The sequence below is a fragment of the Cricetulus griseus genome, chromosome 2 (genome assembly GCF_003668045.3).
Source record: "Cricetulus griseus strain 17A/GY chromosome 2, alternate assembly CriGri-PICRH-1.0, whole genome shotgun sequence".
Lineage (NCBI taxonomy): Eukaryota > Metazoa > Chordata > Mammalia > Rodentia > Cricetidae > Cricetulus > Cricetulus griseus.
The window spans coordinates 29,250,858-29,322,087 of NC_048595.1; the positions used below are offsets into that span (position 1 = coordinate 29,250,858).

The 71,230-nt window shown below is 43.9% G+C and overlaps 2 protein-coding genes and 1 non-coding gene across 5 annotated transcripts; 2 read left to right on the plus strand and 1 right to left on the minus strand.

The window, feature by feature from the left end:
- Positions 1–20,305: 20,305 nt before the first annotated feature.
- Akirin1 (akirin 1) lies at positions 20,306–35,469 on the plus strand. The gene is made up of 5 exons (XM_027399211.2): positions 20,306–20,648; positions 26,647–26,787; positions 30,835–30,969; positions 32,029–32,100; positions 33,763–35,469. Exons 1-5 carry the CDS (start codon positions 20,432–20,434, stop codon positions 33,771–33,773), a joined length of 576 nt encoding a protein of 191 aa, XP_027255012.1. The 5' UTR covers positions 20,306–20,431; the 3' UTR covers positions 33,774–35,469.
- Trnae-cuc lies at positions 28,657–28,729 on the minus strand. The gene has a single exon. It is a non-coding gene; the product is annotated as a tRNA-Glu (tRNA).
- A 7,738-nt stretch (positions 35,470–43,207) lies between the features above and the next one.
- Ndufs5 (NADH:ubiquinone oxidoreductase subunit S5) lies at positions 43,208–47,833 on the plus strand. 3 transcript variants are annotated; one of them, XM_027399209.2, is made up of 3 exons: positions 43,208–43,354; positions 44,941–45,158; positions 47,620–47,833. In XM_027399209.2, exons 2-3 carry the CDS (start codon positions 44,943–44,945, stop codon positions 47,722–47,724), a joined length of 321 nt encoding a protein of 106 aa, XP_027255010.1. In that variant the 5' UTR covers positions 43,208–43,354; positions 44,941–44,942; the 3' UTR covers positions 47,725–47,833. The 3 variants fall into 3 exon arrangements, with proteins under 3 accessions (XP_027255010.1, XP_027255008.1, XP_027255009.1); XM_027399207.2 differs by having other exon boundaries at positions 43,223–43,378; XM_027399208.2 differs by having other exon boundaries at positions 43,232–43,383.
- The last annotated feature ends 23,397 nt before the right edge of the window (positions 47,834–71,230 follow it).

The window sequence follows — 71,230 nt, forward strand, 5'->3', positions numbered from 1 at the left end:
AAATGCCTTATTTGTAGAGGAAGCAGATCCTGTTCTTAGCACACCAAACAGGACACAACCACCTGGAACTCCAGTTACAAGGGGTTTGGTGCCCTCTGACCATTGAGGTCTCCTGAATGTACATGGTAACATAAACTCATGCAGCCACACGTACCTATGAATATGAATCATTTTGAAAGTCAATTTACAGAGATCTGGAAAGGGGAAAGGAAACAGCTAAGAGCTGTTGAAGATCCAAGAACCATCAGTGGGAAGCCTTTACCACCTCTGGGTCCCCAGGGACAGTAAGTAGCAGTGTTGGCTGAGCTCAGTTTGAGATGGAGTTGGAGACAAGGAAAACAGTCACTGATGGAGCAAGCAGGACCAGGGAAATTATACCCTGACCACTTCCTTCCCCCACTTTTCTGGTCCCCATCCCTCTTTTTTTTTTCTTAGATTTTATTTATTTATTATGTATGCAACATTCTGCTTCCGTGTATATCTGCACACCAGAAGAGAGCACCAGATCTCATAACGGATGGTTGTGAGCCACCATGTGGTTGCTGAGAATTGAACTCAGGACCTCTGGAAGAACAGTCAGTGCTCTTAACCTATGAGCCATCTCTCCAGCCCCCATCCCTCTTATTGGCTGCTGTTCCCCAAGGCACAGAGCACCCTAAGAATGGGTGGGGGTCTCGAGAGGCAGCAAACAGCTGAGAAAATAGAGATTTGAGACGTGCAGAGAGTATGGTGTCACACACACAGAGACCAGCCACAGTGAGTCCCAGCCCACTGAACGCTATGTAATGAGGCTTATCTTTAAAAAGGGCAATTTGCATAGAAATGGCAAAAGAATCCATGTAAAAAGATGGGTCACACAGGGAGGGAAATCAGAGAAAAAAAGAGGCTCTAGGACAGGACTCTAAAGTATACCAACGGGAACATGCTGAGAATGTAGCCATGGAAAGCTAGGACAGGGGCCAGAGCCCAGAGCTGAGCGTCCTGACCATGCAGGGACTCATTGGTAAGGAAAGTAGATGAGAATTGGGCCACAGTATCGTATCGTGGGCTGTTCTGAGCACTAGAGATTGATTGCTGGGGCTTTTTGCAAAGATCTTTATAATTACTTGAGAGACTTGAACTCAACTCCTCCTTTTTTTTTTTTTTTTGACACATGGTTTCTCTGTGGCTTTGGAGGCTGTCCTGGAACTCGCTCTTTAGACCAGGCTGGTCTCGAACTCACAGAGATCCGCCTGCCTCTGCCTCCTGAGTGCTGGGATTAAAGGCGTGCGCCACCAATGCCGGCTCCTTTTTCTTTTCTTTTTTTCTCAAAGTAGGTGACACAAGTTACTTGCCAGGTGTTAGAGGGTGAGGGCTGGTGGGAAGAAGGAAAGTGTCACTGCCAAAACAGATGAGACTGCAAGCAAAGCAAGCAAGGCGATGAGGAAATGAGGCTCACGGATGGGTACCAGAATCCAGTCAAAGGGCACACAGCGACAGTCAGCAAGAACAATAACCTAGGACAATCAATACAACGTGTGTGACTCAAGATGGAGCCACTAACTTCAGCTCCTGGGACTAGGTGGAGACTGAGCTCTTTTTGTTGTTGTTGTTTGTTTGTTTTTTGGTTTTTTTGTTTGTTTGTTTTGTTTTTCGAGAAAGGGTTTCTCTGTGTAGCTTTGGAGCCTATCCTGGCACTCGCTCTGGAGGCCAGGCTGGCCTCGAACTCACAGAGATCCCCTACCTCTGCCTCCCGAGTGCTGGGATTAAAGGCGTGCGCCACCAACGCCCTGCGCCCTGCGCCCTGCAGAGACTGAGCTCTTAAACACAGTGGAAACTATATTTAGAAAGAAGGGGAGAATGGAAGGGGACAAAGAAGAGAGGGAGGAAAGAAGAGGAGGGAGGGAAGAAAGAAAGAGCCTTGTGGATCCAAGAACAGAATGAACATGAGGAGGAAAGGAATCTCACTCCTTGTTCAAGTCTCAGTCTCTGAGAGTGGAGAATTGCAGCATAATTACCATTTGCTGCGGTTACCTATAGAGATAATAATCCTTTTATATAGACATTTCAACTAAGAATGACCATGCTTAAGGTTCAAACATGTGTGCTATTTCTCCTCTCACTGTATAGCCTTTCTCCCAGTACAGTCTTATGCCTTTCCCAGATGTCAACCTGCGATTTTCAAGAAGTTTCACAAACAAGTCTATACAATTAAAGACTTGTCTTAACCGTCCTTGCAAACTCTGTGACCCATGATTTGACCTTATCAGGTTGTAATCATAGCCAAGTCACTAAGGTAACCATCCCATGATCTCATTCACCACAAAGAAGCCGGAGGAAGAGAAACCCCTCAGAATCTCTCTGAATAAGGTGATTTCAGGAACACCCACCCTATCAGCAGCTGGGGGAGCACCAAGAGCACCCAGGAAGCAACAGGTCTCAAAACTGCACCACGGAGAGTGGTTGTTTCATGGATCTAGGCTGCAACCAGCCTTTGTTTGGATTTCATGAAGAACAGGCTACTTAATGGGAGAGAATTGGCCATGTGACTTCAGAGAAGCATCTACCCACAGCCAATGCACACACAAGACAGGGAACCTTAGGAAGCAAAGCTGAGTCCTATTTCTCTCTCCATACTGGCCAGAACCAGACTTGACATTGAGTTAGGATTTCCAAAGGTGTTAGCAAAAACAGATTTGGGGAAGACTAATGCATTCATAGTAAACATTTTGGATTGATACATTTTCATTTAGGATTTGGGCATCAGTTTGTTTTTATTTTATGGGTGTGATGTATATGAGCATATAGATTTATACCTGTAAACATTGGGTGTGCAGGTACACCCAATGTGTGTGCATATGTATGCAGCAGCCAGAGGTGGATATCAAGTGTCTTCTTCAAACACTCTTTGTTTTAATTTTTCTATAGTGTCTGTCATTGACCCTGGAGCTCTCTGATTCTGATTCGGCTAGACTGCTGAACAGTGAACCCATCTTGGTCCCCTCAGCACTAGGTACAGCAAGGCCCATGCTTAGCTTTTTATGTGGGTGCTGGAGACCCCGACTCAGGTCCTCCTGCTGTAAGCTAAGAACATTTATGACTGAGCCATTTCCCCAGACCCCTTATATACCAGTCTCTTTTTTTTAAAAATGTTTTTAAAATTTTTTTTTAAATTTTTTTAAAAAATCACACACCTGGGCAGGGTTGGTCCATGCCTTTGATCCCAGACAAAGATAGTCAGATATCTGAGTTCAAGGCCAGCCTGAACTACAGAGCAAGTTCCAGGACAGCCAGGGCTTCACAGTGAAACCCTGTCTTGAAAAACCAAATCTCTCCCTCCCTCCCTTTCTCTCTCTCTCTCTCTCTCTCTCTCTCTCTCTCTCTCTCTCTCTCTCTCTTCTCTCTCTCTCTTTCTCAGAGGACAAGCTGCAGAAGTAGGTTCCCTCCTTCTACTTTGTACCTTGTACTCCAAAAATCAAACTCAAGTCTTAGCGGCAAGTTCCCTAACACAGTGAGCCATCCTGCTGGCTCTGTGTATCAGTTTCTTAGAAATCTCACTAACAGAACACAGGTGACCAAGCTTGTGAAGCCCAGAGGCTGATAGTGAGCTATGGTGAATTCAACAAGATCATATCTCTTTGGAGCCAGTGAACCTGTCTTCACTGCAACACTATGCCAGCCATACCATCCTTGACAGTCCAGCCGACACTGAGTGAGACCCAGGGGGCCTTTTCTTATTTGAAATTTCCCTTTGAGTTTTCTACAAATGGTTGGGTAGCTTTCACTGTTTCTCCCTCTAACAGCAATGAGCTTGCATGTCAAAGACCAGACAAGGATGGGGGTGCCACTGACTGACCCCATCTGGATCCTTGAAGCTTACCCTCCCTCTAAGAACTGCTGCCTCTTCCCACCCCACCAACACATGCCATGTGTCCTGCATGACCAGCACTGCTCACAGACACTGGACCAGGGAAAAAGAACATTTGACCAAGGGTAGACCAATTCTCTTCCCTTCTCTGAAAATATGAATGTAAGGTGAAATAGGCACTCTTGCTGTAGATGAAACTGAAAACAGCAAGTCTGGAATTGCAGGAAGCCTGGAGCAGGTGCAGTAGAGGCACAGCCTCAGGCCACTCTACCTGCATAATCCCTTCAGGGACTTGGAGCATCTGTATCTTTCTCTCTCCTTGTCAAAGGTTATATGTTTCTCAAGAGCAAGCTCTCTCTTCGTGCAGCAGAGCCCCAGATCAAATCAAGCAACCCCGTCTGTTGGGATGTTCCCACTGGGAGCTAGAATTGTTTCAAACCCAAGGCTCAAGTCTCTTCTTGGCACCATTTGGTGTTTAAATTTATTCAACGTGGACACACAGGGAAGAGAGACAAACAGAACCAAGTGGTCCAACTCCTAAAGTGAGATCAAAGTTTAAATGGAGAGCAGAGGCTGAATATGCATGTCTTCACAGTCCTGGTCAAGGTGTGGTTCCACCCACCACTGACCCAGGATTGTCTGAGCTTCAGGCTGACCCTGTAACATGATCTGACAAGCTGTTGGAACTGTTTGAAATCTCCAGTAGACAAACTCCCCCTTGACTGGGGCCCTTTCCTTCTCCCAGCATGAGATTCTGGGGGGAAATTCCCATTTTCTTAGGGCCCATTGGTTTAATAATAGTTTATAGATTGAGAGACACAGGCGTCCCTTTAGCATTTCTTCATTTTTGTCCATCCTGTTGTAGCATCCTATACATATACAATTCAAAGGCATTCTGTTTGTGATATATGATATGCTAACAATCCATGGAAAACCTAGTATACAGAAGAACAAGACGAGGGAGGAGGGAGGGAAGGGGAAAGATGTAGCTCAGTTGGTGGAGTGCTTGCCACCTCTGAATTAGAACTAACATTGCCTGTCTAGTGCATGCAGAAAGCCCCAGATTCAATCTCCAGCACCCCTGGCCCACATCAGTCCCAGTCCTAATTCCAATCCCAGCATTTAGGAGATGGAGAAAAAGAATCAGAAGATAAAGGTTGTGGGAGGACAGTCTGAACTATGTGAGATTGTCTCAATAGAGAGAAAGAAAGAGAAAGAAGAAAGAAAGAAAGAAAGAAAGAGAAAGAAGAAAGTAAGAAATAAAGAAGAAAGAAAGAAAGAAAGAAAGAAAGAAAGAAAGAAAGAGCGAGAAAGGAAGGAAGGAAAGAAAATGGAGGGAGAGAGGAAGGAAGGAAGGAAGGAAGGGAGGATGCTGGCAACACACCTTTATGCCCAGCACCTGGGAGGCAGAAGCAGATCCTGTGAATTTGAAGCCAGCTGGTCTATATATTAAAAAAAGAAAAGAAAAAGAAAGAAGGAAGGGTGGCTGAATTGTAAAGAAAATTTCTTTTGACTTATGAGTGATGTTTGCTAGAATGTAAAGAATCCTGGGGGTGGGGCAGAAAAGAGGAGTAAGGGTCAGGAACCAGATTTGCCCTGGGGGCATAGAGAAGTTAGTCCCAAGTGTCCACAAGCTCCACGATGTTCTAGCCAGCCAAGGTCAGTCTGTGGGATCTTCAATACAGACACAGCTTCTTCCGAGAACTTCCAACGCCATACACACCATTAGGAAAAGATTGATAAATCCAACCACATTAAAATGACTGTATTCAGGGCCAGGCAAAATGGCAATGTCTGTACTTCCAGCACTCGGGAGGTGGAGGTGGGAGGACCCAGTAAGCTCAAGAAATTGAAGGTGGCTCAGGCAACATATGGAACCCTGGCGCCACCACATCACCCAAATTAACATCTTTGGGCTTGGGTGTGGTTTAGTGGCAGGCTGCTTGTTTGGCATGTTGGAGGTCTTGTGTTCTATCCTCAATACTACAAAAGAAAAAAACTTTTTTTTGTTCTTTTGGTTTTTCAAGGCAGGGTTTCTCTGTGTAGATTTGGAGCCTTCCCTGGAACTTGCTTTGTAGGCCAGGCTAGCCTCGAACTCACAACGATCTGCCTCTGAATGCTGGGATTAAAGGCATGTACCACCACCACTTAGCAAAACTAACATATTTTCACCAAAACATATCAAAGAGAATTTGTAAAGACAACCAGTTTTGTTTTGTTTTATTTTATTTTGCTTTTTTGATTTTCCGAGACACGGTTTCTCTGTGTAGCTTTGGAGCCTGTCCTGGAACTCACTTAGTAGATTAGGCTGGCCTCTGCCTCCCGAGTGCTGGGATTAAAGCCGTGTGCCACCACTGCCTGGCCTAAGACAAGCCAGTATTTAAAAAAAAAAAAAAAATGTATGTAGGGTTGGAGAGATGTCTCAGCTGTTAAAGTCACACAAGAACAACAGAATGTGTATGTGTGTACACCCATACGTGTGGAAGTCAGGGAGAGACCTCAGAGTCCTTCCCTAAGAACTAGTGAAGGAACCGGCTTCCCTTTTGGCAGCCATAACAGCCGAACACGTGCTTGCCATAAACCTGCCTTGGTCACTTAGAGGTCAGATGCCTGTCTCGTGACAAGGAACCAATCAGAAGTTAGCTGGTGGCACTATGCTTTACGACCCTGGGTGTGCTTTACGGACAAGCGCACAGCAATGACGTAGAGAGCATAGCAACCACCCTGGGAGGGCCTATGGGCCATAACAACCAGTTGACCAATCAACACAGGGCAAGCCCTCCAAGCCTGGAGGCACACCAATCGTGAGCCTGTGTGTACCCCTAGACACTCCCCTTACGCTGCCCTATAAGATCTGTGCGCAGCGGCTTCAAGCCGTCTTTGCTAGTCATCCGTCATGGTGGGTGGATCAAAGACCCGAGCTAACATAGGGTTAGCTCGTTAAACTACAATAAAGCCTCATGCAGTTTGCATCAAGCTTTCGCCTCCATTCTGTGTTTGGGGTGGCCGCCGTCCTGGGCTAAGATTCTGGAAGCCTCAGCTTTCCGAGGGTCTTACACTAGCTGTTGTTTTTGTTTGTTTATTAAATCAAGACAAGGTTTCACTATGTAGCCCTGGTTCACTGGCCTTGAACTCACAGAGATCCACCTGCCTCTGCCTCCCAAGTGCTGGGATTAGAGGTGTGCAGCACCACACTAAGGAACCTTCATTTTAGTATGTGTGCACCTAGATGTAGGTGTCTGCAGGATTGTACCAGGGGTTAGCAATAAAAATAGAGTTTATAAGGAAGAGGATGGCACTCCTGAGGTTGAGAATGAGTTACTGCGTGAAGAAAAGGCGTAGGCTGGGCCAGGAGTATCCTGACCCTTTACAGGTCATCCTCATAGCTACCAACTCTCCAGAGTTTCTTTGACTTGGCTTTTTTCTTAATTATTATTTTATTATTTCATGTGTATGGGTGTTCTATCTGCATGTATGTACCATGCGCATGTCTGATGCCTAAGCAGATCAGAAGAGGTCATCAGATCCCATGGAACTGAGGTTGTTAGCTACCACGTGGGTGTTGGGAATAGAATCCAAATCCTCTATGTTCTTCATGTCTGGGCCAACTCTTCAGTCGGGCTTTTTCTATGCGAATTTAGTTGCCTGTAGTCCAGCAGAGAAAGGGTTTCTATCCCTTCACCCAGTAGGGTTTTTTACATGTTAATCTTTTTTTTTTTTAAGTGGAAGGTTTTATTGGGGGAAGGGAAGGTAGAGTAGAGAAAGAGAAAGACAGAAAGAGAAACCGAGAAGCAGAGAGAGACACAGGCAAAGACCTGCCTGGCTCTTCAGAAGAGGAGCAGGAAAAGGGCTAATCTATTTTTTTAAACATTTATTGTATTATTTTTTCCTGTGGTTACTGATATGTGAGCAATTTGCCATTCATTTTGTATACTTAGTGTTTCCATTTTTATATAGCTAATACTTTGTAGCATTTGTTGGAGAACTGAGCTGTTTTATGTTTTTTGATATGATTTCTAGTTTTCTGAACGTTTTCAAATAATTTCTGAAAGTTTTCTTACACACACACACACATATTTCTATCTATATAGGTAGGAATAAAGATAGATAGATAGATGCTTATTTTTAAGAAAGAATTTTTGTTGTTCTTATTTTGAGGCAGAGTTTCATGGAGCCCAGGATGATCTTGAATTCACAATATAGCTAGGATGTCTCTGAAACCTTTTTTTGGTTTTTATTATTTATTTATTTGGTTGGTTGGTTGGTTTGTTTTGGTTTTTTGATTTTTTTTTTTTCAAGACAGGGTTTCTTTATATGACTCTCGCTGTCTTGGAACTTGCTCTGTAAACCAGGCTGGCCTTGAACTCACAAAGACCTGCCTGCCTCTGCTTCCCTAGTGCTGGGATTAAAGGTGTGTGTCACCATGGCCCAGTCTTTAATTTTTTTAAATTTATTTACTTATTTTTATTACATATACAGTGTTCTGTTTGCATATTTGCCTGCACACCAGAAGAGGGCACCAGATCTCATGATAGATGGTTGTGAGCCACCATGTGGTTGCTGGGAATTGAACTCAGGACCTCTGGAAGAGCAGTCCAGTGCTCTTAACCTCTGAGCCATCTCTCCAGCCCCAGTCTTTAATTTTTTAAAATTCATGTTATGTATATGTCTGTGGGTTGTGTACCTGCATATGAGTACAGTTGCTTGAGGAGGCCAAAAGAGGCATTTCATCCCATCCTGGACTCTTCTGCTGTGTTCTACTCTGCTCTGCTCTGTTCTGTTTTGTTTACTGAGATAGGGCCTCACTTTGCAATAAAGGCTGGCCTAGAATATAGACCAAATCTTCAGTCCATCTTCCTGCTCTGCCTCAGGGATTACAGGCCTGAGCTATCATATGCAGCCCTGAACTCTTAATCCTCCTGCCGCACCCTCTCAAGCACCATTATGCACTGCTCTTTGTTGTTGTTTTGTTTTGTTTGGTCTTGATTTTCGAAATAGGTTATCAGCTGATCATGGTGGCACACACGTTTATGTCCAGCACTCAGGCAGAGAGGCAGACAGACTTCTGTGAGTTCAAGACCAGCCTAATCTACATTTTGAGTTCCAGGCCAATCAGAGCTATATTGTGAGACTCCAAAAATTAAATAAACTAAAAAGAAAGGAAGGAATACACAGTCTTATATTTTTATCCATACTAAGGCAGAATTCACTATATACCCCAGGTTGGCCTTTTCAAACTCACAGGCTCAAACTCCTGCATTGGCCTCCAGAGTACTTGGGAGATAGTACCTGCTACCACACTTGAGCCAGCTCAAGTTCTGATTTGATTATACCCTGAAGGCAGGCTATGGCTTCATCCTCTATCAACAGGTTGCTCATAAATTAAGTGAATTTTGTCTACTCTACATCTGGAAAATGTGAATGTTATCTTTCAAGCTTTTGATTGAAGGAGGGAAAATACTAAAACTAAACTAACTAAACTAGATTCATAGTGTGTAAGTTACCTGTGAAGTAAAACTCAGAAAGTAGCAACTTAAGAGTGTATCACTCAACACCACTGGGTAAATGAAGCCTAGTTACCCTACTTTTCAGGAAGGCTGGGATTGTGTTCATTATTAAAGGAGCCAGGTTTAAACTGGGCAGTGGTGGTGCACTCCTTTGATCCTAACAGTAAGGAGGCAGAGGCACGATGATCTTTGTTTGTCCCAGGCCAGCCAGGTCTATAGAGCAAGTTCTAGGCCAGCTAGGGTTACACAGAGAAACCCTGTCTTTAAAAAAAAAAGGGGGGCGGGAGATTGACATGTGAAACAAGCTTGTTCCTAATTTGAACTAATAAAAGAATTAAAAAAAGTTTCAGGGCTATGCTACCACACCCAGAAAAACAACTTGATATTTAATATTGTAACATATACACTGATAGTATAGGAATCAACAAATCCAGTTTTGCCTATATGATCATTCAGCCAACATACAAAAGATTTCTGGGATAAGGCCAGGCACTTGGAAGGCAGTGGCCAGCCTGATCTACATGGTGCAAGTTGCAGGCCAGCGAGGAATACATGGTGAGTATAAATAAATAAAACAAATGGATTTCATTATGACATCTTCACACATACATGTCATTATCTTTGGTTTTTATCCATCCTGTCCCCTGACATGTCTTACTTGAGTGGGTCCCTTAAATTAATAGTGATTTCTGTATGGCATACTCAATTCAGGTACCTTTTGACTGTTTTATTTTTTGTTTTTTATCTTCCTGACCAAGTAACCAGACTGTCACTATCTATAAGAATTTGGGGGGGGGGGAGGCTGGAGAGATGGCTCAGAGGTTAAGAGCACTGACTGCTCTTCCAGAGGTCCTGAGTTCAATTCCCAGCAACCACATGGTGGCTCACAACCATCTACAATTCAATCTGGTGCCCTCTTCTGACATGTAGGTAGAACAGTGTATGTGAAATAAATAAATCTTTTAAAAAAAATTTTTTTTATTTGGTTTGCTTTTGTTTTTCAAGACAGGGTTTCTCTGTGTAGCCCTGGCTGTCCTGGAACTCGCTCTCTGGACCAGAATGGCCTGAAACTCAGAAATTTGCCTAACACTGCCTCCTAAGTGCTGGAATTAAAGGTGTGTGCACCACTGCCTGGCTTGTCTTAGTTACTTTTCTATTGTTGTGCTAAAACACCATGACCAAGACAACTGACAATAGAAACCATTTATTGGGTTTACAGTTTCAGACCATCATGGTGGAAAGCAAGGGAGCAAGCAGGCATGGCATTGGAGCAGTAGCTGAGAGCTCACATCTGACCCACAAACAGACGGCAGAGAAAAAGAGCTAAGTGGGAATGGTGTGGGCTTTTTAAACCTCAAAAGCCAGTCCCACAGATACAATTCCTCCAACAAGGCCACACCTCCTAATCTTTTCCATACAGTTCCACCAACTAGGATTCAAGTATACCAGCATATGAGCCTATGGGGACATTCTCATGCAAACCCCTACACATGGCTTCTCACATTTCAGGCACCGCCTGGTTTATTCAGGTCTCCACTCAAATATGAATTCCTTTCAGGTAGGTTTTTTGTATGTTTGTTTGTTTTATTTTGCTTTGTTTGTTTTGTTTTTGACAGAGCCTCTCATAGTTCAGGCTGGCTGCAGCCTCCCTGTGTAGCTGAGGATGACACTGAACTTCTAATGGCCCTCCCTCAACCTCTCCAGTACAGGGATTGAAGGCATGTACTACCCTACTTGGTTTACATAATGCTGGGGACTGAACATCTGGTTCCCTGCCCATTTGGCAAGTATTATAGCAATGGACAGGCATTCTCAGACCCCAAGTAATCTTAGAGATGTGGAGATATACTCTCCAAAGTCCAGATCAATTCACCCAACCATGGGCTTCATGTGATGGCAAGTGTATTTTCAGTGTGACTCTTACCCAGATGGTTCCTAAGACTTCACCATGGGTGCAGACTCTTTGCAGAATGGGGTGCAAGGTTGGTTGGTCATTTGAGTCATCATGGTTCCAGTCAATCCTGGCCTGTTCTACAACTTTTGCTGTTACCATGGCATCAGTGATAAAGTATATTTCTATTGAAGCTGCCTTGTTTCCAACTTCCCTTTGACCAAATTATGACAATAAGCTAATAAATCCAGATAAATTTGTGCCTATGGATGTCTATTAGACTCCTCGCTGTAAAGGAGGCAAGTTCAGTTCCTTTTTTTTTTCCTTTATTGGGAATTAAATATAACACTTCCTGCATGTAAGATGAGGACTCTGAGTGAGCTGTATTCTCAGTCTTTTTTATTTATTTTTAAATTTGTGTGTGTGTGTAATAGTGGGTGTGGTGGTGCATGCTTTTAGCCCCAGCACCTGGAAGGAAAGGCAGGTAGACTTCTGTGAATTCTACATAGTGAATTACAGGCTACTGAGGGCTACATGGGGAAAAAGAAAGCAAGTATATAAAAGCTGGTGACTGAGAAGTAAAGGAAAATTAACTGAATATTAGTGTCAGCACTGTGCAAAAATATTCTTGCCCAGTTTGTAATATGAGAGAGGGGCTGAGGATTCAATCCAATGGTAGAGCACTTGTCTGGTATACACAAGTCCTGGGTTCAATCCCAGACAGACAGAAAGAAAGAAAAAAAGAAAGAAAAGAAAGAAGGAAAGGAAGGAAGAAAGAAAGGAAGGAAGGAAGGAAGGAAGAAATTATGAGTCATCCTGACCATCTGAGATACACCATCGAGTTAATTATGTCACTTAACTAGTAATGCAGGTTCATTTTATTTTAGTTTTTAGTTTTTTTTCTAACTTTATTATTGTGTGTTTGAGTGTTTGCCTGCATGTATATCTGTGCTTCATGTGTGTGCTCGGTTCCAGAAGAGGGCATCAGATTCCCCTGGAACTAGAGCTACAGACATTTGTGAGCTGCCACGTGGGTGCTCTGGAAGAACAGCTGGGGCTTTTAACCACTGAGTCATCTCTCCAGTCCCAGGTTCATGTTGTAAGTGCAGCTCAAATAGGTTATGACTGCCCTTGGCTTACAAAGTATCTCATAACAGAACTGGTGTTTGAACCCACACATGCTTGGTCCCTTCATCTGAGTTTTAACCGTGTCATCTGGCAATCTGGCAAAAAGGAGAGAGCTAACTCCTCAATAATGATACAAACTGCTCCATCAGCCCCCACACCAGCAGAGACAAGGAGGCACAGAACAGCCCAGGAGTCACAGAAAGAAAGCCCAACGCACCTAGTACAATAGTAGGATTCTGTACCCAGTGACAGAGGGAGAAGGAGTGACCTCTGGTGGCCTAAGTTACACTCCCGTGCCATGCAGAGAGTAGGTAAGTAGTGGGTATAATTGGAGACAATAGAAAGGGAGCATGGGGGGCACATCTTAGCTGCCACCTTACTCCACGTTTCTGGAATTTTCATGACATTCAGCAATATAAATTTTTCTTTTGCCTTTTTTCTCTCTTTTACTTATCATCATTTATTAACTCTCTATTCATCCCTCATCAATGGTGACATAGAAGTCTGTGTGTTGGGGAGCCCTTGGCTCACAAGAAATCCTGAGCTTGTATCATTGAGATGGCTCAGCAAATAAAGACCCTTGCTACCAAACCTGATGACCTGAATTCCATCCCCAGAAACCACATGAGGGAAGGAGAGAACCAACTATTGCAAATTGTCCTCTGACTTCCACACAACTGTTATGAAAGGCACATACCCACTGACATTTATATAAATACATATATTTATATAAACAAATACAGAAATGTTAATTTAGTCTTTTTAGATTGTGTTTTTACCAAATATCCTTCAGTTAATAACCTTTGCTTTATATTGTTATTTTTTGTTAGTGCATGTGTGCATGCTCGTGTATGATGTGTCTGTGTGAGTGCTGCCATGTGCATGCCACAGTTCATGTGCACAAGTCGGAGGACACCTGTTCTCTTTTCTCTGTGGGTTCCAGGAATCAAATTCAAGTCATCAGGTTTGCAGAACAAGCAGTTTCACTCACTGAGCCATCTTATACATTTATGTTTCCATGTATGTAGCTGCCATTTGTTTACTGTATGGCTATTAAAAGTTATTGTTACATCATTAATCAATTAAGTCTTAGTGCTTTAGATTCCTCTTGAAATCCGTGTTGCCTCTCTGACTCTCCCTGTGTTTGCTTTGCCAGATAGTCCTTGCTTATACCTTTATTTATTTAAAATACTATGTGGATAGGTATTTTTCACCCATATGTCTGTGTACCACATGAGTGCTTGATGTCCACCAAGATCAGAAGAGGGCGTGAGACCCCCAGAGACTGGAGTTACAGACAGTTGTGAGCTGCCTTGTGGATTCTGGGAATCAAACCCAGATCCTCTGGAGAAGCAGCCAGTGCTCCTAACTGCTGAACCATTTCTCCACCCCTTAACTTTTTTTTTTTTTAATTTTTTTTCTTCTTACCCCTTAACTTTTTTTTTTTTTTTTTTTTTGAGACAGGGTTTCTCTGTGGCTTTGGAGGCTGTCCTGGAACTAGCTCTTGTAGACCAGGCTGGTCTCAAACTCACAAAGATCCACCTGTCTCTGCTTCCCGAGTGCTGGGACTAAAGGGGTGCGCCACCACCGCCTGGCTAACTTTTTTTTCTTTTTGAGACTCAGTCTTGTTATGTAGCCCAGATGAGCCTTGCACTCAAAATCTTCCTGCCTCAGCCTCCCTAGTGTTGAGATTACAGGTCAGCCATACAGGACTCCAAATCTCCCTGCTCTATCTATTCTGCTTCTCTAAATCTATGGTAATAGAAATTGAATTCAGGGCCTGGACCCTGCTAAGCAATTACTCCTCTACTGCTGCTGCGTTCCAAGTCCACTTTTGTTGTTGTTTTTTTGGTTTAGATAGGATTTGATACATTGTCCAGGCTGGTCTAAAACTTCCTCTTTAGGCAGGCCATGAACTTGTAATTCACTGCCTCAGTCTTGTAGCTAGGATCACAGAACTTTACCACAAGGCTGTGTTTCAAACCTTTTTCTTTTCCTTCCTTTCTTCCTTCCTTCCTCCCTCCCTCCCTTCCTTCCTTTTATTTTAGACAAGGTTTCTTTCTTTATGTAACCTTGGCTGCCCTAGCTCTTTAGACCAGACTGGCCTCAGGGACTCAAATCCTTTTTTTATATACAGTATATAGTTTTATTGGTTCTAAATTCAAGCTGACAGTTTCTTTTAGTGGGATAACTCCATTTATTTGCACTGAATGAAATCAATTATGGTGCCTCACAGGGCAGAGGTAGAAATTGCTTTCCAAATTTAAGACTTGCCTGGGCTATATAGCAAGACCTTGTCTCAAAATTAATAGTAATCATTAAGCCAGGTGTTAGTGGCTCATGCCTTTAATCCCAGAATTTGAGAGGCAGAAGCAGGCAGATCTCTGTGAGTTCGAGGCCAGTCTGGTCTACAAAGGGAGTTCCAGGACAACCTCCAAAGCCACAGAGAAACCCTGTCTCGAAAAAAAAAAAAAAAAAGAAAGAAAAGAAAAAGAAAAAGTAATCATTAACAACTTGAGACTACTTTATTTCTGCCAAGTCACTCTATATTTTACTTTGCTAATTTTACTTTATCTTTTCTTTCTTTGTGTTCATCAAAGTTTATTCCTTCACCTTTTTTCTTGTTAAAAAATGTGGTGTGTGTGTGTGTGTGTGTGTGTGTGTGTGTGTGTGTGTGTGTGTGTGTATGTGTGTGTTCATGCACGTATGCACAATGAACTGGGAGCCAGGCCTGTGGCAGCAAACCCCAGCATCTTCCTGACTCCACCAACCACCCTTTCAAGCACTGGTATTAAAGGTCCATGGGTGGCCATACCAGGCATTTTGTTTTATTTATTTATTTATCGAGACACGGTTTTTCTGTGTAGCTCTGGCTGTCCTGGAACTCACTCTGTAGACCAGGCTGGCCTTGAACTCAGAGATCCGCCTGCGTCTGCCTGCCAAGTGCTGGGATTAAAGGCATGTACCACCATCACCCAGCCACACTAGGCTTTTTCATGTGGGCGATGAGAATCTGCACTTAGATCCTCATTTGTGCAGCATTTTTACTAGCTGAGCCATCTCCTCCACCCTCACCATCTATTGTTTTGTTGTGTTTGAGACAAGGTCTCATGTAGCCCAGGCTGTCTTCAAACTCATGACGTAGCTAAGAACCTGAACTCCTGATCCACCTGTCTCCACTTCCAATGTGCTGAGATTACAAGTATGTGTTACCACATCCAGTTTGGTTTGGAACAGGGTCAATCTGTGTATTTTGAACCAATGTCAAACTTAAGGTCCTTCTGACTCAAGAGCTGGGGTTATGGGCATAAGCCACCACACCTCTATTATTTTTTTGTTTTTTGTTTTATTTCATCCACTTAAGAACATTCATGAATGGAACTGGAGAGATGGCACAGTGGTATAGAACTCCCCAGTTCCTCTTTTAGCCTTTGTGTTGTACTGACACAAACATGGCTGATATACAGACACATATAATAAATTTCTTAAAGTAAATAAACCTTGAAAAGAAAGAAAGAGCCTTCAAAGAGCTGAGCATAGTGTGACTCCATTACTCAAGAAACTGAATCCATAGACTCTCCTCAAGTTCAAAGCCAGCCACATCTGGATAGTGAGTTCTAGGCCAGGCTTGGGTATACAGGAAGACCTACTCTCAAAAGAAGCCTGACCTGGTGGCATAGGTTTCTAACCCGAGCTACTCAGGAGGCAGAGGAAGGAGCATCATATGTTCAAGGCATACCTGGACGGAAAAGTGAGTTTAGGGCCAGCCTCGACAACGTTTGGTTTTGTTTGGAGTCGGGGTCTCACGCAGCCAAGACTGACCTCAAATATCTGTAACTGAGGCTAGTCTTGGTCTCCTGATCCTCCTACCTATCTCGGCATCCCAAGTGCTGAGATTACAGATGAGAGTTGTCATGCTTGGCTGCCCAGGTGAGTCTCTCAAGAAATAAAGGGGCGCTGGGTGTTGGTAGTGCACGCCTTTAATCCCAGCACTCGGGAGGCAGAGGCAGGCAGATCTCTGTGAGTTCTAGGCCAGCCTGGTCTCCAGAGCGAGTGCCAGGATAGGCTCCAAAGCTACACAGAGAAACCCTGTCTCAAAAAAAAAAAAAAAAAAAATTCTCACGATACAGCTCTGCCAAAATCAAAAGCCTAGGTGTAAACGATAGCACCCCTCGCCTCCACACTGAGATTCACTAGGATCTTTTGACTTCATCTGCTTACCTTCACTCATCTACACCTACTCTCCTTCGTAGCTTGTGGGTCATTACCTATTCTAGTGGAATAGGAGGGACACAAGTGGTATAGGCATAAGGAGATTTGATTTTCTGTTTGGAAACAAAGTCTTATAGTCCAGGCTGCTCTCCCACTTGCCAGGTAGCTGAGGGTAGCCCTAGTCTTCCTGTCTCCACCTCCCAAGTGCTGGGATTATAGGCCACTACTCCTGGCTTCAATACCCTCCTTTAAGAAAGAAAACAAAACAATTATCTCCTTCATGTATTTCTCTTCCAACTTGCTCTCCATAGTCTACTAGGAATCTTTTCAAATGTAAATCTAAACACAAACTTCGAGTTGTTTTCTCTCTGAATTCATTCATGGTCTTACCATAACCACTAGAGATTTCTTTGGTTCCTTCAACATTTTTACTTTGGATTCCTTCTGTCATAGGCTTTTCTATATGCCATCTCTTCTCGGAGGAGAGCCCTCTTTTAGTATACTTACCTGGTACTCATTTTCAGCTCTTAACTCAAATTCTGCTTCTTTAGTTTTCATTGACTCCAGGATAAGTTAAGACTCCTAGCTGGGGCTGGAGAGAATGGCTCAAGGGTTAAGAACACTGGCTGCTCTTCCAGAGGTCATGAGTTCTATTCCCAGCAACCACATGGTGATGGACAACCATTCGTAATAAGATCTGGTGCCCTCTTCTGGTGTGCAGATATACATGGAGGCAGAATGTTGTATACATAATAAATAAAATCTTTAAAAAAAAAAAGATTCCCAGATGTATCTTCTCACATCCTGCCCTTTTCCTTCCCAGTACTTGTCACAGATATAATTAGATAAATGCTGTTGTGACTGCTTCATTAGTAGCTGTCATCTCTAGCAGACTAGAAAACCTTGTGGGGGAGGGGGCAGGAAGCAAGCCTCTTCATACCAAAGTATCGCCAGCCACAAAAACTTGACAGCATAATGCCTTACACATGGAGATACTCAATTACGTATGTGAGGTTCGTGCATGTACATGCCTAGTCAAGTGTCTGTATAAGTTACAACAAAGTTGACCTGGAGTGTGGTGACCTCATAAGTTTCATGAGTTTCCATCCTGTCGGAGCAGCCCATCCACCTCCCTCAAAGGCATCTATCTGGTTGGGCCTCTGTCATCTGCAACATAAAATAGGATATACCACCTACTTGTTTGGCTTCTGAATCATCTGAAACCACCCTTGTTCAGCAATGTGGTCTATCAACTTTCAGAGATAGAATAATAACTGCCATTTATTCATTTGACTAATATTTATTCAATTCCTGCTGCATTCAAACACTGTTCGGGTAATGGGGAAATACGGATGAATAAGGCTTCCTTATTATTCTCAAGGAATGTATGGTTTTGAAGCAGTCAGACATATATGCAAATTATAGCTTCCTCTGTTAAAACACTAATATTCCAAGGCACGCTAAATGTTTTAAAGGATCACAGAGTGACTATCAAAGCACTTAGCAAAACCCTAGCTAAAAGAGGTGCGTTTAGAATGACTACCCAAGGGACATACTTTTCAAGTCTTCTAATCTCTCACTTTGGATCTGTTTATACCACAAGAAAACAATTTACTTGGAGCTCTTAAACAAGTCCCCTTAAAAAAATAACCATCATTAAGTGGCTTTTCATGTCCTTGGCTTTTATTGAACAAAAGAAACAGCCATACAAGTCGTCTTGAAGGCTTAATCACGTTGTTCACTGTTTCCCAATAAAGAAACGACAGTCTTTAGAATCAAGTGATACACAAAACAAAGTGATGGTCTGTGTCCTCTGGTGAACTGCTTCCTTTCAGATAACATCTATTTAGTTCCACTATAGTTTCATTTTTCCTTAGCATCCAAGAAGCTCAGAACTTAATTTTAAATTCAGTTATAATCATTTAATGCCAAGATAATTGTGTTCTTTTTCTTTAGCTCTACTATTTGTTTTGAGGTTTGTTTTGCTTGTTTGGTTGGTTTGGTTTGGTTTGGTTTTTCAAGACAGTTTTTCTATGGTAGCCCTGGCTGTCCTAGAACTCCTTCTGTAGACCAAGCTGGCCTCAAACTCAGAGATCCACCTGCCTCTGCCTCCCGAGTGCTAGGATTAAAGGCATGTGCCACAGATGGATCTCTGTGAGTTCGAGACCAGCCTGGTCTAAAAGAGCTAGTTCCAGGACATCCTCCAAAGCCACAGAGAAACCCTGTCTTAGAAAAAAAAAAAGCAAATAAACAAAAACACAAACAAAAAAAAATAGTGTGCACTACCACTGCCTGGCTTAGCTCTAGTGTTTTATTTCTAGAGTTTAGTTTAAACAACCTTTACATCTATATAGACAACAAATGTGCTAAAATAAACTTAGCAGGGGCTAGAGACAGCTCATGCGTAATGTGCCTGGCGAGGCTGGAGGTTTGAACCTCGATCTGCCAAAAGCAAACAGAAAACCAGCAATTTGCTATGCTGGACCATATTAGAATTGTTTCTTATATTTTACAAAAATGAATGTGAAAATGCATGACCTATGTTATAATCTTGAGTTTGTAGAAACGGAAGAGGACTCAGAGAAAACCAAAAAAGGACTTTACAAAAAACAACAACAACAAAAACAAAACAAACAAACAAAAAAACCAGTAGCATCCGCAAAGGGTGGAAGTAGTATGCCTCTTCTATAATCCAAGTGTGAATGAAGTACAGCCATCTTGCTTATTAGAAATGAGTATCTCAAATTTGGACTGTTCTGGGAAAGTCCGTTACTGAGGTATGTTGAAGCTACATTACAGGAGTCACGACCATTAATACATGAATAATTACAAAAAGGCTTTGAATGGGGTGGGGGGCCAGATTGCTCGCTCTGTTGATGTGTTTGAAAGCACTGGAGTTGCTTCCCAGAAAAATAACAAACACACAGTTTCTAAAAGCAGAACCTCCCTGTGTTCTATTCATTTTGCCGAATATCAAAGCACTTAACAGTGCGGCAGAGAATCTAGATGGACCGGAGGAAGAACCTGCGTGAGTTGCCAAGTCAGATGAGGAAGCCAACTACCAAATCAGCTATCAGGGGAAGTTCCTAACACTCCAGAACCACTTGCTTAGACGGTTTGAGCCGTCTCTGGTAGTTTTTTTTTTTTTTTTTTAATTCTTTTTGCGTAACACATCCATTTAGTGAGCTGATTAATGAACGGGTCATCTATCTCTAAATACATTCACTGGTAACACACCTCTTCCAATTTTGCCCATGATTGCACAGGGTTCGTGGATTAAATAAAGCCTATCCTCAGATAACCCGGCTGTGTTTGTGAAGATTTCCTGGGACTCGGCGAGAAGCCCTTGATAACCCTTTAAGATCACCTCTTTTATCAGGGACAAGGGCTGTCCAAAAACAGGTCACGCGGCAACCGGGAACCCCGGGTCTCCCTAGGTCTCTCCCATCCCCCAGAGGCCCCTGCCGCGCAGGTGCGAAAGACCTCCGAGGCCACCCCGGCAGAGCCGGTGAAGGGGGGCCCTGGGAGGGGGGAACGGGGGCGGGGGCCTTCCCAGTGTTGCTAGGCGACCACGCTCTCCGCCCAGACCGGCCCACTTCCTCCGCAGGGGGCGCCGCGGCCCGAGCCCAGGCCTGAGGACCTCCTAGAGAGGACCTCTTCCGGCTCAGCCCCCCTCCGCCGGGCGGTGGCGCACGCCCGTGACGTCACAGGAGGCGGGGCCAGCGCGGCTGCCGGGTGCCGGAGGCGCCATTGGAGCCGGCTTGGCTTGGGAGCCGTAGCTCGGGAGTTGGGTCCTGGGCCGCCGTTGTTACCGCGTCTGCGTCTTGTCTCCGGCCCCTTCGCGGGATGGCGTGCGGGGCGACGCTGAAGCGACCCATGGAGTTCGAGGCGGCGCTGCTGAGCCCCGGTTCCCCGAAGCGGCGACGCTGTGCCCCTCTGCCCGGCCCCACTCCGGGCCTCAGGCCCCCGGACGCCGAGCCGCCGCCGTTTCAGATGCAGATGCCGTCGACGAGTCTCCAGCAGCCTGCCCTGCCCAGCAGCGAGCGTCGCCTTCCAACTCCCGGTAACCTGTGCTGCTGCTGCGGACTTGGCAGGAAGCCAGGCCGGGGCGTGGGGGATGGGGAGGGTGCGGGGGTCGCGGACGCCGGCCGAAATCACCTCAGCACCTCATCTCCGCCTTAGGAGAAAAAGGAACTGGGGTGCTGCTGGGCTCGATTGCTTCCGGGGACGACAGACATCCGGGAAGGGCAGTGGCCCCACAGTGTGGGTTTTCGGGGTTTCCTGGACCTGGAGAGCCTGGAGGGGTGGGCACCAAGATGAGGTGGGGATACCCCTGACCGCCGAAGGCTCTTGTCCCTGAAGCCCCTCCTGCCCCCGCAGTACGGAACCTCCCAGCAGATCCAGTGGGCCATGGAAAATTGGATTCTGCTCACGAACCCAGCCTTGTGTGGGGCGGGAGACCGATTAGAGGGGAGGGGGCGTGAGTGTGTGCGGCGCCACACCATGCTGGAGCTTGTAGGGAGACTTGATTTCTGGAAGTCTTTAGGGATCAGGAACCACCCAGCAGTCATGGAATATGATTTCAACCCATTTCTTAGAGGGACTGGCCATGTTTTATTGTATGGCTATTGTCTCATATGTGGCTTGAAGTGGGTAGTTGGTTGGCTAGTATTTGAGAATCCTTCAATATACAAAGATTCCGTACCAGGAATTCAAATATCTAATACAGTGACTTGACGTGGGTAAGGCACTTCATTTTAGCCAGGGCAAAAGGAAGGACTCATGTGACAGTAAAGATACCTATCATATTGCAGGAGGAGGAGGGAAAGAGAGCTTCAGCAAATTTAAAGGGATCCCAGAAATGATCCCTCAAAAGTGGGTTTGGTCAGGTCGTTTCTTTGTAGTTTTTTCTTATTCTTCAAGCTTTAGCAAAACCTGTAAAAATCCCTTTAAATCATTTTTTTCCTAGTCGCTAGTGCCTTTAGTTTTCATTTCCTCCTTCCTCTGCATATCCACTTGAGGATATTTGCTGCCACCAGCAGACCTCTCTCAAGCTTTATTTCTGTTTCTGTGTTCACTTCTTAGTTCTAGAATTCAAAGAAATACCGAACATTTTCTTTAAACAGTGTCTCTGCCCTTTCCCCTAGACTCACTTTGCTGTGTCTTTTCCTTTGAGTTAGTTAATCTCAATAGTCATTTCCTTTGCTGGTGTGTGACAGTGTCTCACTCTCTAGACTGACCTAGAACCCACAATGTGGCCCAGGCCTGTCTTGAGCTCAGCAGTTCTGCCTCAGCCTCACAAGTACTGGAATCACAGACTTGGAATCCAATAATCATTTCTAAATAGTCTCACATCCATTACCTAGTCTGACCCATAGTGGAATCTTCAATTTAAATGCCCTGGTCACTTAATATTACATATAACCGTATGCACAGAATGACTGAACCCTGGAAGTTTGTTGTTTGTTGTTGTTGTTGTTCTTGTGTATTTTATTTTATTTTTTGTTTTATGAAGGACCCCAAAAGCAAAGGAAAGCAGGGCTGAGGCAGGAAGATTAAATTTCTTTTTTCAAGATTTGTTTTTATGTGCATTGGTGTTTTGCCTGCATGTATGTCTGTGTGAGCGTACCATATCCCCTGAAACTGGAATTACAGACAGTTGTGAGCTGGGGCATTGATTTTGGGTCCTCTGGAAGAGCTGCCAGTGCTGTTAACTGCTGAGCCATCTCCCTGGCCCCGGAAGTTTTATTTCTTCAGTACTTAATTTTCTGTACCATTTGTGTGGTAGTTCAGATGACCTCAGTTTTAAAGACCATTGTTAAATGTGTTCAGAAGATTGAATATGGCAGAGTTCTGTAATGAGGCCTCTTTTGTTGTTGGGATGCTGGGTTTGGAACACAGAGCCTCAATCATGTTCTGGGGAAACTAAATGCCCAAAACTCTGTTACATTTTTAAGTTTTTAATTTATTAAACACACCCCAACTCCTTGTTTCTTAGTGCTTATTGTCAGTCATGAAAGAAATATGAAGCAGTAATACATTATTTAATGCTTTATCTTAAGTGAAAAATGTCTTCTAGATTCAAGGATAAAATAGGAGAGATGTTGTCAGTTGCTCTACAAATAGAATAAGCAGGTTTGGCACTCCATACTGTAATCTCAGCACTTGAGAAGCAAAAGCAGGATTGCTACAAGCTCAGGGCCAACCTGGTCTATATAATGAGCTCCAAGCTACTTGGGTCTTAATCCAGACCCTGTCACAGAACACCAAAAAACAGTGATATCCCCTAAGGGGGAAATGAATTTAACAGTCTGATTTTAAAATTTTCCTTCTCTTCTTCCTCCTCACTTTTTTGGGGGTTTGGAGGGAAAGGGACATGCAGCCCAGGCTGGTCCTGAATTAGTAGATACCTAAGGATGACTGGACTCTGATTCTCCTGAGTTCTGGGTTTCAGGCATGTGTTGCATGATTTTTGAATCAGTCTGACTTTATTTGAATAGCATACCAATTGTTTATTGCTTGTAGCCAAGAATGAGTTTGAACTCCTGTTCTTCCTGCCTCTGCCTCCTCTGTACTGAGTGGGATTACAGACTCCTACTATGCCTGCCTTAGGGTTGCAGTGGTTTGTTTGTTTGTTTGTTTGTTTGTTTTGGAGGCAGGTAGGGGACGTATGACAGAGTTTCTATAGGTGGCCCCAGTTAGTTGGAACTCAAAAAAGCTCCACCTGCGTCTGCCTCCCGGGTGCTGGGATTCAAGGTGTGCTCCACCATGCCCCACACAGGACTGAGTCTTGAAAGGTGTTTAGTTGTGGCTTGTAGTAGTAGCCCAGAAACACTGAAAAGTTTTGGGAAGGAATTTAGCCTGATAAATAACCTGGAAGCTAAAAAGCTAAATAATAGAATTGAGGATTAAAAGCATAACTGTTACAAAGAAATTTGCATTTTTAAAATAAATGCTGCTTCCTGTTTTAGGTGGTGTTCAGAAGAAAGTTGTGCCATGTTCTTGTTGCATAGATTGTGGTTAGAATCTTGGACTTGGTAGTGGATCCTGCTAGCCCTGAAGTTGTGTTTCCATTGTTCACTTTGCTGTGCAGGAGGCAGGTGGAGTTCATCAGAGCCCTTCTGCTCTCATACTTGTCCTTTCTTGTCTCATAGCAGTTGCTTCCATCCTTGTAGTGAATGAATCTGGCAGGTGTGCACTTGATGAGTAAGGACTCGAAAAAATACAAAAGAGGCCTCCCTGTATTCAAGGATCTAGAGGCTGGATTCAGGGTTTTGTTAAAGGAAAACATTATTGTGTTTGTCCTAGAGTTAGTTTACCTAGATGGGCAACTACTGGACCATACCATCACCAGCACCATTATTCACTCTGTGATTTTGATTCTCATTACCTGTTCAGATAGGCATTTTCCATTTACGTTGAATAGCTAAAGATTTGGAATGGCTTTCTGAAATTGCTCATAGCAAACACAGTGGCAGTATCAACACCTCCCACCCTTGACAAATGTGGTTAAAACAGACTATGCACTGAACAATTTGAGTTGAGGAATATAATTTTCTGATTTTTAGATAGGTCTGTGTAGCACTGGCTGGTCTGGAACTTGTTAAATAGGCCAAGCTGGTCTCAAACTTTTGAAGTGATTCTCCTGCCCCCATCCCCACCTCCCTGTACTGGAATCACAGGTATTCATCACCATAGATGCAGTCTCTGCCTTTGTTATGGAGGGTCTTTATATTATCTGGAGAAGGAATACAGTATTATGCCACTGTGTATATAAACTTGAAACCCATATGCTTCTGGACTCTTGTTCCAGGAATATAGTTTTATAGTTGCTAATTGGTATCTCCTGCATGTTGGCAAATTCAGTTTATGATGACTAACTCAGAATAATAATTTGAGTCCTAGGAAACACAGTTATATCACCTTTCTTTGTTTTTCTAGTGCTGGAAATTGGACATAGATTGTTTGTGAAGCTAGTGCCCCACCTAAAGCTGCATCCTCAGCTCTCATTTTACTTTACATCAAGATAGAGTCTTGCTGAGGTGCTGGGGGCTGGCCTTCAACTTACTGTGTTTTCCAGTGTAGCCTTGATCTTGTAGTTCTCTTGCCTGTACCTCCAGAGAAGCTGGGATTGCACGTGGGTATCACCGGGCCCACCTCAGCAATGTTTGGGATCATGACAAGCTTGAGAACATTTGTTTGTTTTGAGTCAGGGTCTGGTTCAGCCCAGGCTGACCTTGACCTAGCTGTGATCCTCCTGTTTCTGTTTCCCAATCAAAGATCACAGTCGTGGGCTAGCAACCCAACTTGTTTTTTGAGACACTGTATCAGGTAGCCCAAAATTTTCCCAAACTCTATGTTATTGAGGATGACTTTGGATCCCTGATTCTCCTGCCTCCATCCTTCCAAGTTCGGGGATTACAGGGATTGGCTTGCTACCACACTCAGCTCGGAAACTTTTTTTTTTAAAGAATTTATTTTTATTTTTAATTATGTGGGGAGTTTTGTTGTTTGGTTGGGTTTGTTTTCAAGACGGGGTTTCTCTTTGTAGCTTTGAGTGTTCTGGAGTTCACTCTTGTAGACCAGATTGCCCTGGAATTTACAGAGATCCTCCCTAGTGCCGGAATTAAAGGTGTGTGCCACCACCGCCTAGCTTTTAGAAACACTTTAAATGAGCTTTGATAATCCAAACTGTAGCCCTCAGTTCCTTCCCTGTTGTGTGTCCAGACTGTTATACATAATGATTTTTGCTATGTACCATCTTCTCATGGAACAAAAACTTAATTGTTAAAAGATCTTTAGTGATAAGAGACTCGCCCATAATACTGTGTTTTGTGAAAATGTAAAACGTAACTGAACTAAGACAGGGAGATTGCTGTGAATTTAAGCCATTTGAAACCATTTCTCAAAGAGCCAGACAATGATGACACACACCTTTAATCCCAGTGCTTAGACAATGGAGAAGGAGCTGGGGCATTGAACGCCTTTAATCTCAGCACTTGAGAGGCAGAGGCAGGCAGACCTCTGTGAGTTTGAGACCAGCCAGGACTGTTACACAGGGAAACCCTGTCTAAAAAACCAAAAAAAAAAAAAACAGAAAGAAAATGGGGATCATCAGGGACAGTCAATGGTCGTCTCTGCATACAGCAGGGTCAAGACCAGCCTGAGCTACGAGACTGTCTCCAAAAACAAATAAATTAGAAATAACAGCATGCTTATTTTACTTTAAATTGTAGCAGTGAATCCAGCAAAATGCAGGTCTGACTTGCTTGTTTGCCACAAGAAAAAAAGTAAAGGAAACTGCATGAGATGCTTCACCAAAATAGCTATTATTTTAGGGATTAAACTTCTTTATGTGTAAGAGTGTTTTCCTGCATCTTTGACTGTGTACCACTTGTGTGCCTGGTGCTGTAGAGGCCAGAAGAAGACTCAGATTCCCTGGAACTGGAGTTAAAGACCACTGTGAGTTCCCATATGAGTGCTGGAAATCAAATCCAGATTCTCTGGAAGGACAGTCAGTGCTCTTAACTACTGAGCCATTTTTTCAGTCCCTATTCTAGGGGTATAAAATGTTTTAAAATTTATTATGTTGTGTTCATGATACATGTGTTTTATGTCAGGGAACTGAACTCGGGGCACTAGGTTTGCACAGCAAAAACCTTTATACACCAGCTCACCAGCCATCTCACCAGCTCCATAAATAGTCAGAATAAGAACCCTGTATCTTGAGCTATAGGACTGGTTTGTACACTGTAAACATTGCCTGTTAATAACATAGGATGAAGAAGAGATTACTACCTGTGTGATACAGGGAATGTTCAGTCTGAATATCTTATTTAGGCTGGGGAATGTATCTCATTGGTAGAGTGCTTGTCTGGTGTTGAAAAGACTTGGGGTTTGAACCCCAGCATCTCATAGAATAAAAGAATAAGACCTTTCTTGCCTATCTTCTCAACAAAGTTTTTATGGGTGGGAAGTTGGAAGAAATGACCACAAAATGAATGCTCAAGTTCATTTTCTTTCTTTCTTTTTGTTTTGTTTTGTTTTTTTCTTTTTACTAGAGCAAATTTTTCAGAACATAAAGCAAGAATATAGCCGTTATCAGAGGTGGAGACATTTAGAGGTTGTTCTTAGTCAGAGTGAAGCCTGTACTTCAGAAAGCCAGCCTCCCTCCTCGGCACTCACGGCACCAAGTTCTCCAGGTAAGCAAACTTTGGTGTTGAAAATCTATTTTCAGAATTTGTGAGCTGGGTGTGGTGGTGCACACCTGTAATCTTGGCATATTTAAGAGACTAAGGCAAGGATTGTGCGTTTGAAACCAGCTTGTGATATATAGCAAGACCCTGGCTCAAAACAGTTTGCCTCTCTTTAGCTGCAGGTGTCCTCTGGCCACCTGTGTGTGCTGTGTTAACTTTCTCAGTACTGTGACAACCTGACAACTTAGGCAGGAAGGTTATGGTTTCAGTTGGTATTGTCCTTCGTGGCAGCAGAGATATAGGGAAGTGGCTCTATTCATGTAGTAAGCTTTTGGCTTCCTCTTCATATGGTGCAGACCAGGAAATGGGGGTGGCATGGAACCAGATATAAACTTCAAAGGCCTGTCTCAGTGACCTATTTGCACCTGCTGGGCCTCATCTTCTAAAGACACCACAGCCTTCAAAATAATGCCGCAAGTTAGGGAACAAGCACTTAAATAATACATGGGGCTGAAGGGGATGTTCTAGATTCAAACCATGACGTGGAACTAAGGTCTTTCTTATCTAAACTTAATATTTAAAGGTTTTGGGGTTTTTTTTGTTTTTTTGTTTTTTTTTACATTTGCTTTGAGGTTCTGTTTTTTACTTGGGCAAGTTTTATTATTTTAATGATTTACTTATGTGCACTGGTATTTTACCTGCATATGTGTTCATATGGAGATTCCAGATCCCCTGGAACTGTTGTTACAGACAGCTGTGAGCTACAATATGGTTGCTGTGGAATGAACCTGGGTCCTCTGGGAGAACAGCCAGTGCTTAACTACTGAGCCATCTTTCCAGCCCCTGGGCAAGTTGTTTTTAAGATAGGGCCTCACCATGTAGACCTGGCTGGCCTGAAACTCCCAGAGATCTTCTTACCTTTGTCTCCTGAGTGTTAGAATTAAAAGTTGTGTGCCACCATACCTGGTCCCTAGTTTTCTGTTGAAACAAGATCTTAATATGTAGCCCTTGCTAGTCTGGAACTCAATATACAGACCAAGCTGTCCTCCAACTTGTGGGAGTCTTGCTTGCTGACTACACCTTTGAGCCATCATACTCAGTAAGGTTAAAAATCAGATGATTGTATGCAGTAATCTTACTTCAGTCAGGTACATAAATAGCAGTCATATGTGGCCTTGTATTGGTTGTGCAACTGTAGGGAATTTGTTTTAGAAAGTTCTGTTGGACAGTCCTGTTTTGTAACCTTGACACGTGGTTTGTGGGGACAGTGCTCTAAAAGTCTCAGGATTTGAGGTTGTCTCTGTCACTCAGTGAACTAGACTTGCCTGCTATATTCCTATAAATGGGCAACAGACCAGTGTTGCAAACCTCTGTGACCTAAAACAGTTGAAAATTTTGTTTCCTCAAAGTACTCGGTTTCTTTTCTTTCTGGGGGTGGGGGGAGTGGGATTTCAAGACTACCCTGGAACTCACTCTGTAGATCAGCCTGTCCTAGAACTCATAGAGATCCACCTGCCTTTGCCTCCTGAGTTCGGGGAGTAAAGGTGTGTGTCTCGACCACCCAGACAGCAATATAATGTTAAAGAGGTAGAAAATGTTGTGAGTAGAGAAATGATTACAGATGATGAGTGAATAGACATTTTGGTCATGTTTGTAGTTGGAAAAAATAGTTTAGAAGGAAAAAGCCACAAAGTTGTTTTTTTGTTTTGTATTTTTTTATGAGACAGGGCTTCTCTGTGGCTTTGGAGGCTGCCCTGGAACTCACTCTGTAGACCAGGCTGGCCTCGAACTCACAGAGCTCCGCCTGCCTCTGCCTCCCAGGTGCTGGGATTAAAGGCATGCGCCACCAACGCCCCGCTAAAGGATAGCACATATTGCTTCCGCCTGGTTTCGAACCGGGGACCTTTTGCGTGAGAGGTAGACGTGATAACCACTACACTACGAAAACAACACGCTTGCCACAAAGATTTGTTTCAAGGTGGTAAGCAGCTTGAGCACTGACAGGAATGAAGACACGGATTCCATACTGACCTCTGAGGCTCTTGGGCCTGGGCTATAGCTTGATCTTTTGCTGATTTACAAGGCTGCTATTTTACCATCTGCAGGCAGGAAGTCCTGTGGAATCTGTTGCTCCAGAACCAGGCTGTTGCTTACTTCTTTTGGCCTCACTACCAAACTAGAAGCTTGCTATAACAGTATCCCTCCCATTTCTGCTGAGTGCTCTGAGTGAGCTTGTTTAATAAAACCTGTTCACATCTGAAATCTTAGCTCTCAAGAAGCTGAAAATGGCAGTTTTGATTTCCATGGCCTCTGCTGGTAACGTGACAAGGAAAATGAGAAAGAGGCCTATAAGTAAGAGATTCATTACTAAGTAGCAGAGAATAACCTTGACCCCAATTCCTTATCCTTCTGCCTCCACTTGGAAGTGCTGGGTTTATAGGAGTCTGATTAGTCACAAAAGGAGCAGGAGTTAGTAAAGGTGTAATGACTGCCTCCATTGGTAGAGTGCTGGCCTCAAATGCATAAAGCTTTGGGTGGGATTCCCAGCACCAAATAAAACCAACACTGTAGCCCCAGTATTTGGGGAGGTAGAAGCAGAAGGATCAGAAATTAAAGGTTATTTGGGGGTACTAACAATTTCAAGGCCAGCCTGGACTTCTTGAGACCATTTCCAAATGGTAAGAGATTAATGTCAGTGACTTGTTTTATATTGGTCCTGAATCTCAGACTCCCTGTAGCTTACAAACTCATTTGTGGATCCTAAAAATAGAAGATGCCCTGGCCCTGCCCTGCTACAGAATCATTATCAGATAGTGTATTTTTGGTGTTTGTTTTCCAGTCAAATGTGTCTAATCTGATGCTCATGGGGGGCCACATGTGCTCCAGGGTATCTGTGAATGAAGTCCAATACCAAATCATGAACTTTAAACATTATGAGTGGCAGGTTGCGGTATTGAACACCTTTAATTCTAGCACTCAGAGGCAGAGACAGATGGATCGCAGGCCAGCCAGAGATGGATGGATGGATGGATGGATGGATGGATGGATGGATGGATGGATGGTAGGTAGATAGATAGGTCGGTCGGTTGGTCGATCGATCGATTGATCGATCGATAGATTTTTTTTTTTTTAGAAATCAGAATCAAATATTTTGTAAAGATTTTATTTATTATGTATACAACATTCTGCTGCCATGTATATCTGCACACCAGAAGAGGGCACCAGATCTCATAACGGATGGTTGTAAGCCACAGTGTGGTTGCTGGGAATTGAATTCAGGACCTCTGGAAGAGCAGCTGGTGGTCTTAACCCCTGAGCCATCTCTCCAGCCCTGATAGATCCATCTTGAAAATTTTTTTTTACCTTTTTAGGTGACAATGTTGTGTGTCCCAGTGTGAGCAGGTTGGGCACATCTGAGTGATTTCCAAAGACCTTATGTTCTAAATGTACTTTAGCTAATCTGGGCTGGGAGCTTCAGCTTCAAGCTTTGGTTTTGGTCCCTTATGGGGTGGGTGAGTGTGAGCCCATATTGTTGGGACATCAGAACTGTTGTGTACACAGCTCAGCTAGCACACAGCACACATCTGTTCCCCTGCTCCTCTGCTTCTAGAGCACAGACCAGGCAGATAGCTCCAGCTGTACAGGGCATGTAGGAGGACCTGAGTTTGAGTCAGAACTAGGAAAGTTGTTCGTTCTGAACCATGGAACTGGAATGTGTTGTAAAGATTTATCTTTTTAGGGGGATAGGGAATACTGGGGCTTGGGTCAAGCCTTGAATTTGAGGGTCTTGTTAAGTTTCCCTGTGTGTGCCTCAAACTCCATTCTTTTTTGGTTTTTCGAGACAGGGTTTCTCTGTGGCTTTGGAGGCTGTCCTAGAACTAGCTCTTGTAGACCAGGCTGGTCTCAAAACTCACTGAGATCTACCTGCCTCTGCCTCCCAAGCTCTTGGTTTAAAGGTGTGCGCCCGGCTTTCAAACTCCATTCTTTTTGCCTCTCGAGTAGGGGTTGTAGGCATGTGCCACTGCATCTGACTTATGTTCTTGTTCTTGCCAGGTGCTTCCTGGATGAAGAAGGACCAGCCCACCTTTACCCTCCGACAAGTGGGGATAATATGCGAGCGTCTGTTAAAAGACTATGAAGATAAAGTCCGGGAGGAGTACGAGCAGATCCTCAGTACCAAGCTCGCAGGTAAGCTGAGGTGTGGGGTGCTGCTGCTGCTGCTGGTGTGACTCCAAAAAGAGGGCTTCATGCAAGAGGGCACTGTTGTGAGCACTGCAGCTACGCTTTGGTGGTGTCACGGGTGTTACTTACACACATATAAAACTCATTTACATTTCTAAAAGCAGATAAGCCAAGCTCTACACGTAAGGATTTTTTTTTTTCCAGAAGTACCGGCATTGAGCAGGCCACACCAGCTGGTGAACAGGTGGTTGGCTTATGTTATTGACTTCCTAACAGTTGTCAGGATTGGTGCAGTGCAGTGTCACCAACGTGTTGAAACTTCTGTATTGGAGTCTCTTTGTGACATAGAAATTGAGCACTCTTTGGTTTGGAAGGTATGATAGAAAAAACCAAGTATAGGTCAGCTGAGGCAGGAAAAAAAGGTAGTTATTAGTAATGACAAGTAAAGCCTTGTATGATTAAGAATAGTAATAGGGCTAGAGATGACTCAGAAGTCAAAGAATGCTTCCTGCTCTCCCAGAAGACCTGAGTTCAATTCCCAGTACCCATCCAGAGAGGCTCAAGACTACTTACAACTCCAGCTCTGGCTGATCCAACCCTTCTAGACTCCAAGGGTGTCTGCATTCAAATGCACATACCAATACATGCACACACATAATTTTAAAAGATAATAAAAATAAATCTGGAGCTTACTGTGTGGACCTGGCTAGTCTTGAACTCTTGAGTTCCCAGAAGGATTGGGATTCCAAGCATGAGCCACCATTCTCAGTTTTTGTTTATTTGTTTTCCCCTTAGTTGGGGATCTACCTCACCCATTTGCTTAGGCAAGCCCCCTGTTACTAATCCCACTCATTCATGTTTTTGTTTTGTGATAAAGAAAGGACTTCAAGTGTACACATATTTTTCTGGGAAGCCATGGGCAATGGATAGAATTACAGGAGAGTAATTTTGTTTGAGTAGAGAATGCAAATAGGGAAGACATATGTCATCCTGCTTCCTAAATTGCCTGAAGGGTTAAGGATGGGTTTCTGGGATAACTATATACTATTTATTATGTCTTCACAGAACAGTATGAATCTTTTGTGAAATTCACACATGATCAAATTATGCGGCGATATGGAACAAGGCCAACAAGCTGTAAGTATACCAAGTTTTTCTTTAAAATCTCCCAAGTTTGGGGCTAGAGAGATGGCTCACCAGTTAAGAGCACTGGCAGCTCTTCCAGAGGACCCGGGTTCCATTCCCAGAACCCACATGGCAGCTCACAACTGTCTATAATCTAGGTCAGAGTGATCTGACACCCTCATACAGACATAAATGCAGGCAAAGCACCAATGCACATAAAATAAAAATTTTTAAAGTTTTAGAATTTCGATGGGCGGTGTTGGCACATGCCTTTAATCCCAACACTCACACTTGGTAGGCAGAGGCAGGTGGATCTCTGAGTTCGAGGCCAGCCTGGTCTACAGAGTGAGTTCCAGGACAGCCTCCAAAGCCATAGAGAAACCCTGTCTCTAAAACTTTTTTGTTATTATTTTGTTTTTGTTTTTCCGTATGGCTGTAGACTGTTTTTATTTTTCGAGACAGGGTTTCTCTGTAGGTTTGGAGACTGTACTGGAACTGTTTGAAAACCAGGCCAGGTTGGCCTCGAACTCACAGAGATCCGCTTGCCTCTCCCTCCTGAGTGGGCAACCACCGCCCAGCTAGTTTTAGAATTTCTTTTTTTTTGTTTTGTTTTTTGTTTTGTTTTTCGAGGCAGGGTTTCTCTGTGGCTTTGGAGGCTGTCCTAGAACTAGCTGGTCTGGAACTCACAGAGATCCGCCTGCCTCTGCCTCCCGAGTGCTGGGATTAAAGGCGTGCGCCACCAACGCCCGGCTTAGTTTTAGAATTTCTAAGAACAGGATTTTGCTAGGGGAGTATTTTGTGTCCTGAGAGCGAAGGCAGAGGACTTGCTCTTGCAGAGGACTCCAGGCTCAGTTCCAGTACCCACATGGTGGCTCACAAACACCTATAACTTCAGTTCCAAATATGATGCCTCCTTCTGATCTCTTGAGGGCACCTAGCACGCACACACACAGTGCACAAACGTAAATGCAGGCAAAACACTCATGCATAAAATAAGTAAATCTAAAAAATATTTTTGAAAGGCTTTATAAAGCAAAGTGGCTAAGAATATTTGGTGTCCAGCACAATGTCAAACCAGTAAATCATAATTTCACATAATCCTCACAGTATCCTTTGAGATGGAACTTTTAGTATTAACTCCATTTTATTGGTAAACACAATACTTAGAGATGTTAGCTAATTGGCTCAAGTTTCTATAGTCAGCCAGCCAAGATTGCCACCTATGGATTATCTGACTCCAGCACCAGTCTCTTTGTTAATATATTTTCTCCAGAAAGGTGGTTCCAGTTAGTTTATGGAAGTTGATGTATCCAGTGAGTGGTCAAGTTGGTCGTGTGTGTCCGTCCCCCGTCCCCCCCGTCGTCGTCCCCCCCCCCCCCCCCCGCAGATGGGGTTTCTCTGTAGACTGTCCTGGAACTCTCTTTGAAGACCAGGCTGGCCTTGAATTCAGAGATCTGCCTGCCTCTGCCTCCCAAGTGCTGGGATTAAAGGCATGAACCACCAAGATTTCTTAATTCTCAATATTTGAGATGCTTGGGATAGATTTCTTAAATGTAGTCATTGAGTGAAGTGGTAGTGTGCTCTGATCATTTACTGCTAGTGTATTTGTTTTTAAAAAGTGTGAGACTACACCTTCATTGTTCTTTTCATCTGTCCTTTAACCCTCATTTGCAGATGTATCCTGAAGCCTTCTTGCCTATCTGGGTACCAGGTGTGACCTCAAGAGATGGCTGCTGTACACTTTTTGCAACTGGTTTGATATCACATTTCAGCTCCAACTTTGCATCCTGAGAACACTTAAATGTTTCTGCAGGTCCATTTTATACAACTTGAAAGACCTTAAAACTTTCTGGTTGCCACAAGCATATCTTTCTTTTCTGCTCATCCACTAAACATCTGTACCCTACTGTGATAGGTTTTCCAAACAAAAGTACCTGGAGCAGCAGTTTAGCAAAGAATGCCTTCAGTGGCACTCAACACGTGGAGTTTCCCCAAGCACAGCTCTGTGAGAAGTATGTGAGACTGTGTGTGTGTGTGTGTGTGTGTGTGTGTGTGTGTGTGTGTGTGTGTGTGTGTGTGTCTGTGTGTTTTAAGTTATTATTTGTATTGTGCAAAACATTTTTTGATCTTGGGGATTCTGGCTGTGAATTTGATGCACGACAATTATGGTTAGAAACATTTTTTTGGTCTACAGAAGATCATTAATGTTTGGTGACCATATAAGTTGTAACAGTGGATTGTTTTGTGTGTAGGTATTATCGTTAAATACAGGGACTGTTTCCAGGCACAGAATTTGAATCATAAGTTAGGATGGACATTAGACATGATTATGATGATGTAGGGAAGGTCTGCAGTCCTGAATCTGCAAATACATGGTGAGAAATTAGAACAAACTGGAGATGGGCCATCAATACACGGACTCTGCCTAGCTGTGCTGGAAAAATACTTTGACTCCAAGCCTTAAAATACCCTGTGGAGTCTGAGCTCACCTCATTCATACAGTCAAGGAGCTCCCTGGACACTGGACTTCTACAGGGAAAAGTTCTCCCCTGGAGCAGAACATCAGGGTGTGCTCGGAGCCTAACACAGGAGAGTGCAGGGCTGGGCCAGGCCTTGCAGCACTGCTACTTGGGAGGAGCCACTTCACCTTCTCATCGTTTTTCAACAAAGAATCTGGATCTTTTGTCCAGGTTCTCCCAAACTCCCCTAAGGTGTCCGTGTTCAACTGTTGGAGCTTGGTTTTGGCACCTCCCTGCCTGAAGTTGCTTGTTCTCTACCTTGGTCCTGAGGCTGTGAGCAGAAAGCAGCCTCTGTTTTGAGGAGGTGGGAGTTACGTATACATTTATTTTTACTGTGACTTGTTCAGGACCACATTTAACAAAATGCCTTGTTTCCTTTACTATTGTTTTGGAAAGGAAAGTTTTATTAAAATTGTTTTAGTTTGAATATAGAATAGTTTTATTAATTACGGCTTTATTTTGGAAAACTCTTGAGTTTTAATTCAAATGTTTGCCAATGCCTTCCAAAGTAAGGTGATATTCAGAGACAGTTGTTGAGATCCGATGGCTACGGACATTTCTGGGGTATTCACATTTGAAGATTCCTTATTAATGAATGTCTTTGACTTAAATCTAACCAAAAACTGCAACATTATTCTTTGTACATTTTCATTATATAGTGTTAACAAGCTTAGTTGCAAACAAATAAAATACTTAAGCTATTTGTTTACCTTGCCTTCTTGGTACTGTAATAATGTGTATTCAGATAACTCATCTGAGACTGCTATAACCATTTCCATAGTTCAACAACCTGTTGAAGATTTAGACTCCTAGAGCCCACCATCGCTCTTTCAATAATTAAAGATTGGTTAACTCACTTGAAGGACAGCTTGTTTCATCGATTCTTTCTCTGGGGTAGTTACTTGTTCCCTGAAGCAAGCCTTAGTAATGACTGTGATGGGGTGGCTAAAGACCTGTGAGGATGCCAAATCCCAAAGGCTGCTTCCCCCAAGGCCTGTGCTGTGCTCCCTCCTAAGCTCCTGTGAGTAGCTTCTGGCTAAGAGGAACTTTCAAGAATAAGTCATGCCACCCTCTCAACTTCTGGCAGTGCCTACAGGCTCTTCTTAGGTTATCCATTCTGAACACAGAGTGTGATACCACGATGGTTGGCCTTAGGGAATTATGGCTACAAATTGGGGACCTGGAAGCCTGTGGGTCTTTGAAGTTCAAGGTCATCCTTGGCTGCATAGCATTCAAGGCCAGCCTGGACTGTAAATTGTGTGTATAATTTTTTTTTTTTTAATTTTGATGTGTAGAGCTAGAACTTAAGGGTATTTCCCAGGTAGGAAAATCTTATTCTATGGAAATCCTGCCTTAAGAATAAAACCTACAAAAACTACAAGGATGCATTGGAATGTGTAATTTCAGAAAACCTGTCTAGGGAACTACTGAAGTTACTCAGCTGGGTGTTTAATAAGTTGCCTTTTTGACAGTACTGAGGTTGAGCCTAGAACTTCATACATGCTAGACAAGTTCACTACCACTGATCTATTTCTCTATCACTTTAATAATGTCTTATGTGCCTCAGAGGAGGAAGAGTACCAAGTGATCCAAGAATCAGGGTCAGAATAGGCTGGGAGTGGGGCTCAGTAGACGTGTTTGTCCAGCATGCACAAAAGCCTGCACTACATGAACGCAAATGTGTGACCCATGTCTGTATCTCAGCACTTAGGATGATACTCAAGGCCCTTAGCTACAAAATGAAATTGGAAACTTGGGCTGTGTGAGAGCCTGTCGGACAAAACAGGCGATAAAGGGCTACAGATGGCCCCAGGGTTGGTTCCACAACCCATCTTTGGGTAATTCATAATCACACATGACTCCAATTCCAGAGGATCTGATGTCTCTGACCTCAGGCACTCATATACCTACACATAGACATAATTAGAAATAACAAGATGGGGCTGGAGAGGTGGCTCGGAGCTTAAGAGCACTGGCTGTTCTTCCAGAGGTCCTGAGTTCAATTCCAGCAATCGCATGGTGGCTCATAACCATCTTTAATGAGATCTGGTGCTAGAGCTACACAGAGAAACCCTATCTTGAAAAACCAAGAAGAAGAAAAAAAATAGGGGGCTGGAGATAAGGCTCAGGAGTTAAGAGCAATGCCTTAAAGTAGAGAATGAGAAAACACCCGACATCCTCCAACCTCAGTGTGTGTTCCCACCTGAACATGTGTATACACACAAACACACTTGGGTTTGGGGTTTGTTTTGTTTTCCAAGCAGGGTTTCTCTGTGTAACAGTCCTGGCTGTCTTGGAACTCACTTTGTAGACCAGGCTGGCCTTCAAGTCACTGAGATCCACCTGCCTCTGCCTCCCAAGTGTTGGGATTAAAGGTGTGCACCACCAATAACCAGCTCATACAAGAGATTTAAAATGATAAAAGATGGATAGCTAACCTAGATTGTAGGACTTCCCAGGTGTACTGCACACAGCAATACTTCATCATGCCCCTTCATTTTGTGCTAATAGTATCCTGTAATACACTTGTCTCGTGACTCTTCCACTACTACATTGAGCTCTTTGTATCACTGTGACCTGTTATCCCCCTTAACTCCCAGGTCAAATGAGTGAAGCCTTTTCAAGACTAACTCAGTCTAGTGGACAGAAGGGTAATACGGTTCCCTGCTTTGTAAAGTGTTGTGTGCTCCTAGGAAAGAGCAGAATGTTTGCTAGGGAAGGCTCCTCAGCCCAGGCAGCAACCTGCAAGTAGGGTAATTACCTGCTCTTGGGGATGCTGACTCGATAACAACACTATTTTGCTTTATGAAACTAGACTCCAGTGTTCATCTATGATGAGAATGTATGGCAGATGTAGATTACCTGGTCGGCTTTACCAGGGCTTTGTGTAACCATACCACCTTGGAACCCTCTTTTTCAAGTCAAGAAGCAGCTTCATACATCAAGATAGGAGAGACAGGCTCATAGTGGTCCAGGCTGTCTTCTCCCTGAGGCTGAGGGTGATGCTGAGTTTATCCTCTTGCCTCCACCTCACAAGTGCTGAGATTGCAGGTTTGCATCACCACAATACCTGATTTTGTATATGGCTCTGGGGATTGGAACCCAGCACTCTTACAAACTGAGTCACATTCCTAACACAAGGGGAATTTTTTGTTGTCTTCTACATGGTCTTCCTATGTCTGCTCTGGCTGTCCTGGAATTCACTATATGATGGCATCAAATTCACAGAGATCCACCTGCCTCCAACTCCCAAGAGCCCAAGGGTGTAGGGTAAAAAGGGCCGAGGAAAAACACCCTCACCCTGACTTGACCCCCAAGACCAGGGCTTGAAATCCCACCAATCCCAGAATCAGGCTACAAAAAACCACCAAACCCAAGCCACCGGAAAGTTCTTCTCCTGTCCCCCACAAGAAACCCTAACTGCTGCTTCTTACCCTAGAGGCAGCCACCCTCCTGGATTTTTCCTTCCCAATAAATCTCTTGAGTGAGATTTGTTGTGCAGTGAGACATTTTGCTGGAGCAGTTGTTAGACCTTAGGGGACCTGAGCAAATCTGTAACCGCCAGCAGAGTAGAGTAGTTATACTTGTGTTAGGCAGAGCTGTAAACTGCTATGCTTATGGTGACGTTGTGGTATCCCTTGGCACCCAACTGCCAGAATACCCTTCCATCCAAGTTGCAATGCTTACAAAAGAGAGTTCTAAAGATGGAATATTTATCACATACATGCACCCCAGTTACCTCTGGCATTTTAAGTCTGACAGCCTTATTTCCAACTCAACTTTGCTTTAGGAATTCCTGGTTTCATTCGTTCAACTCGATATTTCCTCCATCTCCAAATGGAAATCACTTGATTGATTTCAATTACCAGCCTGAGAGTTTCCAATATCAAGCCCTTCCTCTGTGCAAGGTTCCTTAGGCTAACATTTTGTTTAGATCTGCATAACAGTAAAGACACTTAAATAAAGTTTCCACTATGTGAAGGGGCCAGGATAGAAGTTCTTGCGAATGGATGCCCAGGATACTTGAGAATAATCCTGCCCCACCAGTGAAGTTCCAGACACCTGGTCCTCAGGCAGCCACTGAATTTTGTAATGATAAGTCTTTATGCCAGCCGTCCGAGTTCTGCCCACCGCCACATTAAGGTGCCAAGTAACACACAGAGACTTATATTAGGTACAATGCTGCTGGACAATAAGTAGGATTTATTATCTGCTGTCTCTGTCTTAAGTACCAACCATAATTTATATATTTTTATAAAGACTTATCTGATCGAGGACGCTGGTGACATGCATGCTCTCATGTGAGGCTCACATGGTGGCTCCCAGAGAAGAGAGGAGGAGGAGGAAGAGGAAGAGAGCGACTTCCTGCTTGTCCCTGCTTATATTCTAAGTCGGCCTGCTATATCACTTCCTTCATGGATCACAAGACTTCTCTTTACTACATTTCTCAGAATCCTCCTCGACTCCTAGTCCTGCATAACTTGCTTCCCTATTGGTCAACAGTACTTTACTTATCAACCAATAAGACAAACATATACAGAAGGACCTCCCCAATCACAGAGGGGTTGGGCTAGGCCCTTAGGCCTGAGCTACAAGGGTCTTGGAGTTTCAATGTCCAGGAGATGAAGGAAGGCATAAAGTCCTTTGCTCCATTAGACAATCCTAAAGAAGCATTGACGGGAAGGTGTGGAAGATGAAGGATGGAAGCCTAGAAAGCTCACATCTCTCCTTTGGGACACAAAGCACAGAACTGCAGAAGCCTGGGCACCATAGCAACAGTGGTTCAGGAGTGGTTCCTGCTTGGTCTGGGAGTTGTAGTTTTCCAGCCTTTGCATTAGAGGAAAGGCCTCATTGCCTGTGAGGACCCTGATTGTAGACACATCCAGTGGTGGGGACCTGTTCACACTTAGAATTACAGACAAATTTACAGGGCTAGCAGGACTTCAAAATGTCTGAAGAATTGGAATTTCCATCAGAAACTGCTGAGAGAAATTGGCTGTGAATGGAGTAGAGGGAGATAGTATTAGCATTCCAGGCAGAAGAAGTTCAAATTTAAGACCAAGACCAAGCTCAGTGGGTAAGGGCACCAGCCACCCAGCCTGATGACCTGAATTTAATCCTGCTTGAGCCCCTAGAGTTCAATCCCCTAGGACTACCCTTCCCCAAGTTCAACGCCCCCCTTTAGGTAGTAGAAGGATAGAACCAACACTGTGTGTGTGTGTGTGTGTGTGTGTGTGTGTGTGTGTGTGTGTAATGTTTATTATTTCTGGATAACTAGAGACAGGAGTTTGGGAGGGAGTAGAAGGCAGTATAATCTTAAGACTTGGAAATAGAACATCAGACCTCAGATTTTGGCATTGTGAAACATTGACTCCACAGTTCAGCCAGAATGAATGGCTCCCTCTTTTTTGGGGAGGGGTGGGTCAAGACAGGATTTTTCTGTAGCTTTGGAGGCTGTCCTGGAAGGCGTTCAGTAGACCAAACTGGCCTTGAACTCTCAGACACCCCTCCTGTCTCTACCTCCTAAGTGCTGGGATTAAAGGTGTATGCCACCACTGCCCTGTAATGGCTCCTCCTCTTGAGTGGTGTGTGTGCTTCAGGGTGTGGTCCATGCTGAGTGGGGTTCTCTCGCTGTACGATGCTCCCAGTCCCACTTCATCTTTCTATAACATCACTGCCACAACAGTCTATCAGGAACCCAACAAGGCCCACGGCCTGTGGCTTGGAGTCACAGGCTGTGCCCCCAGCAAGCCAGGGTTCAGCTGCTTAGCCTCAATAAACCTATAAAAAGAGCCAAATTGATGGCACAATCAGAAAAAGATTTTTTCAATGTGGTTACATTGAAAAGAGGGACAAAAAGTTCAGGTGACTCCTCCAAGTTCCTCTTCTGATTCCAGACACGAAGATAGGGTTTAAGTAGCAGGCAAGAGAGATGCATAACTAACCAATCTGGCCAAGGTGTGGTTGCCCTGCCCACAACTGTCTCAGCTCCGAGTATCTCCTGCATCTGATAAACTAATAAAGCTAGAAGTTGTTTGGCAACCAATTTCCAGTTGAGGAAATTCTTGCCTATGGACATCTTGTCATCAAAGATAAGATTGGTGCAAGTAGACATTCAGTTAAGTCACCTTGGCAGTACTCTGTTTTTCAGCGGATATCTAGCTTCTCTTGAAATTCTGAAAGGTTTGAGCCAGGTATGGTAGCACATGCTTTTTTTAATTTTTGTTTTTGTTTTGTTGTTGTTTTTTGGGGGGTTGTTTTGTTTTGTTTTTTGTTTTTTCGAGACAGGGTTTCTCGGTGTAGCTTTGGAGCCTGTCCTAGCACTCACTCTGGAGACCAGACTGGCCTCGAACTCACAGAAACCTGCCTGCCTCTGCCTCCCGAATGCTGGGATTAAAGGTGTGTGCCACCAACGCCTGGCCGTAGCACATGCTTTTAATCTCAGCATCTAGGAAGCAGAGACAGTTGGATCTCTTAGAGTTCAAGGCCAGTGTGGTCTACAGAGAGTTCCAGGGCAGCTAGGGCTGTTATACAGAGAAATCCTGTCTCAAAAAGTGGAAAAAATGCAAAATTTGATACCTTAGTTCTCTCATAACAATAAGATGAACCTATGGAGTTAGCTGTTTCTGTCTCTAGATAGAATATAGGGTTCCACTTTGTCAGACTTCCTACAGCTACTATTATTCTTCAAACAGAGGCCAAGGATAATTTGTCATTGATCACATGCCTTCATAGCCATTTCTTATAGTGTTTGGGCCAGGAACATTGGGATCGCCCTGCTTTCTACTATTGCTGCATGGTATTTCTGAAGAGAGACATAATAAAGTCTGTACTCAAATAAATAAATAAAGTCTGTACTGTTGGAAAATTGGTCATTCAAGATGGATTGAAGAGCCGGGGACTGAAATGAAACATATTGGAAACTTGTGGAAGGAATCTAACCTTACCTGCCTGAGGGATCGAAAAGATGCTGCCACTGAGAAACAAGAAAGCAAGGGTGAGCCGGGCAGTGGTGACTCATGCCTTTAATCCCAGCACCTGGGCGGCAGAGGCAGGCATATCTCTGTAAGTTCAAGCCCAGCCTAGTCTACAAAGAGAGTTCAGAACTGTTACACAGAAAAACCCTGTCTCAAAAAACCAAGAAAAAAAAAAAAGGAAGGAAGGAACAAGGGTGGTTGGAGGTATAGCATGTGTTAGTATATGGTGTCCTGTGTTCTAGCTCCAGGATTACAAGAAAAAAACAAGGAGGGGTGGGTCTGAATGGTCACCAGTACCTTGCTACTAGAACTTTGTAGCATGACTCACCAGTTCCATAAGGAGCTAGTATTTTGATGAACACCCCCTGAGTGTTCAGGAAACTAATTGAATTGAAACCGTTTTTGTTGTTGTTTTGGTTTTCGAGACAGGGTTTCTCTGTGGCTTTGGAGGCTGTCCTGGAACTAGCTCTTGTAGACCAGGCTAGTCTCAAACTCACAGAGATCCGCCTACCTCTGCTTCCCGAGTGCAGGGACTAAAGGAATGCGCCACCACTGCCTGGCTTAATTGAAATTGGTTTTATGTGGAGCATCTAGATGATGGAAGGGGGTGGGTGGAGCAAGTTGGAATGATTGAAATTAATATTGTGGACACTGGTTATTTTCTCCAGAAACTCTTCTTTAGGGAATGGACTCTGGCTATGTAGCTCAGACTGGCCTTGAATTCACAGACACCCTTCTGTGTCAGCTTCCTGATTGCTTCTATGCAGATGTCAGCTGATAACATCAGATAATTTTTTCTTTTCTTCCTAGTCCTCCTTCTTTTCTCCTCCTCCTCTTCCTTCTTCTCTGAGACAAGGTTTCTCTGTGTAGTCCTGGCTGTCCTGGAACTCATGCTGTAGATCAGGCTGGCCTCAAACTCAGAGACCCACCTGTCTCTATCGTCTGAGTGCTGGAATTAAAGGGGTGAGCTACCACCGCCCAGCCAAAGAACTTTTTTTCACCATGTCACAGGGTAAAGCAGTCCCTATAGCAACTCTGTAGCCATTAGTTTTGTTTGAAACAAGATCTCTCTATGTAGCTCTGGCGGCCTGGAACTCATAGAGATCCACCTGTTTCTGCCTCTCAAGTGCTGGGATTTAAAGGCGTGCATCTCCATGCTAGCCCCTATTATCTGTCTTTTAAGATTTACTTTCTTATATGTATGAGTGTTTTGTCAGTATATATGTGAATCATGTGTATGCTCCTGGTGTCGTCGAGGTCAGAAGAGCATGGGTTCCCTGAATCTAGAGTTGCACCGGCGTTCTCTGACAGAGCAACAAGTGCTCTTAACCTCTGGGTTCTCTTTTCAGTGGGCTATTGGGTTTACTAACAGAAAGGGAAAACAGGCACAGTGAGGTTAGGAAGCTTAGAAGTACACACGTGTTTTGGAGTCACGGCCCATGAGCTTTAACTCCTACGTGTGCTTGGGGCGAGAGAAATAATACTCTTTCCCGAGTGGGACCTTGATCAAGTAGCACAACAATCAGCTGTCGTGACAGTGCTGAGAGCGAGAACTCATTAGAGGCGCAGTCGCCTAAAGGTCAGTTTATCAGCCGTCAGCGTCTGGGGGCGGGGCCTCCGGGTGCGCAGGCGCAGATCGACGCGCTTGGTTTCTACAGGGCACGGCTGGCAATCGGCTTGCGACGTCGCTCTGTAGACGTCGCACTGCGAGCGTCCTTTACGGCAGGACTTTTCGCCTCCCCGAAGCCGGCGGTCGTGATCTGCACCCAGGTAGCGGACAAGGACACTTCTATGGTGCGGTAGGCGCTACTGTATCCGCGCAGACAAGTTTCCTTTCGCGTGGGTGGCCCGGGTCCTGGGTGTGTGCTCCCTCCTCCCAGGCCCTTCGCCCCGCAACTCTATCCCCGCCGGCCTTCCATGTCAGCTCCGCCTTGTGCCGGACGCCTGCCTTGGCCTTCCTACCCTGACGTCCCGCCTCTGTTTTGTTTTTGTTCATTGACAGGGTCTCTCTGTCTAGCCCTGGCTGTCCTGGAACTCACTGCCCTCGAACTCAGAGATGCTCCTGCCTTTGCCTTCCAAGTGCTTAGATTAGCCGCCATGCCAGGCTGCACCTGGTTTCTTACCTGGGTCCGCCAGTGATTTCGGGCCCCATCCTCCTGAGCCCTCTGCATTCGTGTTGTGCGTCAGGGCCTCTGTCCCCACAATATGCCCTGACTCCTATTGTCATTGCCATGTTGAAACCCAGAGCACCAGAATTTATTCTTTCTTCTTTTTTTTTTTTTTTTTTTTTTCTCTGAGACCTGGTTTCTCTGTGTAGCGCTGCCTGTCCTGGAACTCACTCTGTAGACCAGTGCGGAATTAAAGGTGTGTGCCACCACCGCCTGGCTATTCATTTCTTTATAGTTGTACATGAAAGTTGTTTGAAATTTCCTGTTTGGTTTTTACTTATTTATTTTTAGCAGTTGCCTAGCACCTGCTCTGATTTTGCTATCAAAAGCAAAATCCAGTAAGGAAGGCATACAATAGTCTGTTACCGAAATGAACCAAGTGTTTTTTTAATTTAATTTTTAATTGTGTGTGGATGTGTGAATATGGGCATGTGGGTGTAGCTGCTCCATGAGGCCAGAGGCATCCTATCCGCCTGAAGACTAGATTCAGCTGGGCATTGGTGGTACACACCTTTAATCCCAGCACTCGGGAGACAGAGGCAGGCAGATCTCTGTGAGTTCGAGACCAGCCTGGTCTACAAGAGCTAGTTCCAGGACAGCCTCCAAAGCCCCAGAGAAACCCTGTCTCAAAAAAAAAAAAAAAAAAAAAGAAAGAAAGAAAAAAGAAAAGAAAGAAAGGAAGAAAGAAAGAAAGGAAAGAGAGAGAGCTTCTGAAGGGAAGCATTGTCTATGTTGGAATGTAAAGAAATAATGTGTGTCTACACATCTTTTTGTTTTCCATTTTCTTGGTTGTTGTTGTCTGGTTGTTGTTTTCTTCTCTTGAGCCAAAACAATACATACACACACACACACACACACACACACACACACACACACACACTCTTTAGTTTTCTTTTCCATGAATTTTGTGAAAGCCCCCTAATTATTCAACTGGGAGAACTTGTCTAATAAAATTTAGTAATCCCAGCACTTGGAAGGTTGGAGGCAGGAGAATGAGGAAATTAAGGCCCTCCTTGACTACAGTAGTGACTTGAAGGCAGCATGGGTAAGATGAGATATTATCTCAAAAAAATAAAGTTTGGTGAGAAGAGATTTGGGGACTAGGACTTCACAAATGAACTGTCTTGTTTTTTTTCTCAGAAACATCTCATTTTATTGCACTCTTATTTCCTTTGTCTTCTTTTATAGCCATGCCATTCCTAGATGTGCAGAAAAGGCTAGGCATTAGCCTAGACCGTCACTTAGTATTCCAAAGTGTTGAACAGCCCTACAAGATTCCCTCTAGGTGCCATGCTTTTGAAAAAGAATGGATAGAATGTTCACATGGAATTGGTGCTACCCGAGCTAAAAAAGAGTGCAACATCGAGTATGAAGATTACAAGGAATGTCTTCTTCGGTTCAAAACAGTAAGCAAATAATGGACGTGGGAGCCGAATTACTTCCTCCCCCTTTCCCTTGCTCTCTTTTTGTGTCATGCTGGGCATGAAAATGTGTTAGGTAAGTGCCCTGTCCCTGAATTACATCTCTAGACCCTTACGCCATCTGCAGTGTTTTCAGTTGGTCTTTGGGCAGTGGCTTGCTCACAGGTAATAAGACTTTTTGTAATGAAACATCATTCATTTAGGAGTATTTGAATCCAGCTGGGTGTTGGTGGTGCACACCTTTAATACCAGCACTTGGGAGGCAGAGGCAGGTGGATCTCTGTGAGTTTGAGACCAGCCTGGTCTATAGAGTGAGTGCCAGGACAGGCTCCAAAGCCACAGAAAAACCCTGATTCTAAAACCAAAAAGAAGAAGTCTTTGAATCTGAGGAGGGCCTGTTCTTCCCTAGTTGTCTTCCTCTTCTCCTCAACCTGTAGCCAGAGTTGCACATGTATTTAGGTCTTAGCTTTTCGATAATTTGTAAACCAAAGAATGCCCACTAGATTTGGTTGGTTGTTCCTAAAAAGTTTTGGGTGTAGCTGGAGAGATGTCTCACGACGCATTGGTTAAGAGCACTGCCTGCTCTTCCGGAGGACCTGAGTTCCAGTCCCAGCACTCACTCACAACTCCATTTCCATTGGATCTGACACCAGGTGGCCTCCACGGCACACAAACATACATGCAGGCAAAACACCCATACACATACATAAAATGTTTTTAAATTTTAAAAGAAAAATTTGGGGTGGGACTTTCTCAATCATTGAGCCTCCCTCAGAGAAGCTCTCAGATGCTGTAGATCTAGCACGATCACTTGATAGAACCAACTGGATGTATTCCTGAAGAAGGTGGAGGCACCCATTAACGACATTGCGGTAGGCTAACTTGACCAAAGGTTCAGGAAGGAAAAGGTCTTAGCTGAATGAATTTTATAACATGTGGGCTGTGATCTTAGAGAAGAAAGCTTTGACTTTAGGCCATCATTTTGCCTATTTCTGTGTTGCAGGTATATCAAATAGAACTTGTTTGTTTTAATATTTATTTATTTTTGAGATAGAGTATCACTGTGTAGCTCTGGCTGGCCTGGAACTCACTATGTAGACCAGGCTAGCCTCGAACTCAGAGATCTGCCTTCCTCTACCTCCGGAGTGTTGGGATTAAAGATGTGCACTTCTGTGCCTAGCTGAATTTTTTTTTTTTTTTTTTTTTTTTTTTTTTTTTTTTTTTTTTTTTTTTTTTTTTTTTATCTCCAAGTTTGGCGAGACCATCTAGATTTTTGTTAAATTTACAGCCAAGTTATCTGGATCAAAAGCTATCAGTAATTGAAGGGTATGGTGACATTTATTTGTTTATTTTGTGTTCCTCTTGCAGGTGCTAGAATTAATAGGCATGAGCCTTAATGTCCAGCTGTCTTTAAAATCTTGAGTCTGTCTGTGGTGGTGCACACCTTTAGTCCTAGCACTCAGGCAGAGGCAGACAAACCACTGCATTTAAGGCCAGCCTGGTCTACAGAGTGAGTTCAAAGACAGCAGGGTTACACAGAGAAACCTTGTCTTGAAAAACCAAAAAAGAGCCAGGCGTTGGTGACTCAAGCCTTTAATCCCAGCACTGGGGAGACAGAGGCAGGTGGATCTCTGTGAGTTCAAAGCCTGCCAGGTCTACATAGAGAAGCTATGTAATTGATTTTCAGTTCTTTTCTTTGTCTTTCAGTTCTTTTGGGGGGCGTTTCGGGGGGGGGCGGTTGAGACAGAGTTTCACTGTGTAACAACTCTAGCTATCCTGGCTCTCTAGACGCATACCATGCACTGCCACCACCTGGCTTTTCAGTTAGTTCTTTAAAGATTAATTTAGTGAACTGGAGGGTTGGCTCAGTAGTTAAGAGCACTTGCTGCTTTTCTGGAGAATTAAATTCAATTACCAGCACCTGGTTAGGCAGCTTATAACTCCCAGTCCCTCAGTTCTCACCTCTGTGGGGCATATATGCACGCTCACACACAAATACACACAGATAAATAGTAAAGTCTTCTTGTAAACGTCTTCTGGGGCAGCATTTATGTAGCATTGGGTTCATGCCCCAGTGCAGGAATTTATTTTTTTTGTTGTTGTTGTGATTTTTTTTTTTTTTTTGAGACAAAGTTTCTCTGTGTAGCTCTGGCTGCTCTGGAACTTGGCTATATAAACCAGGCTGATTTAGAACTCACAGAGATCTACCTGCTTCTGCCTCCAGAGTGTTGGGATTAAAGGCCTGTGCCAGCCAACCCAGCAGGGATTTAAAAAAACAAACAGAACAAAAGACAGAAGTCCACCCCACCTCACAGGACCTCATGCACGAAAGTATTCCTGTGTTTCAGAGTGAAACTAAACCATAGCTTTTCCTCCAACCCTCACTTTCTGGGCTTTCCTATTTTCCTAGTTCCCTTTACCTCAATGCTTTTTTTCCTCTTGACAGATAATGCGCCTGAATGAAATCAAACTACATCGGAATAAGCTGATGAAAGAGGGGAAATATACCCCTCCACCTCACTTCGTGGGCAAGGGGGATCCCAGGCCTTGAACAGAGCAGCTGGAGGCTGCTTTTTGTGCTGTTTTCCACTGGGAAGACAGTTTTCACAGAAGCTTCTTCATCAAGTATATAAAAATATAGCATTTAAAGAATTACTTGATCTCATTTGTTCTGTTTTCTCTTGGCTCATGCTTTTCAATGGTGAAAGGCTGTCTGTCCAAGTTGCTTCTCCTAATTAATGCTTGAAGAACTGAACCTGAAAGCAGGGGACTCAAGGCAGCCAAGCATTTGAGTGCAATTTGTACAACAAGGCTCATTTTTATTATCACACCTCCTTTGATAACAGTGTTAGTTAGGAGTTTACAGTTTAGCAGTGCTGCTTCACAGGCCAGCCTGTTCAAGCTTATCTCAAAGCACAACAATGTTATTTGTCTTCAGAAAAACATCTGAGATTTGGGAACATTTGAAAGAAGGCCACAGGCATTCCTGTGTCCAAATTTCTTTCTTGAGAAATAGCAACATGGGATGTTCCCATGCTGTGTCACAAATTCATTCTACCCTCATACAACCTTAATTCAAACTCCAACAATTGGTGGTTGGTGGTGGTGGTAGCGTTTGAGGCAGTATCTTACTGTAGCCCAGGTGCCCTCTCCGTGAGTGCTGGGATGATAGATAGCCACAGTTGCCCTACTCACATTTGTTTTTCCAGATAGTTTCTTTTTCATTTTTTTAAAATTATTCTTCACTGGGGTGGTGGCGCACGCTTTTGATCCCAGCACTTGGGAGGCAGAGGCAGGAGGATCTCTGTGAGCTCGAGACCAGCCTGATCTACAAGAGCTAGTTCCAGGACAGCCTCCAAAGCCACAGAGAAGCCCTGTCTCAAAATATAAATAAATAAATAAATAGATAGATAGATAGATAGATAGATAGATAGATAGATACAATTATTTATTCTAATTTTATGTGCATTGGTGTTTTACCTCCATGTATGTCTGTGTGAAGGGTCAGATGTTGGAGTTAACAGTTGTGAGCTGCTATGTGGATGCTGGGAATTCAACTTGTGTCCTCTGGAAGAGCAGTCAATGCTCTTACCCCCTGAGCCATCTCTCCAGCCCAAGACAGGTTCTCTGTGTAATCCTGGCTATCCACAAATTATTTTTAGTAGCTTTTTTTTTTTTTTATATACATGTCTTTTTTTTTTTTTTTAAGATTTTTATTTACTTATGTATACAACATTCTGCTTCCATGTATATCTGCACGCCAGAAGAGGGCACCAGATCTCATAACGGATGGCTGTGAGCCACCATGTGGTTGCTAGGAATTGAACTCAGGACCTCTGGAAAAGCAGTCAGTGCTCTTAACCTCTGAGCCATCTCTCCAGCACTTTTAGTAGCTTCTTTTACTTACATTTTATTTTGTCTGTGTGTGGGCATGGTCAGAGGATATCTTGCAACGACTGGCTCTCTTCTACTACATGGTCCCAAGGATCAAACTCAGGACTCAGGTCTTCAGCCTTGATGGCAGGCACCTTTTTTTTTTTTTTTCAAGACAGGGTTTCTCTGTGGCTTTGGAGGCTGTCCTAGAACTAGCTCTTGTAGACCAGGCTGGTCTCGAACTCACAGAGATCCACCTGCCTATGCCTCCCGAGTGCTGAGATTAAAGGCGTGTGCTATGAACGCCCGGCCGGCAGGCACCTTTTATTTTCCCACTGAGCCATTTCACCGCCCATAAGTTGCTTGTTTCGTTTTTTTGTGCATTTAGAAATGCCTGAAAGCCTGGCAGTGGTGCATGCCTTTAATCCCTGCATCAGGAGGCAGAAGCAAGTGAATCTCTTGTAAGTTCAAGGCCTGGTCTACAAATCGTGTTCCAGGACACAGCCAAGGCTACACAAAGAAATCCTATCTCCAAAATAAATTTAGGTGGGTAGTGGTAGATCGCACCTTTAATCCCAGCATTTGGGAGGCAAAGGCAGGTGGACCTTTGAATTCAAGGCCAGCCTGATCTACAAATCAAGTTCCAGGACAGCTAGGAGTGTTACACAGATAAACTGTCTCAAAAAAAATGTCTGGATCTATACCTTAAAAGTCAGTATTAGAGAATAACATTTTTGAAACAACCTTTTTTTTTTTTTTTGAGACAGTCTCTATGTAGTCCTGCTGCCCTTGCTCTGTAGACCAGACTGACCTTAAACTCAAGAATCCACCTACCTGTCCCTTCTGAGTACTGAGATTAAAGGCCTGCACCACCATGCCCAGTTCCTACAGACGACCCAGGTTCATTTCCTAGCACCCACATGGTAACTCACAGCTATCTGCAACTCCAGGGGATCCCTGTTCTTGAGTCACCACTGGGCATGCACACAGTGCACATACATACATACAAGCAAAGCACACACATGAAATTAAACCATTCCAAAATTAAAAGAACTTCAGACTGAGGGGTATTTTGTGGGTTTGTCTGTTATTTGGATTTAGGTGTATGAGTGTGTGCCGGGTGAATGTTGTGTCACCAATACTTGCACCACACCTACTTTTCTGGTGTGCTAGAAGCAAACCCAGCACTACTATTTTTTTTTAAATTACATTTACTCATTTTTGTATGTTTTGCCTACATGTATGTATGTGTACTACATGAGTGTCTGGTGCCCTAGGAGGTCAGAAGAGGTCACTGGATGCCCTGAAACTGGAGTTGTGGATGGTTGTGAACCAAGATATAGGTGCTGAGAACTGAACCCAGGTCCACCTGCTCTTAACCTCTGAGCCTTCTTCCCATCCCCCAAAACTAGCACTTGCATGTTAGGCAGACACTATCAACTGTGCCCTGCTTTTTTGTTTTGTTTTTAAGAAGGTATCACTGGACCAGGCTGACCTTGAATTCACAATGATCCTTCTGCCTGACCATACCAAATGCTGGGATTATAAGAATAAGCCACCACGGGCTAGAGAGATGCTTCATTTGGTTAAGAGCACTGACTGCTCTTCCAGGGGTTCTGAGTTCAATTCCCAGCAACCACATGGTGACTCACAACCATCTGTAATGAGATCTAGTGCCCTCTTCTGACCTGCAGGCATACATGAAGACAGAACACTGTATACATAATAAATAAATCTTTTAAAAAATTGTATATATGTATGTATGTAAGTATATATGAATAAACCACCATACCTATTAGTCATCCTTCTGCCCTTTTTTAAGAAAATTGCACTTGTGAGGCTGGAGAGATGGCTCAGCAGTAGACATTTGCTGCTCTTAACAGAGGACCTAGGTTTGGTTCACAGCACCCATATCAAGCTGTTCATAACTTCCTGTAGCTCCAATTCCAGAAGATTTCACACCTTCTTCTGGCCTTTGTGGAAAACACACACACACACACACACACAAACACACACACACAGGTATGTATTACACAGGGTTGGTGAGATAGTTCAGCAGGTGAGAGCACTGGCTACTCTTCCAGAGGACCCAGGTTTGATTTTCAGCATCAGCATGGTGGTAACTCCAGTTCCAGATCTGATGTCCTCTCCTAGCTTCCCAGAGCACCAGATAGTCAAGTGGTGCACAGTCATACCTGCAGGCCAAACACCCATACATATAAAAAACTTAAGAGTGGTAAACTAGTTTGCTAATTTGAGCTGGGGAATGTAGCTCACTGGTACAGCAATGCTTAGTATGTGCTAAGTACTGGCTTCAATCCATAGCATTCCCTCTTCCCAGTTATCCCCTCAAATGGACCGTTGGGTGGTATTAAATACATTCACATTGCTGTGCAACCATCACCAGAACAACACTACCCATTTTCAGAGCTCTCATTGCTAAAGTGGAAACTTTCCCCATCAAAGGCTGGTTCCCATTCTCTCCCTTGAGCCCCTGGCAACCACTATTCTGTCTTTCTGTGGATTTGATTTCTTTTAAGCACCTCCTTTAAGTAAAATCCCTATGTTTGTTTTCTTGCTTGTTTTCATGGTGCTGGGCATGAAGTATCCTCTGAATTTAATCCTGAAAACATTTAAGTTCTTTTGATATTTTAGGCATTAAAAAAAGGGGGCCTGAGGCTATGGTTCTCTTGGTTAAAATCCTGCTTCACAAACATAAGGACATGAGTTCAGATTCCCGGCACTCATGTAAAAAGCCAGAGTAGACGGGTGAGGTGGCACACACAGACCTTTAACCTTAGCACTCAGCACCCTGAGGCAGAGGTCTGCATCTACAGTTCCAGGACAGCCAGAGAAATAACCTGCCTCAAAAAATTAATTATTAAAAATCCATGGTATGAAAACAGGCACATACCTGTAAATCCAACACTGGGGGACATAACAGGAGGGTCCCTAGGGTTTCTAGTTAAGTCAGTGAGCTCCCCAATTCAGTGTCTCAAAAAAAAGGTAGATGGTTATTTAGAAAGGTATCTGATGTTGACCTCTGACCCCCAAATGTATGCATAAGGACTAGAGATCTGAGTCAGTGGTTAAGAAAGCTGTTTACCTCCAGATGGCCTGGCCTTGGTGGAGAATGGCTCCTAGTTTGTGTAACAAATGACGTAGGCCCTGGGGAACCCACATCCATCCTGAGGCTGGTGAGATGTTATGGAATGTCTGAGGGCTTGAGTACGTGTGTTCTAGGACTATCTCTAGGATTAAAAGAAATGTTTCCTAGTCAGTCCTATGTACATGATAATAGATGTCTTCTGCCAGTACCCCTGCTTTTGGAGAGTTATTTAAGGTGATGCTGGAATAAACCGTGGTCTCCAGGGCTGACTGAGAGCCCTCCTGAGATGACAAGATGTCTCCATCTCGTCCTTAACGCGCCTGGGTAGCTAGGACTTCCCTAATCCACACTCTTCGACTCAGGGTCGGACCGGGGCTTCTCTGCTGCTTCCGATCGTAGCCCCAAAGACATCAGTCCGGAATAGATGGCCTCTGTAGTTTGGGACTGATAGAAGCCTTACCCCTGCACTTATTGTTCAGTTGGAACCTACAGCTCATTCCTGTTTGATCCAGAAAGCCCCATTCCTTCCTCTCCAAACCCTGCCCACTCAGAGAATCTCCGAACAAAGTGAAGGCACCAAAAAGCCCAGTTCCACGTTCTTGGTGGCTATGGCAGATCCTCTCCCCTGAAGTTGCCAGCCATCCAAGTCCCCACCTAAAGTGTTCAGCTTTTGACCATCCTTGGGCATAAAACTGTCTTGTCTCAGACATATCATCACTCTACAGGCTATGTAACCTCCCTGCTTTAATTCTAGTGTGTGACTTCTCCAGCCCTGATCTCAGGGACTGGAGAACCCACACCGGAGTTGCTTTGTTCAAATATGCCTGTTCTTTTGCTTTTTCAATTCGGCTTGATCTGGCTTACTGTGTTGGTGGAGAAACCTATTATTGTGATATAGAAAATCTATCACTCGGAGGCAGAGGCAGGTGGATCTCTGTGAGTTTGAGACCAGCCTGGTCAAAAGAGCTAGTTCCAGGACAGCCTCCAAAGTCGCAGAGAAACCCTGTCTCAAAAAAAAAAAATTAACCTATAGATAAGAAATAAGGGTTAAGTAAGTGTAAGAGTTACCTATATCAAGCCTGAGCTATCGGCCAAGCACTTATAATTCATGTTCAGCCTCTGAGTTGGTTATTTGGGAGCAGGCGGTCAGGACAGGAAAACTCCACCTACACACATATATGATTCTGGCACTTAGAAGGATGCAGATTTCCAACTCAGTCTGCTAGGATACTAAGTAAGATGCTGTTCAGAAGGGAGAAGATGGGGTGACACATGCCTTTACTGGGGTACTTGGGAGGCAGAAGTAGGAGGATCTCTGTGAGTCTATGAATTCCAGGCCAGCCTAGTTTACACAGAGTTTCAGGCCATGCAAGGTTACATAGTGAGACCCTGTCTCAAAATAAGTAAACAAAACAAACAAAAAACTGTAAACCAGAGTGGTACACACTAGTAATCCCAACACTTAGGAAGCTGAGGCAGGAGGATCTGAAATTCAACCCAACCTGAGCTACACATCGAGACTCTGTCTCAAAAAACAAACAAAACAAAATGGTAACCAAAAAACTACAAAAAAATGATTGAAGCAATTAAAGAACACCAAAACAAGTGGAAAATTGCTTTTAGAACCCCCCCCAAAAAATAGTGGTAGTGTACTCCTTTAATCCCAACACTGGGAATGCAGAGGCAGGCAGATCTCTGAGTTTATGGCCAGCCTGAACTACGTAATGAGTTCTAGTACAGCCAGAGCTACGTAGAGAGACTGTGTCATTTAAAAAGAAAAAGAAAAATTAAAGAAGATGAGGAAGAGGAAAAAATAATATATTAAAATGGCAATATTACCCCAAAGTATTCTACAGATTCAATATAATATACTCTCTCACAAAATCCAAGTTAGTGTCTTAATAGAAATTTAAAGATATGTTCAAATTCATATAGGGTTATAAAGATACCAGAATAAGCCAAAACAATACTGAAAATGAGTATCATGGTTGGGGGACTCATGGTTCCGTGTTTCAGAACTCACTACAGACCAGTAGCAATCATGATAGTGTGTACTGGAAAAAGGATAAACAGAGCTCAGCCTGGCGTTGTTGGCTCACCGCTTTAATCCCAGCACTCAGGAGGCAGAGGCAGGCAGAGCTCTGTGAGTTGGAGGCCAGTCTGGACTCCAGAGCGAGTGCCAGGATAGGCTCCAAAGCTACACAGAGAAACCCTGTCTCAAAAAACAAACAAAACAATAAACAAAAAAAACAGATAAACAGAGCTCAACAGAGAGGAGGAGTTCATGTCCCCATAGAACTATGGTCAGCTGGGATTTGGCAAGAATACCCAAGACCATTTAATGAGGAAAGAACAACTTTCAATGGGTTCTGGGAATTCAGACTCAGATCCTCACATTTTCCTGGCAAGGATTTTTATAAACTGAACCATCTTCCCAGGCCCCAGCTCAGAGAACTCTTACCAAGGTAAGAGTGCCAACATGCACTCAGGTCTCTGACACTGTTACCATTCCAGGCAGAGCACTAGGCACACAACCTACTTTGACTTCCAGTGGCAATTTTTGGAAGAACCAAGCTGGCAGATGGTGCAGTGGTCCTTGTCATTGAGCTCAGCAATAAGGGATGAAATACAGGTACAAACATTATTTTGGACAAACGTCTCACTCAGCCCTGCCAGGGAAACACAAATCCTGTCTGGTGACCCTGGGGTAGGGAGAAAGACTTAAAGCAGAGGTTCTTACAGTAGGTCCAGACCCCTTTGTGGCAGGGGTCAAATGACCCTTTTACAAGGGTCACCTAAGACCACCAGAAAACACAGATATTTATATTACAATTCCTAACAGTAGCAAAATTACAGTCATGAAGTAGCAACAAAAATAATTTTATTGTTGGGGTTACCACAACATATTGATGTAAAGTGTCCCAACATTAGGAATGTTGATAACCACTGCCTTAGAGTATGGCAGCCACACCTCGGGTCTGGATACTTAACTCCTGTAGAGTTAATGGTCTGGCTCTTTCCTTATGTGGGAGAATCGAACTCTTTTAATTGTAACTTCTCAGAACTTAGTGAACTTAGTAGTTGCTATACTGGGAGAAAGGGAGCATTTTTACAATGATGTAGCAAAATCCTTTAAGGATCCTGCCAGGGACACCCTTCCACACATCACACTCAGTCTTTACTGTGGCTGTCCCTTCCTGGAGATGACACTGGTGTTTGTTTTGTTTTGTTTGTTTTGTTTTGTTTTTGTTTTTCAAGACAGGGTTTCTCTGTGTAGCTTTGGAGCCTGCCCTGGAATGCTCTCTGTGTCCCAGGCTGGCCTTGCACTCACAAAGATCCGCCTGCCTCTGCCTCCTAAGTGCTGGGACTAAAGGCGAGTGCCACCATTGCCCCGCAACGACACAGGTTTTGATACAGAGGTGTCAAGCTTGTGCTGCAGGGCCTTGAGAAGATGGGGGCCAGTTTGTAAGCTAGCACAGATGGTATCTCTATCTACAGAGAGGGGTATCTGCTTTTGGCCAGTTGTTTCCAGATAGGACGAGACTAGGGTGACATCTCCCAAAGTCTTGTGAGATCAGAAACCTGTATTTTTGTTGTTTGTTTTTTCATAACATGGTTTCTCCACATAGCCCTGGCTGTCCTGAAACTCATTATGTAGACCAGATTGGCCTCAAACCCAGAGATCTGCCTGCCTGTCTCCCAAGTCCTAGGATTAAAGATGTGGGCCCCCACTGCCTCAAAGAAACCTACATTTTTATCAGAAATCTGTGTTGATGTTATTGTTTTAATGTTGAGTTTAATTTTTGTTTTGTTTTGTTTTGAGACAAAGGCTAACTGAGCTGGCCTCCAAATCCAAATCCTCCTTCCTCCACCTCTCAAGTACTGGAATTCCAGGCCTGTGCCACTGTGCCACTGTGCCTAGGTAAAGTTTTTGAAGTATTCAGCCCAGTTTCTGCCTCTGTAAAGACAGAGTAAACAAGTTTTTCCTGAGTCCCCCCATCACCCCTCCTCAGTACAGCTGAATTCTGGACACTGCCTATAAATGAAACAAGCACATTCAACAAGAAAACAGGGATCAAAGAATGACATAGTGCTGTTTCCTGAGTGTTCTTTTGCCCCACATATGTCAGAATGCATACGGGAGAGACAGACACCAAGCAACCCAGACTACCAATAATGGTGATAAATGAAAGTCCTGAGGAAAGCCTGCTTCCTTTAGTTAAGGACCAGGAAAGGTACTAGAGAGACAGATAATGTTTAGACAGCACCGTCTTGACTCCAGCCCCACCCTTACCCCATCACTGGGCCAAGTAGAAAACCTAGATGTGGCTAGGATAGCTGTGATAAAGCCCTTCTGCCTCCCCTCCAAATGATCAGAGATTCACTCAGGACATCCACCAATAACGAGGCCACCCATGTCTTTCCACGATGGAAGAGGAGACCACTGGGAGACAGAAGGGGGTACCATCTCACACCCAGCTGATGTGATGTCAGTAAAGGTCTAATGCAGAAACTTCCTAATGGTTAGAAAGACCCTGCCCCGCTCCAGCTCCAGCTCCAGTTGCCAGTGGAGCCCAAAGAGGGACCCTGGACTTTTGCACTCTCCTGGCATTAGGAAATGCCATCCATGCTCTTCTCACAGAGTGGTGTAGGAGGAGTAAACACAAAATGTAAATGAGACCCTGAGTTTGATCGTATCCAAAACATCCCGGTCTCAATCCAAAAATCACCTCTCACACCAAGAAGCTCACTAATCTAACTTGAGGAAAAAGGGAAGGCAGATGGCTCAGTGGGTAAAGGTGCTGCCCCCGAGCCTGACAATCTGAGTTTGGTCCCTGGGATCCACATGGTAGAAGGAGAGACCAACCAGCACATGTTATGCTCTGACCGCCATGATATTCTAATGGGATAAAAAAAATATATAAGAGGCTATTTGGGATTGGAGAGCTGGCTCAGCAGTTAAGAGCACTGGTTGCTTCTCCAGAAATCCTCAGTTTGATTTCCAGCACCCACATGGTGGCTCACAACCCTCTGTAACTTCAATTCAAGGGGATCCATTACCCTCTTCTAGCCTTCTCTGGCACCAGCCATACAAGTGGTACATAGACATGCATGCAGGTAAGACACCTATATACATAAATTTTTAAAAATACTTTTAAATAAAGAAATAAGAAGGGGCCAGTGAGATGGCTCAGGAAGTAAAGATTTATGCTAAACAAACATGGCAGCCTGAGTTCAATCCTCAGAACCCATGTATAGGTGAAAGGACAGAACCAGCTCTACAGCATTGGCTTTGACCTCCACAAGCTCACCTTGTCACACACACACACACACACACACACACACACACACACACACAAATACACACATACAGCTGGGTGGTGGTGGCGCACACCTTTAATCCCAGCACTTAGGAGGCAGAGGCAGGTGGATCTCTGTGAGTTCGAGACCAGCCTGGCCTACAAGGCTAGTTCCAGGCCTGGAGAGATGGCTCAGAGGTTAAGAGCTCTGACTGCTCTTCCAGAGGTCCTGAGTTCAATTCCCAGCAACCACATGGTGGCTCACAACCATCTATAATGAGATCTGGTGCCCTCTTCTGGTATGCAGATATACATGGAAGCAGAATGTTGTATACATAATAAATTTTTAAAAAAAGAACATTTAAATTTATATGAAAAAAGAGCTAGTTCCAGGATAGCCTCCAAAGCCACAGAGAAACCCTGCTTCAAAAAAAAATTAAAAAAAAACAATTACACATATACATACACACACAGGCACGCACACAGAGAGAGATACACACACACAAGCACACACAAAGATATACACATACATACACACACAATTGATAAATCAGTTTTTAAAAAACTATCTGGCTGGTTCTGGAGAGAAAGCTCATCATCAACCTCTCTCAAAGAGGACCCTAGTTCAGGTCCTAGCACCCATGTCAGGAAGCTCACAACTAACTATAACTCCAACCCAGGGGCATCCAACACCTCTGGTCTCATCAGGAAATCATCTGCAGATTGCTACACATAGACAACATGCATAATTAAAAATAATAAAACATCTCCAAAAAACAATACAGAGAAACCCCTTTAATCCCAAAACTGTGGTCCATGTTACCACCAAAAGCTGTACAGATGCCCAGGGTCTTGGCCACAACCTGTGGTCATGTGAGTGTCCGGGGACCATGCTGCCACCAGGGTCATGCTGCTTTAGTGGCCTGTGCTGTCACCCAGGTCCATGGTGTCATCTCCACCAGAGCTGCTGCCAAGGGCCATGTCTGTGTCTGTGATTCTACAGAAACCAGGGTCTGAGTTAATGTCTGTGGCCCTTGTTACCACTGAGGGTCTGGTCAGCCACCTGAGACCATGTTGGTGTCTGAGGGCTGTGCTGCTACCAGGGCTATACTGATCTGGGTGTCTTGTGCTGTCACTAGGGCTATGGTGACACTAGGGCCTGGGCTGCTGCCGAGGGAGGGCCATGTCTGGGTCCATGGTCCTGCTGTGTCTGCAGTCTGTATTGATGTCCAGGGCCCATGTTACCACAAGGGTCATAGGAACCAAGAATGTTGAAATCTGAGGGCTATGCTGAGCTGATCCCACCTCTCACTATTGTGGGATAATCTTTTTGTACACTGTGAAGATGTCTTTGCTAAGACATCTTCTGACTGGTTTAATAAAGAGCTGAATGGCCAAAAGCTAAGCAGAAGAGAATAGGTAGGACTTCCAGGGAGAGAGAGGGACTTGGGATGAATCTATGCTTACAAGAGACTCTAGATTGACACAGGGAGAATTGGACATACAGAATGAAAGAGAGGTAAAAAGCCATGTAACAAATGTAGATTAATAGAAAACAGGTTAATGAAGTTATAAGAGCTAGTTGGAAATAATCCTAAGCTAAATGCCAAGCTTTCATAATTAATAAGTCTCTGTGTCATTATTTGGAAGCTGACAGTCCCCAAGAGAAAGTTCAGCAAGACCTTACTGACCCTGGGATAGTAGTAGGTCCTGCCCCTTGCTGAATACTGCACCAAATCTATGAACTGCACATGAAAGAGATGAACCTACAGATCTAAAATTGCAGGATCCCGGCCTCAAAACAGAACAACAACAGGGTATCCAAGAGGAGGCCCAGTGAGAGCCCATTATTGATGGTATAGCAGAAGCCAGAGATCTTGAAACAGACTACAACAAGGCAGCAGGAAGAGAATGCCACACTGGGCCTGGCTTTAATTTCAGTGGCTGTAAGAATCTAAGTGTAGGGCTGGAGAGATGGCTCAGAGGTTAAGACAATTGGTTGCTCTTCCAGAGGTCCTGAGTTCAATTCCCAACAACCACATGATGGCTCACAACTATCCAAAAATGAGATCTGGTGCCCTCTTCTGGCCTACAGGGATACGTGCAGACAGAACACTGTATACATAATAAATAAATAAAGTTTAAAAAAAAAAAAAAGAATCCAAGTGCAGCCTGACTCCCCTGGGAGAGACAGCATCAAAGCCACTTTTCCAACCTAAAGAAAGACATGCCAATGAAAGTACAAGAGGCTTACAGAACACCAAATAGACTGGAACAAAAAAAAGAAAAAAAGAAAGAAAGAAAAGTTCCCTTGCCACATAGTAATCAAAACACCAAACATACAGAATAAAGAAAGAATATTAAGGGCTGCAAAGGCAAAAGGCCAAGTAACATATAAAGGCAGACCTTTCAGAATTACACCCAGCTTCTCAATGAAAACATTGAAAGCCAGAAGGCACTGGTCAGGCATTATGCAGACACTAGAATACCAAGGATGCCAGCCCAGACTACTTTTTTTTTATTGAATTACAAACAAGATTGAATTACATAACAATCCCAGTTCCCTTCTCCCTCCCGTCCTCCCCTCCACCCCCCCCAACTAAAACCCTACCTGTCGAATATCCTTTCTTCTAATCTACACCTGACTTGACCTTTCTGCTCCCTCATGTCCTCTGCATCCTTCCTCTTCTCAGCCCCGACTACTTATATACAGCAAAACCTTCAATCACCATAGATGGAGAAAACAAGATGTTCCGTGACAAAACCAAATTTAAACAATACCTAGCCACAAATCCAGCCCTACAGAAAGTACTAGAAGAAAAACTCCAACCCAAGGAAGTTAGCTACATCCACAAAATCACAGGCAATAGATAATCCCACACCAGCAAATCTCTAAAATGAGAAACACACACAATACTATCACCACCAAAAATAACTGGTCATGATTATCCCTTAATATCCTAAGGGGGAAAAAAAAGAGACAGGGTAGCAAATTGGATATGGAAACAGAATCCATCCTTCTGTTACATACAAGAAACACACCTCAACTACAAAGACAGACATTACCTCAGACTAAAGGGTTGGGAAAAGATTTTCCAATCAAATGGACCTAAGAAACAAGCTAGTGTAGCTATCCTAATGTCTAACAAAATAGACTTTAAAGTAAAATTAGAAGAGATGAAACAGTCATTTTATATTTGTCCCAGGAAAACTCCATCAAGGTGAATTCTCAATTCTGAGCATCTGTGCTTTTGTGGTGATATATTATTTATGATTTGTTAAAGCTTGCCTAAGGATTCAGAAAAACAAAGTCAATCATGAGCCATGAAGCCAGGCACACACCTTTAATCAAAGCAGCCTGAATCCTAGGACTCAGGATTAATAGGTAGACAGATCTCTGTGAGTCCAAGGTCACCCAGATCTACACAAAATATATCTTGGGGTAACTCTAACCAAACAAGTGAAAGACCTGTATGATAAAAACTTTAAGTCTTTGAGGAAAGAAATTGAAGACATCAGAAAATGGAAAGATCTCCCATGCTCTTGTATAGGTGGGATTAACATAGTAAAAATATAAATTTTACCAAAAGGAATCTACAGATTCAATGCAATACCCAGCAAAATTCTTCATAGACCCCAAAAGGACAATAGTCAACTTCATATGGAAAAAAGAAAAAACCCAAAATAGCCCAAACAACCCTGGATAATAAAGGAACTTCTGGAGGCATCACCATACCTGACTTCAAACTTTACCATAGAGCTACAGTAAAAAACAACAACAAAACCAGCTTAGTATTGGCATAAAACAGACGGTTTGAACCAATGGATTCAAATTGAAGATGCTGATGTCAATCCACACATTTATAAACACCTGATTTTTGACAAAGAAACAAACATTATAAAATGGGAAAAAGAAAGCGTCTTTAGCAAATGGTGCTGGCATAACTGGATGTAGACAGGCAGAAGAATATAAATAGATCCATGTCTATTGACATGCACAAAACTTGTCCAAATGGATCAAAGACATCAACATAAAATCAACCACATTGAACCTGATAGAACAGAAAGTGGGAAGTAGCCTTGAACACACTGGCACAGGAGACCACTTTCTAAATATAACACCAGTAACAACCATTAATAAATGGGACCTCCTGAAACAGAGAAGCTTCTTTTTTGGGGGAGGGGGTGTTTTGAAGCAGAGGTTTTTCTGTGGCTTTGGAGGCTGTCCTGGAACTAGCTCTTGTAGACCAGGCTGGTCTCGAACTCACAGAGATCAGCCTGCCTCTGTCTCCAGAGTGCTGGGATTAAGGGCATTCACCATGACCGCCCGGCTACCGAGAAGCTTCTATAAACAAAGGACCTGGCCAACAAGACAAAATGGCAACCTACAGAATGGGAAAAGATCTTTATCAACCCTACATCTGACAGAGGACTGATCTCCAAAATATACAAAGAATCAAGAAACTAGACATCAAAAAACAAATAATCCAATAAAAAAATAGAGTATAGAGCTAAACAGAGAACTGTCAACAGAGGAATCTCAAATGGCAGACAGACACTTAGGAAAATACTCAACATCCTTAGTCACCAGAGAAATGCAAATCAAAACAACTCTGAGATACCATTTTACACCTGTTAGAATGGCCAAGATCAAAAACACGGATGATATCTTATGCTTGGAGAGGATGTGGAGTAAGGGGGACACTCCTGCATTGGTGGTGGGAGTGCAATCTTATTTACAGCAGCTTTGGAAATCAGTATGGTGGTTTCTCAGAAAATTGAGAGTCAATCTACTTCAAGACCCAGCAATACCACTTTTGGGCATATACCCAAAGGATTCACACTCATACCACAAGGACATTTGCTCAACTATGTTCATAGCAGCATTATTCATAATAGCCAGTGGAACATGAAAAGTAAAAAACCCAGAGACCGATATTGGGGTTCAAGCTTTAAGCTGAAGATCAGAGAAGCAAAGCAGCCAAGTAACTAGTTTTTTTCTCTACTTCAGGCTGAAAGGGCTGATCCTGTCTCCACAGTCTCTCACCAAGCCTCAGACTGCTGCCTCTCCTCAGTGTAGCTGGAGAATAAGCCTGAGACTGACTGAAGATCCTGCTCCTATCTTTTATACCTCTCTAATGCTGGGATTAAAGGCATGAGCTCTGTTACTCTTTTAGACAGAATCAATCTCATGTAGTCCTGGGTGGCCTTGAACTCAGGGAGATCCATATGCCTTTGTCTCCTAAATTCTGGGATTAAAGGTGTGTGCCTGGCTTCTATGGCTAACTAGTATTGCTATTTTGATCTCCAATGACTTTAATGAATCACAAATAATATATCACCACAAGCCAGAACCTGGAAACAACCTAGATGCCCCTCAACCAAAGAGTGGATAAAGAAAATCAGTACATTTACACAATGGAGTATTACTCAGTGGTAGAAAACAATGACATCTTGAAATTTGCAGGCAAATGGACAGAACTAGAAAAGCCAGTCTGAGTGAAGTAACCCAGGCCCAGAAAGACAAATATAATATGTACTCACTCATAAGTGAATATTAGACATAAAGCAAAGGACAATCAGACTACAGGTCACAATCTGAGAGAACCTAGGTAGCAAAGAGGACCCTAAGAGAGACCTAAATGGATATGCCTAGGAAGGGGAAAAAGACAAGATCTACTAAGCAAATTGGGAGTGTGGGAGGGCAGAGGGGAAGGTAAAAGAGGGGAAGAGAGGAGAGAAGGGGCGTGGGAAAAATGTATAGCTTAATAAAAAAAAAGAATCCAAATATGATAAAATGACATAGAAGTATGCCTCCACTCTCTCTGTACTGCAAAAATTGCAGTATTGAATTACAGGTATGCCAGATGTACCCACTGGAGCAAATAGACAACAGGTGCATGGGGTCCCTGATCCTCATTGTAACTTCCTATAAATTTAAAATTACTCAAAGTAAAAAACTAAAAATAAGTTAACCATCATGGGGGAATCTTTGTGAGTGGTAAATGTTTTGTTTATGTTGTGACTGCTATTCTCAAAATTTGTCTAACCAGGGGCTGGAGAGATGGCTCAGAGGTTAAGAGCACTAGCAGCTCTTCCAGAGGTCATGAGTTCAATTCCCATCAACCACATGATGGCTCACAACCATCTATAATGACAGCTGGTGCTCTCTTCTGGTGTACAGGCAAAACACATAGATAGAACACTGTATACATAATAAATAAATAAATAAATAAATAAATAAATAAATAAATAAATAAGTTGTCTAACCAGACTCTTCACTTGGGTACATTGTTTTTTAATTTTAAATAAAGACTTGTATTTTTATGTGTATAAGTGCTTAAAAATCGGATGTATGTCTGTGTGCTACTTGTGGGCCTGGTGCCTGCAGAGGCTAGAAGAGAGCATTGGATCTCTTGGAACTGGAGTTACAGAGGGTTGTGAGCCACTATGTGGGTGCTGGGAAATGACCAAGGTTCTTTGGAAGAGCAGCAAATGCTCTTAACTTCTGAGATGTCTCTCCAGTCTCAGCATGTATGTCTTTGTATATTAAGGGCCAGGCCTCACTATATAGCCCAGCCTGGCCTTGAACTTGTGATTCTCCTGCTTTAGATTCCTAAACATTGGGGTTGCAGATATACACTACCTTGTGCATCCTAATTTACTTCAATAAAGTTGATTTTTTAGGTTAAAGAGCACCAGAAACCAAAGTTTGTGAAGACATAAAGCAGCATTTTCAGACTTTGTTTTCCCAGCCCAAGACTGGAATATTCTCTTTTGTTATTCAAAACCTTAGACATCTCATGTATCACTGAATGCTTCCATGCAAGGCTTACATTCCCTCACCAACATCCAATATGGAATGGATGTATGTAAATGTTTATCACATGAAGGTATCCCAAGGGTGCAGCAGAGGAGATGGTCTGCAGCCTACTGGAATAATCTAGATAATATCTTACTGACATATCTCAGGCCACTATGTGAGTAAGCGTGTAAAACCAACCAACCATAGGCTGCAGCCTCATCATCCAGGACTGAAATCACTCCAGGACATCAGTGTTGGAAGTCTGGACCAGAGGCAATAAAGGCTTTGCACCATATGGGTCATTATTTCTCTTATATCCTGTTTTCCTATGAGACTGAGCTGCAGGGCAGAGCTTGTTAAGTCTTTCTAACCCTCCTAGTACTGAGAGTTCAGTAAGTCCAGAAACCTGTCAACCATCCTTTGCTGATGCTGGATAATAATGTCCTTTGCTCAAGTAAATACATAGCCAATGAAAATATGGAGGAGGGGCTGGAGAGACAGTTCATCGGTTAAGAGCATTGGCTGCTGTTCAAGAGGATCCATGCTCTACTCCTAGCACCTAAATGGGATCTCAACCTCTGACGCCCTCTTCTGGCCTCTGAGGACACTGCATGCACATGGTGCACATAACATACATGCAGACAAAACACTCATACACATAAATAATAAAAGTTTTTAAAAAATAAATAAAATATGAGCCATGATGTGGTGGCAAACTCCTTTAATCCCAGCACTCGGGAGGCAGAGGCAGGTGGATCTCTGTGAGTTCGAGACCAGCCTGGTCTACAAGAGCTAGTTCTAGGACAGCCTCCAAAGTCATAGAGAGACCCTGTCTCAAACCAAATAATAAATAAATAAATAAATAAATAAATAAATAAATAAATAAATAAAAAGTTAGTCTTATGCCGATCAGAATAGCTAAAATCAAAAACACCAGTGACAGCTTATGCTGGAGAGGATGTGGAGAAATGGGAACACTCCTCCATTGCTGGTGGGATTGCAAACTTGTACAGCTGCTGTGGAAATCAGTATGGCAATTTCTCAGAAAATCAGAAATCAACCTACCTCAAGCCCCTGCAATACCACTGTTGGGCAAATACCCAAAGGGTGCACATTCACACCAAAAGGACATTTGCTCAACTATGTTCATAGCAACATTAGTTGTAATAGTCAGATCTTGGAAACAGCCTAGATGCCCCTCAACTGAAGAATGGATAAAGAAAATGTGGCATATTTATACAATGGAGTACTACTCAGTGGTAAGAAACAATGACATCCTAAAATTCGCAAGAAAATGGGCAGAACTAGAAAAAAATCCCAAGTGAGGTAACCCAAAACCAGAAAAACAAATATAGTATGTACTTATTCATAAGTGGATACCAGAAATAAAGCAAAAGAAACCCAACCTGCAATCCACAGCCCAGAGAAGCTACAACCCTCTTCCAGAAACAGATGGAAGCAGATGCAGAAATCCACAACTAACCATTGGGCTGAACTACTGGAGTACAATCAAAGTGAGGCAGGAGCGATAATATGAACAAAGGAGTCAAGACCATTATGGGGAAACCCACAGAATCAGCTGACCCAAGCTAGTGAGAGATCACTGACTCAGGTCTAACAAATGGGGAACCTGCATAAGAGCAAACTAGACTCCCTTAATATAGGTGACAATGGTATGACTGGGACAATATATGAGGCCACTGGCAGTGGGTCCAAGATCTAACACTAATGCACAAACTGACTTAGTGGAGCCCATTCTATGTGGAGAGATATCATGCTCAGCCTAGGCACAGGGGTGTGGGGGGTGGAGAGGTGTCTTGGTCCTGTCTCAACTAGATGATGGGAAAGAATTAGTAGACCTCCTATGGGAGGCTTCACTCTCTCCGTGGAGCAGATGAGAGGAGGGGGGAGTGGAGGGAGTGGGAAGAAAGGAGGGAGGGGGAACTGGGATTGGAATGTAAAAAATAAATTAATAAAAAAGGTAAAAAAAAAAGTTAGTAAATTGGCTGGGCATGGTGGCACATGCCTTTAATCCCAGAACTCAGGAGGTAGAGGCAGGTGGATCTCTGTGAGTTTGAGATCAGCCTGGTCTACAAAGAGAGTTCCAGGACAGCCAGGGGCTGTTACCCAGAGAAACGCTGTCTCAAAAAAAAAAAAACAAAAACAAACAAAGAGTTAGTAAATTGATAGTGGGAGAAATATTTGGATAAGAGCCTTTCCCACCCCAAATGTTGGAACTTAAGATCCACATCCAATTTACTGTTTGAAACAGCCAAAGACCGTTTCTAGATATAAAGCCTAAAAATACAATAGTATTTACATAAAAATGTATGTATATGTAGAAGCTGTGCCTGATAAGGCATTCTGGTAATCCTAGCATGTAGAGTCTTGAGGCAGGGGGATTGTGAGTTTGGGGTCAGCCTAGGCAGTGTAACCAGACCCTGTGTCAAGAAGCAAGGAGGGATGGAGGGAAGCGCAGAGGAGGAGGCATTTGAATAGGCCGATGCCTATTTGTCAGTTGCCTTGTGGGGCGTGGCCTGCTTAACAGAGAACCCTGGATGTGAAAGCCATACTTTCCTCCTTTCTGCAACAAAGTATCTGACAAAAGCAATTTAAGGAACAATTTTAGCCAGTTTTTTGTTTTGTTTTGTTTGTTTGTTTTTTTGTTTTGTTTCTCGAGACAGGGTTTCTCTGTGTAGCTTTGGAGCCTATCCTGGCACTCGCTTTGGAGCCTATCCTGGAACTCACAGAGATCCGCCTGCCTCTGCCTCCGGAGTGCTGGGATTAAAGGCGTGCACCACCAACGCTTGGCTGTTTTAGCCAGTTTTAACTATTGTCGATTAAGGTCCCGGTGAGACAGTAGACTGGAGAGATGGCTCAGTGCTTAAGAGCACTGGTTACTGGTCAAGAGTTCAATTCCCAGCAACCATATGGTAGCTCGCAACCATCCATAATGAGATCTGGTGCTCTTTTTCCAGCCTGCAGGCATACATACAGATAGAACTATTGGCTTTAATCTTCTTGTGAGAGTCCCTTTTCTGTCTGTACCTCTTCTTGGGGTCCCCTTACACTCTTCCATCTCAGCAGATATGAAGCAGAAGTGTAATCTCCCATTTATCTATCTTTGCTCTCAAAAAATGGGAATGGTTTAACAACAGGGACCATTTGTGTCTCATTCATTCACTCCTTTATAGATAAGAGTTTTACTCACCAAGCAGTGGTGGCTCATGCCTTTAATCCCAGCACTCCGGAGGCAGAAGCAGGCGGATCTCTGTCAGAGTTCAAGACCAGCCTGGATTACAAAAGCTGGTTCCAAGACAGCTCCAAAGCCACAGAGAAACCCTGTCTCGAAAAACAAACAAACAAAAAAGTTTACTCAATGACCCTGTCTGTTCTCAAACTCAAAATCAACCTGTGTTAGCCTTCCATTTCCTGATTTTTTATTTATTTTATTTTGGGCCACAGACACAAAGCTCAGTGTCTGGCCCTAGTGTAGTGAGTGTTTGACTACTTTTGTGCAGTGAATGTCATGCCCCTGGTGTAAATGGAACATGGCCCAAGTTGCAGGACTAAGTTGTGTTAGTAAGAAGCTGTTTTGGGCTCCTCTGAATCCCCAAGTGGACCCAGCTTAGGTAGTTTGGGCTGTGAAATTCCAAGCCCACTTGAGAGAATCAGCAGTGACTTGCTTGGAAATGGGACTTGATGGGAGGGAGCAACGGAGGGTGTTCTGGAAGACAATCATGTTGAAGTGTCTGCCCACCTCTGTTGGGGTGTCCTGAGGAGCCTCTACAATCCTCAAGGACAAGGACCTGATTGGATTCACTTCTCTGTTCCCAAAAAAGCCCCCCAAACCCTCCCCAGCACATAGTATTCCTCAACAAAAGATTGCTGAAATGAATTGGAGCCCAGTAGCCCAAGGTCATTGGCCCACTGCCAGCTGAAAAAAAAAAAAAAAAACAAAAAAAACAAAAAACTTGGCAAATCTCACCAGTAGCTGAATCCCAGGGTAGTACTGTTGGTGCTAGGGACATCGCCCTGGGGATTCACAGCTGAATGTCCTGAATCCAGAAGGTTCCGGAAGCTCCACTTTCTGGCAGCTTGCAACATGAATAATTCAGGGTTGGAGTAGTAGTCAGATTTGGGAAGGTCACTGAGGGCTGGAAGGGGAAAACCTTTAGATGTCCTCTAGGCAGGCCAGCTGGGCCTTCAGGTTTCTGGCATTTCTCTTCTTGAGCCTTGAAGTGCGCCCTGTCTATGGAGACCCTGCCCTTGTGGAAATTGTTTCCCCATGCTCTCCTGATGTTTTCAGCTTGCCCAACCCCCTTGGTGCCCACAGTCCTGCCTTACTAGGCAAGCACTGTGACATTTCCTTTCTACATTGAAAATTACTTTCAACTTGATACTTCATAGGACTTATTTTATTATTATTTTATGATCTAAATAAATCTTATGTTCATTTTGGGTATTATTCAGCATAGCAATAGTTAAATTTCATGGAACTTTTATTATTATTATTATTATTATTATTATTAATTCAAGTTAGGGAACAGGCTTGTTTCACATGTAAGTCCCCTCTTCCTCTCCCTCCCCTCACCCCCATTCCTTCTCCCCCAGCATGGAACTTTTTTTTTTAAGAATTTCATATATACATATTATCATAATGTGTCTTCATCAAATCCACCCCCATTCCCTCCTGTCTGCTTCTTCTCCTGCTCCCCCTACTTTTCCCTCCCAACTTCATGGGCTCTGTTTTTAATTTCTTCATTTTAGGTTTATTTATTTCATTTTATATGTCTGAGATATGTATGTGTACAGTGAGTTCAAAAGAGGTTGTCAGATCCTCTGGAACTGGAGTCTCCAATAGCCGGTTGTGAGCTGCCAAGGAACTGACCCTGGCTCCAACTGCTTTTTACCTCTGATGTGCTGTTTTAAACCCAATGAATCCATTTGGTGCTGCATGTGTATACATGGATATAGGGCCATACCCTGAATTAGGAACTTTTTTCTTATATTTGCTTATAGACAAATGTTTTGGGGGAATGTTGTTTGTTTATTTGTCTGTTTTTTGTTGTTGTTGTTGTTGTTGTTGTTTTGAGAGTTTCACTGTTTAGCCCTGGCTGTCCAGGAACTCACTTTGTAGACCAGGCTTGCCTCGAACTCACAAAGATCCACCTGCCTCTGCCTCCCGAGTACTGGAATTAAAAGCATGTGCCACGGCCACCCAACTATGGACAATTTCTTAAAACATAGCTCAGACTGGCCTGGAACTCCCTTTGTAGCCTAGGCAAGTCTTGAACTCAAGGAAATTCTCCAGCCTCAGCCTTTTAAGTACTGGTATTTTAGTCATAAGCCACCGCAACAGGCAATTGTTTTTGTTTTAACTTTTAAAATGTATTTTTAGGTTAGTGAAATGGCTCAGCAGGTAAAGGTATTTTCGGCTAAGCCCGAAGACCTCAGCTTGGTCTCTGGGAGGCGCATGGTAGAAGAGAACCAACTCCCACAAATTGTCCTTGGACCTCCACACAGTGAGTCATGGCACAAAAACGCGCACGCGCGTGCACATACACACAGACACACGCACACATATACAGGGTGATAAGAATTAAAATTTATTTGGGATTTATGAAAGTTATATATAGTTACCATTTACAATATGCTGTGGCTTCTTTGTTTGGGGTTTGGTTTTTCTTTGAGCCAGGATCTTATGAATATAGACCTTGAACTCCTGATCCTTGATTCTGCTCCCTCCACCTCTGTGTCCTCTGTGACTTGGTTTTTTCTGGAGAGGTCTCTGCTGGCTTTGAAGTTGTGATCCTCTGCCTCTAGCTCCCTGGAGGACCTTTGAGTAAATCATCTGATTTTTAGTTGTGCATTCATAGTTGAAAGACCATAATGCTGTCTCTTGGGATGCCTTATGATCTTTGTTTCACCTGCTGGACTGTAAACCCACTGGGGCCGTTGGGCAGGGATTAGATGCATCCTCCTCATTTATATATCTTCAGTAACTATCGTCTAGATGTTCAAAACATATTGATTGATTGGTTGGTTGATTGATTGAATGATAAGAAATATATGTCTGTCATAGACCAGATAAAGCTCTTTGCACAGTAACCAGAATATACCCATGTGGTCACTGTTTTTAATGCAGAAACATTCTAGACACATTCATTTATCTGCACCATGGAGGATAGAAGACGTTCCTACATCGCTAGCTCTTGCATGCAGAAGGAGCTCAATAAACGTCTCATGAGTGGAAGAAGCTTTTTCCAAGCTAGGCGCTGCCTAAAGTGTGTCTAATCAATCAAGAGACTGGATTCTCTTCTCGGGGCCTGCTTCCTCTCTTCCCTTTACTCCTCGGGGGAATGGAGTCTCCTAGTCCATCCTGGACTCAGTTCCCCCAGGGCCTTCTCCAAGAGAGGCCCCAGGAGCGATGACAGAATGTGGTTTTAGAGGAAGTGGGCAGAAGGGCAGGTCGGGGTCATTCCAGAACCCGGGCCGGGCCAGGCCGGGCCAGGCAGAGAGCCCGAGTCTGGGAGAGTCGTCCTGGGACTGGCCGAGAAGAGCTCCAAGGGGCGAGCCAGGGTCAGCGAGCGGCCCCGGGTCCGGGGGCGGAGAGTGAGAGGCGCGAATCGGCCCCTCGGGCTCCGGAGCCGTTGCGAGGGGAGGGACTGCCAAGCGACGCGGGGTGAGTACTGAGGGGCGCGGGGCCGCAGACCCGCAGGGCGCGGCGGGCGGGCGGGCGGGCGGGGTACAGGGCGGAGAGCGCGCGGCGGGCGGCGGGGGGCGGCGCCGGCGCCGGGGGTGGGGAGCGGGTTGGGCGGCTGCGCGGGCTCCGCTTCAGCCGCCGCCGCTAGGGCGCGGGGGGCGGGGGGCTCGGCGCCGGGAGCTCGGCCATTGTGGGAGCCGCTCCCCTCCGCCGTGCCGCAGCCGACCGCCGGCCTCCTCCTCAAGCTCACAGGGTAAGGCGCGG

Excerpts from the sequence above, each read along its gene's own strand:
- Akirin1 (XM_027399211.2), top strand. The coding sequence starts at position 20,432 with ATGGCGTGCGGGGCGACGCTGAAGCGACCCATGGAGTTCGAGGCGGCG. Across the intron at positions 20,649-26,646 it reads GCGTCGCCTTCCAACTCCCG|AGCAAATTTTTCAGAACATA; the intron begins GTAACCTGTGCT and ends TCTTTTTACTAG. Across the intron at positions 26,788-30,834 it reads CACGGCACCAAGTTCTCCAG|GTGCTTCCTGGATGAAGAAG; the intron begins GTAAGCAAACTT and ends TGTTCTTGCCAG.
- Ndufs5 (XM_027399209.2), top strand. The coding sequence starts at position 44,943 with ATGCCATTCCTAGATGTGCAGAAAAGGCTAGGCATTAGCCTAGACCGT. Across the intron at positions 45,159-47,619 it reads GTCTTCTTCGGTTCAAAACA|ATAATGCGCCTGAATGAAAT; the intron begins GTAAGCAAATAA and ends TCCTCTTGACAG.